At 38.9% G+C, this 72,089-nt stretch overlaps 1 protein-coding gene across 5 annotated transcripts; it reads right to left on the bottom strand.

The window, feature by feature from the left end:
- Positions 1–19,071: 19,071 nt before the first annotated feature.
- Positions 19,072–70,733, bottom strand: wdr53 (WD repeat domain 53). 5 transcript variants are annotated; one of them, XR_005634992.1, is made up of 4 exons: positions 70,639–70,733; positions 64,400–64,897; positions 19,785–21,335; positions 19,072–19,176 (listed from the first exon to the last, which is right to left on the bottom strand). XR_005634992.1 is itself a non-coding variant. In XM_039764124.1 (3 exons), the coding sequence occupies exons 2-3, from the start codon at positions 64,895–64,897 to the stop codon at positions 21,291–21,293; spliced, it is 543 nt and encodes a 180-aa protein (XP_039620058.1). In that variant the 5' UTR covers positions 70,639–70,733; the 3' UTR covers positions 19,072–21,290. The 5 variants fall into 5 exon arrangements, 3 of the variants coding, with proteins under 3 accessions (XP_039620058.1, XP_039620038.1, XP_039620046.1); XR_005634991.1 differs by having other exon boundaries at positions 21,177–21,335; XM_039764124.1 differs by having other exon boundaries at positions 19,072–21,335.
- Positions 70,734–72,089: the final 1,356 nt, after the last annotated feature.

Raw genomic sequence — 72,089 nt, 5'->3', positions numbered from 1 at the left:
AATTTAGTTATGAAAAGTGTCAAAACACATTCATTACATTAGGAAATCTGTCCAAATTAATTCAAGTTGTGTGTGGTGGTCTATTTTTTTAATTTCCCACATTGAAGAATAATTTCAAAACTAATTGGATTTTTTCTCAGTGGAATTTTATCCCGATCTTATCTCTAAAATAGATTTTTTATTAATTGGGAAGTATAATAAGACGATTGTCCAGTTTTCATACATGCTTACCTCTTTTTCACTGTTTAAATAAGATTTCTTTTTCAATTTTGCTTTCATCTGGAATAACAAAGATACCCTATACAAAATTAATCTTAATCCAAACTAGTTAATATAAAAATTATATTTTATTAGTCATTCAGCTTTTAAGGTCAATGAGAAGGCTATATAATTAGTCTGAATTTTTACTAGCTCATACAATTCTGATTCATAAATCCCTTTTTATATGATGCAGTAAATAAATTAATTCATTACAAACAGAAATATTAGTGCCTTCTTTCAGCATAATTTGGTGACTTATCTTTCTATAATGGCTAATTGGAGAGGTTTTCTTAAAAATGCAGAAAGGACAAATGTTTGGTCTTTATCAAAGAAGCAACGATATGTGTTCTTCTCGGAAGACACTTAAAAGACCCGTGAGACGGAAACAATATCAAATAACACTCAGTCATGTAAAGGCACGTAGCATACACAGATCCTGTGCTCTCAGCACGTATAAAGTGTATAAGGACAATGCATTCTAGATGAAACATCAACGAAAGAAGAAGAAAGAGCAGCGCAGAGAAAAGAGACCCAAAAGCATTGGAGAGAAAATAAGGCAAATAAGAGATTATGAAATCAGTGGAATTTGAAAGGCTCAAACAAATGATGGCATGATATACATGCAGAGAAAGGTAAAGAATATGAAAGCATTAAAATTCAAAAGTATTGTAGCGTCCCAGCCAGGTTGAAGCCTTTTTTGCTTTAAGTGACTGTTAGGACCGATTGAGGGAGGTCAGAGTACAGCACGGAAGACTGATAGCAGCGCGATGGCACTTCCGTAGCATGCGTTCAAACCCCCGACAATGCGAGCAGCATTATACATTATGAGAAAGAGATTTAACCACTCCCGGGGCCAGAAATAAAGGACAAGTATTGTGTTTACAACATCACGCGAGACATCATGTAAAACAAGTCCACGGACATCTAACCTAGCAGTTGTTGGATTGCTGTTGATAGACATGCTTCATGTGCTCCCAGCTCTTAAAACAACGACAAGAGACAAGCAAAACATGCAGCTCGCCAGCAGCGAAAAGCTGGCAGATGATCAGAATGCTTCTCCTTAGCGTGCGTTCAGCCAAACTAACCCTCGCCCACCCCACCCCACTTACCCCCTTCACAACGCGAGTGACAGAGATGCGAAGTGGCAAAAGGACAGCTGCTGTACAGGCTTTGAAATGATCGGGCAGCAAAACAAGCAGAACAAGCAGCTGGCAAGCAGCAGAAAGACAGCAGATGATCCGACGGCATCTCCTTAGCGTGCGTTCAGCTGCACACCCTTCACAACACGAGCAGTGTTATACGTTCTGCGAGAAAGAGATGTAACCATGCCCAGGGCCAGAAATAAAGTATTGTTTTTACAAAAGTTTTTAAATAAAAGTGAAAATAATGCATATGTAACAATTCCCATGAAACTAACAATCTTTTTAAATTGTATATCCGGTAAACCAAACCCGGGGGTGGGCAAGCGAAGCGAGACTCACATTAGTGAGTCTTTATGCATCCATCCATTATCAAACCCGCTATATCCTAACTACAGGGTCACAGGGTCAGCTGGAGCCAATCCCAGCCAACACAGGGCGCAAGGCAGGAAACAAACCCCGGGCAGGGTCCCAGCCCATCATAGAAAACCCACGCAGACACATGGAGAACATGCAAACTCCACGAAAGGGAGGACCCGGGAAGCGAACCCAGGTTTATTGTATGTTAATTTATTTTATTTTTAAAGTTGTGTTTTCTTCAATTATGTTTTTCTCAAACAATTAAAAAAAAACTTTATTTTCCTCCCGGCAACGCTGGGTATTTCAGCTAGTGAATTATAAGACAAGGAATAGAAATGTGTTTAAGAAGTATTTTAAAAATTAGCAAAGTACGGACCAGCCCAACATAAAGTGGTAATCCATTCCAGAGTCAGGTGGCTACAACTGCTCAAGTATTATCTCCCCTACACTTTAATCTTGATTTAGAGACTGCCAGAAACAACTCATATGTATACCTGGGTGACCTTTATGGAATATATAATTGTAAAAGGTCAGAGAGGCAAATAGAAGGCAGACCATTTAGTACTTTATTAGAAAACAATAAAATCTTAAAATCAATCCTAAAATGAACAGGGAGTCAGTGTAGGGAGGCCAGCACAAGAAAAATGTGCTCTCACTTGTGTGCTCCCATTAAAAGATGACCTCAATCAATCAATCAATCAAGATTTTTTATATAGCACATATTCATACAAAGAAATGTAGCTCAAAGTGCTTTACAAAATGAATAGAAAAATAGAAGACACAAAAAAATAAACATAAGTCAACATTAATTAACATAGAATAAGTAAGGTCCGATGGCCAGGGTGGACAGAAAAACAAAAAACTCCAAAAGCTGGAGAAAAAAAATAAAATCTGTAGGGGTTCCAGACCACGAGACCGCCCAGTCCCCTCTGGGCAATCTACCTAACATAAGTCAAACAGTCCTCTTTGTATTTAGGGTTTTCATGGAAGGACCTGTTGATGATGGTTACATAGACTTCTGGCTTTCAGTCCATCAATGTTGGTGCATCATGATGCTTTGAGTAGGTGGTGGTGGCGCAGGCCGCCACCACAAAAAACCGGAAAAAGAAACAGAAGAGAGAGTTGGGGTCAGTACGGATTTTAGAGCCACTGTGAATAGTTATTATGAAGAACTGAACATACAGAGTATCAGTATTAAGTTAAAGTGAAGTTATGAGAAGGCCATGTTAAAGTAATGTGTTTTCAGCAATGTTTTAAAGTGCTCTACTGTATTTGCCTGGCGAATTCCTATTGGCAGGCTATTCCAGATTTTAGGTGCATAACAACAGCCACCTCACCACTTCTTTTAAGTTTAGCTGTAGCATTTTGGACGAACTGTAAACTTGAGATAGAAGCCTGGCAGTCACCAACATAAAGTGCATCACAGTAGTCAAGTCGGGACTAAATAAAAACATATATAACCCTTTTCAAATTGAGAGACAATAAGAAGGGCTTAAGTTTAGATAAACACCCCAGTTGAAATAAACTACCTTTAATTATTGAATTTATCTGTTTATCTAACTTAAAATCACTATCCATTATTTCACCCAGTTTTTTATAATGTATCATAAATAAGGTTTCAGGAAGTTCAGGCACTGAAATCACTTCACTCATACGTCAAGACCTCAGTTTTGTTCTCTAAAATTTAAAAAGTTTAAGGCCATCAAGCTTTAACATCCTGTGTATCATCTGCATATCAGTGAAACAAGATGCCATAACCTCTAAAAATGGACCCTAAAGGAAGCATATACATGGAAGAAAGAAGTGATCCAAGAGTAGAACCCAGAGGAACTCCATAAGTAAGAGGTACTGATCAAAATTGATGGGTGCAGTAGGTCATCAGATTTGCCTCCCCAGATTTGACCCCATAATCTAATGTAGCAGCAACAAAAAAAAAGAATTAAAGTGAAGGCCTACTGCTTTTATATTATAAGACATATGAATGTTTCAAAACATGTATCAACTGATTTCGTATACCTTAGTGCTGTTATAGGGGGAAACAAATCTCATGACTTACCCATCAATTTTGGTCGCCTCTTTATTTTCAGTTCAAAAAAAAAAAAGAATTGAAGTGATTGCTTGTTCCTTTTATAATGTGAGATGCAAAAATTTTTAAAACATGTATGAACTCATTTTTTATTTCATATTGATACATTAAATTATACTGATAGCATGTGATGAACTGACGCGTTCATTCACAATTGATCAGATTTGTGCTTGGGAAGATGCATGATATATAGCTGAGAACAAAGCCACCAAGACAAAAAATGTTTTAGAAAAAGGTGTGAAATTGCATATATTTTATGTTTAAAAGCACATCTGTGTGATTCTTTGTGTATTTTCTAATATCCATATGAAAATACTGTATGCTAAATCCCTTAAAAGAATCAAGCATTGCTCATGCAATTGGCACCAGTGAATGAGCTACAGAAACACGTGTTCACATTCCTTAATGCTGCAGGTGGAGGCTTTGTAAAGGAGAACTTTTTGTTTTAACACAATAGATTTTTTTACCTTGCAGTGTTCCATACATAAGGGTGTGGTCTAATATTGTGAAACATCACAGAATTTTAAGTTTGATTGACCAGTAGGTGGTATGTAGATTTCTGTACCCCGTGGAATTTAGTGTCCCTTCTGATTTGGTATAGGCGCAGTGTCATTGTCCGAGATTAATTTGTGTTCACACATTATTGTGCACCATTTTTCTTTTGATTTGACCCATGCTGTATGCTAAATGTCGTCCTGTCTGTCAGAAAACATGCACATGCAGCCACCTGTCTGCTGTTTTCCCCACACACAGCGATGTCATGATGTCTGCGTTCTAAGGTTGCAGGAGCATTACACGCTATTGTAGTTTTACTAGGGTGTTTGGTGATTGATGGCTGACAGTAAACTTTGTTAAAATGATATCAAAAAACACCACTTGTCAGTTGTATTTTCAGCTGTTTTGGTGTACGCACTGTAAGTTATCTTACTTATAAATTATTTAATGGGAGCTCATCAACAAAGGTAAATGGAAAAGAATGGAAAAAATTAGGAAAATATCAATAATAATTATTTACTCGACACCCAATAAATATGTACACATACATTTAACAGACAAATCATTAAAATAAATGTGCTAGTCCACTTTCACGTTATAAGTGATTAGTTGCTCTTAAAATTTTCTCTGGTGGGTGTTCCTGTGAATAAAAATGAGGGGAAAAATTCACTGCAAAGGCTTTGTTCTTGAACTTCTGCCATATGAGTGATTAAAACCATTTACCATATATACTTGCAGATAAGTTCTTCCGTGGATAAGTCGGGACTTGATTCTACCGTATAATTTATGGTATTTTATAATGTAGGTTGTATAAGTCAAATGCAAAAAACTCACGCCATTGGTCGAAGAGATTATAATATTCTAACACCCACCTGAGAGAGTAACCACGGAGCACGCTGCCTTTGTTTTCTATGTATTGTGCCTACATGACACAGTAATACCCAAACTATTCCGAAGCAACATTTGCACCGATTTGTGTTTTTTGTATCTCACACCCTCATACACCTTTATCGTAAGAGCATCCCTTATCTACGATGGAGCGTTCCCAGCTGACAGAGATGGGAGTAGATTCATACCTGGTGGCATGGATCATGGACTATCTTACAGACAGACCTCAAAATGTGTGTCTCGGGAACTGCAGGTCTGACATTGTGGTCAGCAACACAGGAGCACTGCAGGGGACTGTGCTCTCTCCGGTCCTGTTCAGCCTATATACATCGGACTTCCAATACAACTCGGACTCCTGCCATATGCAAAAGTTTGCTGACGACACTGCTATTGTAGGCTGCATCAGGAGTGGGCAGGAGGAGTATAGGAACCTAATCAAGGACTTTGATAAATGGTGTGACTCAAACCACCTACAACTGAACACCAGCAAAACCAAGGAGCTGGTGGTGGATTTTAGGAGGCCCAGGCCCCTCATGGACCCCGTGATCATCAGAGGTGACTGTGTGCAGAGGGTGCAGACCTATAAATACTAGAGATGCGCCGATCCGATATTCTGTATCGGTATCGGTCCGATCCTGACCTAAATTACTGGATCGGAATTCGGGAAGCAATAAAAAATGTAATTTGATCATTTAAAAATTACGGAAAATAATTACCGCATGCATAACGTGATTTGGGACATGCATCACGTGATAAGAGTTTCTGTTGCGTGTGAGACTTGCCGACATGTCAGCAGTTTGGAGTTACTTCCGACTCAAAGAAGAAAAAGCCAAGACTGCCGAATGTAATTTATGCAATACAAGTGTTTCGCGGGGTGGTAGCAGAGTTGGAAACTTTAACACAACGAATCTGATTAAACACCTGCAGAAATATCATGGAAAGGAGTACACGGAATTTATTAATTCCACGAGCGCCAAGAAGAAAATGGTGTCGCATCAACAAACACTGTTTGAAACAATTCAGAAACGCGAGAAACTCCCTCCAGAAAGCAACAAAGCAAAGCTGATAACAGAGAAAATCGTCGAGTTTGTTGTGCTTGATGACCAGCCCCTTTCTGTTGTTGAGAATGTGGGGTTTCGGCGCTTAATGGAGCATTTGGAGCCTCGTTACGCGCTACCAAACCGACATTTTATCTCCGAGACAGCCGTTCCAGATAAGTACAAACAAGTGCGCAAGTTCATTTTTGAATGCTTGGATAGCGTTCCCGCTTTAAGCTTGACCTCAGATATTTGGAGCTCAGACGTGTGTCCATTGTCCTTGCTAGGTCTAACAGCACAGTGGATAGACTCAAGTTTTAAGTTGCAAAAGCAGTTTTGCACGCTAAGCAGCTGTGGCTCGCACTCAGGAGAGTGCATCGCTACAGCTATAGAGGAAATGTTAAATGAATGGAAAATTTCAAAAATCAAAGTTCATGTTGTTTTACGAGACAATGGCAGCAACATAATAAAGGCAATGGATAGACTAGGAGTTCCAAGTTTAGGATGCTTCGCGCACACTTTGCAACTCGTGGTGAATGAGGGACTGTTATCATAGCGTAGTATTAGTGATGCAGTGGCTGTCGGAAGAAAAATAGTGGGTCACTTTAAGCACTCTGCACTTGCATATTCACGTTTGGAGAACATTCAAATTGAGCTCAATATGCCACCGGCGTCTGGTACAAGATGTGCGAACACGGTGGAATAGCACATATTATATGATGGAGAGCCTCATCGCTCAAAAATGAGCCTTGTGTGCATATTCCGCGGAGCATGACCTGCCAGCCACACTGTGTGCACGTCAGTGGGGGCTACTTGAAAAGATCGTAGCAGCTCTGGCCCCCTTTGAGGAGTTGCCAAGGGAGGTAAGCTCCTCATGGTCATCATCATCTGATGTTATCCCCATCGTCTGCGTCCTTAAGCTCGTTCTGTCTCGACGAAATGAAAGTGACGAGGGAATAAGGACGATGAAGATCACCCTTCTCGAGGCTGTTAACAGACGCTTCAAAGATGTAGAATCTGAGCCACTATATGCAGTTGCAACACTGCTGGATCCAAGATATAAAGACAGGTATGGAATTTTTTTTTTAATGTGTGTGTTTGTGAGGGGGAGAGGGAGAGTGTGTGGTGAGAGAGAGAAAGAATGGGATAGAGAGAGAGAGAGAGTGTGTGTGTGTGTGTGTGTGTGTCAGTGAGAGAGAGCTAAAGACATTTACTCACAAATCCCACACTTGACTGTGAGGAAGTTAAGTTAAATTGTAATATTTCATCAGCCAACAGTATAATAATCTCTTAATATTGTGGTTTGGCTATTATCGTTCCAGATACTTCACAAGTGTAGAAATCTCAAACCAGGCAAAAGCTGCTTTGATCGTAGAGGTGAGAAAGATGGAGGAAGTGTTTAAAAGAAGCACATCAGATTCCTCAGAGCCAGCAGAGGGGACATCTTGTGAATCAGCTGCTGTGGAACCAGCAAGCAAGACTGCAAGCCACAGCAGACTTGAAAGTATTTTTGATGAAATCCTAAAGGAAAGCTCTGTAGAGCCTGCTCCTCAGTTAACCACCTCAAGTGCATGTATTGAAGTGCAAACCTACCTCAGTGAGCCAACTATTTAGCGCTCAGACAATCCACTGTTGTACTGGCAAGTCAACCAGCCTAGATTACCCACTCTGGTTTGTACAGCAGCTAAATTTCTTTGTGCACCTTCAACAAGTGTGGAGAGCGAGAGGCTCTTCAGTACAGCCTCCATCATTATTGATGAAAGGAGAAGCAGGCTGACAGCTGAGAAGGCTGAAATGCTGATCTTTCTAAAGAAAAACCTACCCCTTATGTTAAAGTGAAGCAAGAAAAGAGTTCCACAAGTTCAGTAAGACATCCCACTGTAGGTGTATATTTATGTTAACCATTAAGTAAGGGTCAATTCTAGATTTTTTTTTAAAGTATATATTTTATGTTGCATTATTTTAAATTGCAGTTCCTGTGTTGGTTTGGCTTTAAAAAGCACTTTGAATTTCATTATTAATGTTTCTTTAGATACTAAGCTTTTATGTAATCTTATGTTTTATTTTCGTATACAGTTGCTCTTGTCTTTTTGGATTTTTTGGATGGTGCTGGTCCGTCAAATGCTGCTAAAACTGAGGACATTTAAATAAAAAGAAGCGGTTACTAAACCATGTTCTCTTTGCAATGTTTCTTCCTTATTATATCACAGTTATGATTTCTGTATTTGTGTTGAGGTATATAAAATGTATCTGGACATTTTTTTGAAAGCATTAATTTTTGTTTTCTGTTTAAAAAAAGACTCAATGACTGTATCGGATTTGTGACGTATCGGCAGATATCCAAATTCACAATATCGGTATTGGTATCGGACATAAAGTGGTATCGTGCCATGTCTAATAAATACCTGGGAGTGCAGCTGGATGATAAATTGGACTGGACTGCCAATACTGATGCTCTGTGCAAGCCGACTATACTTCCTTAGAAAGCTGGCGTCCTTCAACATCTGCATTAAGATGCTGCAGATGTTCTATCAGACGGTTGTGGCGCCCTCTTCTACGCGGTGGTGTGCTGGGGAGGCGCGCGAGAGAGAGACACACACACACACACACAGGTGCACGAGAGAGACACACACACACAGAGGCGCGCGAGAGAGACACACACACACACACACAGGCGCATGAGAGAGACACACGCACACACAAGAGAAAGAGCTGGACGCATAACGTAGAGAAGGCAGTTAAAGAATGCACTGGGCTTGTTTTTGTTTTCATTTCTGTTTACAGCGATCGGTTCGTAGCATGCATTGTTGCAATGTTACTTTTCTTGGTGGTTTATTAAATTACGGATTTTTCAAATGTTCATTTTTTCCTTGTGCTTAACACTCATTCAAAAAAAGTGTTTTTAGCAAGCGGCTAAAACGCGAACTATTGCAGTGTTAGTTTTCTCTGTTGTTCAAGGTTTTCTCAGTGTTATTCAATGTTTTTACATTTAGTTTACTATTACCCTGTGCATTCTATGGTATAATTAACTATATTTGTGTTTAAAAACTATATATATATATTTACATACAGTTCGTATGGTCTGGAATGGATTAATTGTATTTACATACGATCCTATGGGAGAAATTGCTTCGGGTCACGACCAAATCGGTTTACGACCAGAGTTTTGGAACGAATTATGGTCGTGAACCGAGGTTCCACTGTACCTGCATTTTTATCAATCTAATTTAATATTGTTTTTTAGCAGTATGCTGCTGCTGGAGTATGTGAATTTCTAATTCGATGCAAGATTGGAGGAGGCAAGAAGATGTAAAATAAAAAATGTAAGTGTCGCATTTTTAAATGGGTGTATAAGTCGGGGTCTGATTTTATGATAAATTTTTCAAGTTTCAAGACCTGACGTATACATGAGTATATATGGTAAATGAAATACTTTCATTTTACACTTTGGTGACACAGTGGTACTTCTGCTGCCTTTCATTAAGGAGACCTGGGTTCATGTTCTGGGTCCTCCCTGTGTGGAGTTTTCATGTTCTCCCTGTGGGTCCCACAGTCAGGTTAGATGAACTGGCAAACCTAAATTAGCCCTAGTGTGTACTTGCTGTTGGTATGTGCCATGTGATGGGCTGGTGTCCAGTCCAGGGCTTGTTCCCTTCTTTGCACCATGTGCTAGTTGGGATAGGCTCCTGCAACCCTGTTCAGAATGAAGCAGGTTAGTGACTGACTGACTGAAGTTCATCCTTTGAAAGGGCCCTTGCTGCAGAAATACATGCCCCTGTCTAATGCTTGCAAAATAAACACTGGAGAGCTAAAATATATTTTCAGAGCCTGTAGAAAGCCATCATTTCATTCTTAATGTGTCCCTCCATCTCATCTACTAGAGGCTGAAGCTGAGTCATTGAATTGCTTTCCCCCATTTGCAGCTTACAAAATGAATACTGAAATTATAAAATTGTTCAAAATGCATTTTAAAAAATTGGTAAAAGTCCTCCATGGCACTTTCATGTCTACTATGCCCCTCTGTCCCTTCCACTGGAGAGGACACTCGGAGAGCTAAAATTAGGAGTCCCACACCCACTGGAAATGGTGTTGATGTTTTTCCGAGTATGTGGATACAGCCCTCACTCTGATTATACAGGGACTGAATAGCTTTTACCAGAGGCCCCAGAATCCTTCAAGGAACACGGTCATACACTTTCTCTTAATCTACAAAACACATGTATACCACTCCCACATGTACACATACTCCCATGTCCTTTTCAAAATCCTCATGAGAGTAAATAGCTGGTGTAAGAGTTGAATTTGAATCCTGGTCCAATGTGCACCTAGCATTTGTCTGAGTCTCATATTCTTCTGAGCTTATGCATAAAAGCTGATTCTGTTATTTTATTATTTACTATGTTGAATGTATTTCTTGTTGTTTTATATAAACCCATAAGAGAAAATGTTATATTTATGGCATAACCATTCTTCTGTAGTACTAAGTTTCCTGTTTTTGTACCCAGCTGGGTCAAAAAAAAATTAGGCCATTGTTCATTACTTTTTGGCAAACAAGTTGTATGTGGAGAAACTCACATATCTCCTAAACTAAAAATAAAAATAGTACATTTAAAATGTCATGTACATCCTAAGCAAACAGGAGTATCAATCAAATTGCGGTCATCTAAGGTACCAACATCTGCCAACTAGGTGTAACCAATCATGTTAAAAGTTTTCTGATTATATAATGAATTCCTTTTTTTGAGTAGTGACCTACTCAATGAAATGTATAAATATAGCGCAAAGGACACCTTTTTCTTTGTAACATGTGGCTAACATGTAATGCTCTTGTTACCTCTTTCTTAGATAAAGAATAACGATTGACGCTTTCTCATGCCTGTGTTTTATTACTTAAATCGGGGCATTCCGGTTTGGGGTGGGTGTCTGTATTCAAATTCTTTTCTTCCACAGTTTCTGGAGCCTTAACGTGGGGTTCAGAGGTTCACCTGGTGAGAACTTCAAGAAGAAGAGGCTGGCAAATAGTTAGTATCTGGTGGGACCAGTTCCAGCAAACTTTAGGACTGGCCCATTCCTAGTCCACTGCTGGGACCCAAGACACAGGGACTACAGAGCCCATGTTGAGGAGATTCGACCCATGGTGAGGTAGGAGAAAGTTCAATCTATATATTTTTTAAAGATTACAATAGGGTATTTTCTCAATCAGTCGTTCACAAGTGTGGAATAAAATAAACAGAATAATTAAAAAAAAAAAAAAACCTCAGCTGAGTAAAAGAACAATCCAGTCTCCTATCAGTGGCTAAATGTGACCGGTATCGGATTCAATCCTCTGTCGGTGGCTAGATAGGGGTAAAATTAGGAGCTAGTGAAATGCAGTATATTAAAAAAAAAATTAAAATGTATGTGTGCATGAATGAGGTTATTCTTGGCTGGCATTGTGTGAAATAAATAGGTTAATAAAATATTCCTATATATGTTGTGACAGATTAGGACTGTATTGCTCCATTGAACCCCTGTCCAAGACTCCAGACACCAGGTTAAAGTCCAATAATCGACTTTATTTAAATGCCACAGTGCACAAAGCACCCTCTCCTCCACTATACTCATATAAATCACTATCACAAATACAATAAACAAATTCCTCCGACTCCCAGACGTGTTGCCACCCTTCCACCCAGCTCAGCTCGCCATCTGGGAGCTCACACAGTCCTTTTATCCTCCCTGACCCAAAAGTGTTCCCAATCCCCAGTCCACGTGATTCTCTATCACTTCCGGGTCAGGTACGAGTCCTTCTTCTCACCCCGGAAGCACGTCACTCCTGTTGTCACTCTTCCTGTGACGCACTTCCGGGTTATAGAGCACAAATGATTCGGTCCTCCTTGCAGCTCCCTCTTGCGGCCCCTGTGGTATCCAGCAGGGTCGTGTATAAAAACTACATAGTCCATGACTCCCTGCTGGTCTTCGGGGCACCTCCATACTGCAGGGAGGGCTCCATCTGGCGGCCTGGGGGTATTGGCCGGTATGACAAGCCGGCCAAATACCACAATGTATATATACAGTGCATCTGGAAAGTGTTCACAGTGCATCACTTTTTCCACATTTTGTTATGTTACAGCCTTATTCCAAAATGGATTAAATTTTTTTCCTCAGAATTCTACACACAACACCCCATAATGACAACATGAAAAAAGTTTACTTGAGGTTTTTGCAAATTTATTAAAAATAAAAAAACTGAGAAATCACATGTACATAAGTATTCACAGCCTTTGCTCAATACTTTGTCGATGCACCTTTGGCAGCAATTACAGCCTCAAGTCTTTTTTGAATATGATGCCACAAGCTTGGCACATCTATCCTTGGCCAGTTTCGCCCATTCCTCTTTGCAGCATCTCTCAAGCTCCATCAGGTTTGATGGGAAGCATCGGTGCACAGCCATTTTAAGATCTCTCCAGAGATGTTCAATCGGATTCAAGTCTGGGCTCTGGCTGGGCCACTCAAGGAACATTCACAGAGTTGTCCTGAAGCCACTCCTTTGATATCTTGGCTGTGTGCTTAGGGTCGTTGTCCTGCTGAAAGATGAACCGTCACCGCAGTCTGAGGTCAAGAGTGCTCTGGAGCAGGTTTTCATCCAGGATGTCTCTATACATTGCTGCAGTCATCTTTCTCTTTATCCTGACTAGTCTCCCAGTTTCTGCCACTGAAAAACGTCCCCACAGCATGATGTTGCCACCACCATGCTTCACTGTAGGGATGGTATTGGCCTGGTGATGAGCGGTGCCTGGTTTTCTCCAAACGTGACGCCTGGCATTCACACCAAAGAGTTCAATCTTTGTTTCATCAGACCAGAGAATTTTGTTTCTCATGGTCTGTGAGTTCTTCAGGTGCCTTTTGGCAAACTCCAGGCGGGCTGCCATGTGCCTTTTACTAAGGAGTGGTTTCCGTCTGGCTACTCTATCATACAGGCCTGATTGGTGGATTGCTGCTGAGATGGTTGTCCTTCTGGAATGTTCTCCTCTCTCCACAAAGGACCTCTGGAGCTCTGACAGAGCGACCATCGGGGTCTTGGTCACCTCCCTGACTAAGGCCCTTCTCCCCCGATCGCTCAGTTTAGATGGCTGGCCAGCTCTATGAAGAGTACTGGTGGTTTCGAATTTCTTCCACTTACGGATGATGGAGGCCACTGTGCTCATTGGGACCTTCAAAGCAGCAGAAATTTTTTTGTAACCTTCCACAGATTTGTGCCTCTAGACAATACTGTCTTGGAGGTCTACAGACAATTCCTTTGACTTCATGCTTGGTTTGTGCTCTGACATGAACTGTCAACTGTGGGATCTTATATAGACAGGGGTGTGCCTTTCCAAATCATGTCCAATCAACTGAATTTACCACAGGTGGACTCCAATTAAGCTGCAGAAATATCTCAAGGATGAGCAGGAGAAACAGGATGCACCTGAGCTCAATTTTGAGCTTCATGGCAAAGGCTGTGAATACTTATGTACATGTGATTTCTCAATTATTTTATTTTTAATAAATTTGTAAAAATCTCAAGTAAACCTTTTTCACATTGTCATTATGGGGTGTTGTGTGTAGAATTCTGAGGAAAAAAAATTAATTTAATCCATTTTGGAATAAGGCTGTAACATAACAAAATGTGGAAAAAGTTATGTGCTGTGAATACTTTCAGGATGCACTGTATGTGTATTTTTATGCATAAATATAGAGAGAGAGATATAAATAGGACAAGATAAATATAAGTGTTTTACAATTTAAGGGTCATATTCAAAGTCTGCTGTGAAAGGAACGTTGTGTGACTTTGAAAAATGCCTTCCGGAATTAATATTGGTACCTAGGAATAACAATACAGAGCTAAATTTTAACAGCAATTCTCTCCGCATGTTAATCTCTACAGTCTATGCAATAAAAGATATAATTAATATAGATACAGCCCTTTAAAAACATCCAAAGTAGCAGAATAACTTTATAACCATTAGAAATTCAATTTACAAAGAGAAAAAAGTGCAAAAATGTCCTGTGTGTTGTGAAATCAAGCACATACATTTAATCCACGGCTGCAGATTCTCCTGGAAACAAATCTGTAGAGGTCTAATACATTAATGGTAAACTTCACAAATACAATGTTAGCTCCTGCACTTTTTACAAGCAGCTCTACTGTCACTTGTCTTTTATTCACACTATGAAATTTAATTTTGTTTATATTTATATATATTTATATATATAACTCGTAGATGCCAAATTAAGCTCAAAGGCTACAAAGATCTCACTTACTTATACCTCTAAACTCATAAATACCTATATAGTAAACAACAAGATAGAAATGCAGCTGTAACAAACATATATAGATACCAAGAAATCATGAAAAATAGAACGTTTTTTCGTGTTGTTTATAAACGGCGTACTTAAAATGCACATGTAAAACTATACACACTTTACCTTGTTCAAGTCGATATAAAACCGATTCGTTTTGTGAAAATAAATTGTCGCAATAAAATCATTTTAAAAGATTTTGGATAAGAGTATTTTGTTAGTAATTTCTTGCAGGTGAAAAAATACGAGGCATACTTTGGAAACTGCGCCCACACATCGTATAGCACCGTGAGAGATGCAAACATATCGTTATGCTTTAAATGTGCTACTGTTTAATATCTGTTAAAATGTAGACATATATATAATTTAATATAAAATGTTATATTAGAATTTGATAACTTTATATTACAACGTTACCTGAAAAGTAGGATCAAACTGGACTTAATTGAAGAATGTTCAAGAAAATGGCGACAAACTCCATCTTTCTCTTTCTCCTCAGCCCATGCTTAGTGCGCATGTGCAAAATAAAACCAAAGTAAATTCTTTGAGTCAAGGAGTAATTTCTCTTCAGATGGGACAACTTCAAAAACTTAAATTACTCTATACTGAAAATTTAAGTTGTAACACTAAAGAATTAACATTATGTGAGCTCAGTAAAAAAAAAAAAAACAGGTCAAACCAACAACATGACCGAAACACTTTTTACAGTGTAGAAAGAACTGTGTCAATTATAATTATTGCTGATGTTGTCAAATATACTGTGCTTGTCTCAGATGACCTCCCCATTCACAACATGCTTTATCCCATGTCTCTACTTATCCAATGACCCTGCCTTAATATTCTTTTATGTTTGTCAGGGATTGTTTTAGCTGTAGACCTGACCTCCTTTACCAACCACTTCACTAGGCTGGACACTTTTTTACATCCTACCAAATGAGACATTGCCCTTTCCAGATTTGCTCTGCTCGGGTCTAGTTTTCCATGTTTCCTGCGGTAATGAGTTACTTAGATATAGTGGAAGGATTCTGGTATTTGGACAAGGGGTTATGCATGTCAGATTAGCAGAGGTGTGACCAGAACATCATGTGTGGTTGGGCATTTGGCTTATCTGGGGGGGGCAAAAAATATCCACCCATCCCCATTTTTGTAGGGGGGGTCAAATAATAATAACAAAATAGTTTTATATAACATATGAAAGCAAAAATTGTGGCATAAATCATAACCTATTGTTCAATAAAATTAACAGAGGCAGTGGAACTTGTATTACTATTCTTTGTGAACAAATATAGAATTACATCTACAAGATAAATATCAATAAAGTCAAATGCATACAACATATGAGAGCAAGAACAGAAACGTGGCTCATTGTAGTCATTAGGGAGGCTATAGGATATCAGTTTCCAGTGTTTAACCTGGATATTATCTACAGGACCAGTCTGCGGTTACTCTTGGCAAATTCTGAAATAAATTCATTCATGTCTAGATTTTCTGTGATGTTTTTCTCATGTAACAGAATGACTAAATTTCTTTTCCTTGAATGCAGCATTGTTCGGCAGAGTGGAGTGAGAATGTGGTTCAAAGTAAAGAGCTTTCACATGCAGCTGAAGACACACCAATGATGAGTGCTGTGAAATGAAGCGAATGCAACATAGGAAAGGCCTCTTTGTACTGCTGAATGCATTTGCACGCTTCCGACAGATTAGTATCAGCTGGCAGTTTATTGATCAACATTGCTTTTGCCACAGCATTTTCATTTTGCAAGCTCATGCTGTTTTGCTCTGTGCCTGCAAGTGCCTGAAGTGGTTTCAGAAGAGAATGATCAAGAAATAATTCTGATTTTGGCAGGAGAAGTGATGTGGTCCTCAATAATTCAACACTTCTCTGACAGATTCCTGTCTCCATTTCCACAATAGCTCTATCAAGAATGCTGAACATAGCCCTGTAAAAGTCTGATTAGGAGCAATTTGTTCATCAGAGTCACCATGCCCAAGCGTAGACACGCCAATACTATCATCAAGCTGTGAATTAACTTTCTGTTTCCTTTTGAGCGAATTGGTAGGCCTACTTTTACACTGAGAGAAATGCTCCCCCCAGAGTGAGTCACATCTCATCTCCTTCAGTGTGGCCAGTGAAGCTATCACCACCTCCCCAGCCATGCAAAAATCCACTGCATGTGCCTGTAGAATTGCATTAGCTGGTTTCGGCACACCAAGCACATGAAGGAGGAATTTTCCTGTATTGAAGAAATTCTGTTTTTTTAACTGGGTCAAAAGACCACATGCCTCTATGCAAATGTCAGAAGGGGCAGTGTCAGCCTCTGCTACCTCTGAAAGAAGCCCCCTTATAGCTTCCTCATTGTTGACAATGGACTTTGTGACATCATAATGACTGGTCCATCGTATTTCTAGAAGTCTTTTCAGTGTGGGTGTATTGTATGTGTGTGAAACATAATGCCTGTGACAAAATGTGTTCAATGAATTTGACCAGTCAAAGAACTTCTTAGCCAGAGGTTCTGATTCCATTACATGTATCACTGCTAAATGGAGCTGGTGGTGGTAGCAGTGTACATATGGAATGTACTTACCAACTTTGTTTTGTAACAAAGCCTGGACACCACCCCTAGCCCCAGACATGACAGAAGCACCATCAAAACACTAACACACTAAATTGTCTGGGCTGTAACCTATCTCAGAGAGATGTGACAAATTTTTGGTTACAAATATATTCAGCATCAAGCTGATTCAGTTTAATTAAGCCAATCAGGTGTTCTTCAGTGATGAAGTTCTGGACAAATCTAATCACTACTGACAAATTCTCAATGTTACGGCGATCCCAAGGTACCATCACTTTTAATGCAAAGTCCAGGAGAGTCATCGTTTTCATATCTGGTCCTGATATCTTTTACCACCATTTTGGCAAGAGTCTCAATTATTTCATTTTGAATTACATTGGATGTGTATTTTGCGTTGTCTGGGATGTATTTTACAATTTCTGCAAGTTTGGCATCTTTTTTGATTGTGTAATCAAAGAACCTAAGGAAAAGTCCCTGCTCCCAACCTTCATGATTTGTGACCACGCTGAGCCAGTTCACATAATATCCATTCTTTTCTATCTGGGCTGAACCCAGTAGTTGAACTATGCTTTCTCTGTCTCTTGCTATGCAGACATGGCTCTGATGTGCGGGATACTAGACGCGTGGTTATGGAAGCCGCCACCGTCTTTTTCTAGAGCTTTTTTCCAGTTAGCGTAGCCGTGTTTGGTGAATACAGTGGTGTGAAAAACTATTTGCCCCCTTCCTGATTTCTTATTCTTTTGCATGTTTGTCACACAAAATGTTTCTGATCATCAAACACATTTAACCATTAGTCAAATATAACACAGGTAAACACAAAATGCAGTTTTTAAATGATGGTTTTTATTATTTAGGGAGAAAAAAAATCCAAACCTACATGGCCCTGTGTGAAAAAGTAATTGCCCCTGAACCTAATAACTGGTTGGGCCACCCTTAGCAGCAATAACTGCAATCAAGCGTTTGCGATAACTTGCAATGAGTCTTTTACAGCGCTCTGGAGGAATTTTGGCCCACTCATCTTTGCAGAATTGTTGTAATTCAGCTTTATTTGAGGGTTTTCTAGCATGAACCGCCTTTTTAAGGTCATGCCATAGCATCTCAATTGGATTCAGGTCAGAACTTTGACTAGGCCACTCCAAAGTCTTCATTTTGTTTTTCTTCAGCCATTCAGAGGTGGATTTGCTGGTGTGTTTTGGGTCATTGTCCTGTTGCAGCACCCAAGATCGCTTCAGCTTGAGTTGACGAACAGATGGCCGGACATTCTCCTTCAGGATTTTTTGGTAGACAGTAGAATTCATGGTTCCATCTATCACAGCAAGCCTTCCAGGTCCTGAACCAGCAAAACAACCCCAGACCATCACACTACCACCACCATATTTTACTGTTGGTATGATGTTCTTTTTCTGAAATGCTGTGTTCCTTTTACGCCAGATGTAATGGGACATTTGCCTTCCAAAAAGTTCAATTTTTGTCTCATCAGTCCACAAGGTATTTTCCCAAAAGTCTTGGCAATCATTGAGATGTTTCTTAGGAAAATTGAGACAAGCCCTAATGTTCTTTTTGCTTAACAGTGGTTTGCGTCTTGAAAATCTGCCATGCAGGCCGTTTTTGCCCAGTCTCTTTCTTATGGTGGAGTCGTGAACACTGACTTTAATTGAGGCAAGTGAGGCCTGCAGTTCTTTAGACGTTGTCCTGGGGTCTTTTGTGACCTCACGGATGAGTCATCTCTGCGCTCTTGGGGTAATTTTGATCGGCCGGCCACTCCTGGGAAGGTTCACCACTGTTCCATATTTTTGCCATTTGTGGGTAATGGCTCTCACTGTGGTTCGCTGGAGTCCCAAAGCTTTAGAAATGGCTTTATAACCTTTACCAGACTGATAGATCCAACTACTTCTGTTCTCATTTGTTCCTGAATTTCTTTGGATCTTGGCATGATGTCTAGCTTTTGAGGTGCTTTTGGACTACTTCTCTGTGTCAGGCAGCTCTTATTTAAGTCAGCTAGTCCACAGCTCCATCCTGTAAAACATAAACAAGAAAGCAATGGGGAGATGCTACCATGCTGCAATTTTCTTACATCCTTCTACCACAGATACAGACAGCATCTACAGACGTGCCCCTGCCGACCACACTTGAAGCAATGCCAGGCCCCTCCTGGCTTCCACGACCTGCAGATTTGAAAGAAGGACGGATAATTGCTGCGTCCCCTTACTCTGAACCGAATTCGTTTTCTCTTTCCGTATTAGCAGACCGAGGCTTTCTGGCACACGTGGGTGCACTGGCTCACTTGTTGTGCTATCAGGAGACCTGAAACTTCTCTTGCGGATCTCCATTTTGCTCTGGAACGGAGGAACAGTATGGGTCTTTCTATGTCATACAGAGAGACCCAGTGCTGTCTTTATCCCTTTAGACTTGTGTGTGACCACCACTGATTTGGTGAGGGCCTGGGGGATCCAGAGGACAGCACCACTTAGCTGCTGTGTCTTGTCCTCCTCCACTGCCCAGTGATCGGTCATCATGCATACGTCAACTGCCAGACTTCCTCCTACTCATTTCCCTTCAGATGTCACATCTGGGGACAATTTGCTCAGAGACCCATTTTTATTTATTGTACACTAAACACTCACTTATACCACTGCATCTGCATGGGTGGACAGCCTCGTCTTCAGGGTTGCTTCCTCCATCCTGTCCAGACCCTCTATTTTCTGCCTCAACAGGCCGATCACCTGCAATAAAGACTGTACGGGTTGGAGAACTCTCTCCCACTCACGTACAGCCCACACAAGATCATTTATTTCAGAACTCGGACTTCACTTGTCTTTGTCCATCGGGTAAGAGTCATTTACATCTGCGCGTCTTCTATGTAGGCTCTGACGAGTGTCCTTCGGGCTCAGGGTGGACGTTCATCAACTCTGCCTGCAGCCAATTATCAGCAGGGTTCCGGCACATATCTTCCAATCCCTTACATGCTTCAGGGAGGGTGGACTGGCCAACCACTAAATGACAGACATTGGTGAAGAGAGACTACAGGCAATCCTACTCCAGTGTTTGTTTTTCAGAGAGCAGCAAGCCACGTTCTTAATCAATCAACTCTTCTGAGATCGCCCCATGGGTCAGCATGCTTCACCCACAGACGAGGATCTGAGCAGTCTTCACCTATAAAGTAGTTTGTTACACACATGTGATTGGGAGGCAGCTAAAGGGCATGAATAATAATAGTTCCACGCCAGACCAAGGGGTGGAGAGGTGCACTGACTTTCTCTCTTAATCCTCTGCAGACCATCCATGGGAAATCCCGCACGGTTCTGGTGCCGATAATGTAGTCAATTACCGTTTCTGGAGCCTATGATGACGTTACTTCCATTTCTTGTGCCTATCATGATGTCACTTTTCCGGCGTATAAGATAACATCACTTCCAGTCCCAATGACTTCATCACCGGTTCTGGCGCATATGATGATGTAATTTTCGGTCAAGATGGCATCACTTCCGGTTCCGGTGACATCACTTCCTGTCTCGGCCTTTAAAGCCGCCATCTTTAACAGCCTAAAATCAGTTCTGTTTTGAACTCTGACCTGTGAACAACTCTCAAAAAATTACCTATTTGCAGTGAGGGCATAATATTCGGGTGGATGCCCCAAACCTTTTTGATATCTTTGGATTGTTTTAAGGTATATGGGACAGACATATAACCTTCACAGGGCAAGCTGCCCCTGGGCCTGACATTTATCTCTCAGATCCAGTCTTTCAGAGCTTGCTTCTTCTCGGTGGTCTCTCCTCCTGATACGCCTCCACTCTTCCCTGGCAAATGTCATCCTGTTCCTTCCAACTTGAATGAAGGTGGCCGAATCCTTTTATACTGCACCTGGGAATGCTCCAGGTGGCTTGTTAGCAAGGTCTGGAATCACTCCCAGGTGAGGCGAGAGCCCAGCATAGCAGGGCTTTGCCATCTCTGCAGCTCCCCCTAGCGGCCCCCAAAGAACCCAGTAGGGCTGAATCAAACTCCAATTCCCAGCTTACCACAGCCACACAGAGCGGCTGCCCTCTAGCATTCCAGGGAAGGTAATGACTTGTGGATGCTGTCTCCCCTTGTCCTTCCATCCAGCTGTCATCCAGGCTGGGTAATGGCTCTGGCTATCTATCACATGGGCTACATGGTGTCATCTTCTGGTGAAAGAGCTGCAAAGATATGAAAGAACACAGAGTGAGGGAGCTCGTGTCATTCAAGGTCATGACAGACCATGCCAAATGATACCATACCTTATCAAATATTCAGTACTGTATTATCAACTTGTGACTGGATTGCATCTTGCATTTTTTGTGATGTACAATATGCACTTTTCATAATAGGTGGCACATTACAAGCTGGAATATGCTTCAAAGTCTGTGGAGCTTGAGCTAAATATATCAGTGTAAGACAACAATAAAGTCTTTAACTGGAGCACATCCTGAGGTGTCTACATTAATGTTAAAAGATACTATAAGTGACTGCACTTTTGAAGTGGTCACATTGTATTCTTTGGAAGATTCTTTGTGAATGGGAGAGAACTAGACAAATTTTGCACTGGGCTGAAACTTAATTGGAGCATTTATGGGGTTCATTACAAGCACAGGTATAAATCCATTTTCAGCCAACATGAGAGTGCGAGCAAAGACCATGTGTTCCCAGTGTAATTGTTATGCTTAGAGTTCAAACAGTGTCCAAATACTGTATGCCCTGTAACAAATTTTAATAGAATACAATTCTTTTGCAAAGGGTGGTTACTGTAAAATCTAATGTACAATGTGCACTTGTGTATAAGAGTGCATGGCTAATTTAGCCTAAAATATTCAAGTAAAAAATGAAATTCATCTATAATGTGCACCCTTAACTTTTCACAATTGTATTAAAATTGCAGTCATTTTTTAAAATAATTTAAAGTATTAACAATTATTATATTTTTTAATTTAAATTAGTTTAATATGTACATTAAACTTCAACAATACTTATATTAAGAAGACTGACCTAAGTACCTATTAGGTAACAATTCTTTAATGTGCAAGATTTTATTTTAAATTGTAACATTTTTTTATATACCAGTAATCTACCTATAGGTAATAACAATTATTACCCCCATCAAAAATATGTAACTCTAAATATAGGTACAGTATACCTAAATAGAACAGTTATCATCGCTGTTACTACTGAGAAGTTCATTTAATGCAGTCAAGTCAATGCGTTGTCATTGATACCATCATAACAAATATCGCCATCTTTATCTTCATCTGATGATTCCTGTTTATCCTCCCACAAAACGTCATCCTCGCTGCCATCAAGATTAGTAGAAATAGAACACTGGAGGAAACCATGTTGAATTATAGGCACATTCAGCTAGTTGACACAAACAGACACCAACAGTAAATGTGTGTATACTGTCGCTTAACCATGCCTTCCATTTATGACAGATAGTATCCTTCATCGGCTTATTGACAGAAATATTTAAAGGTTGTAATAGACGGGTCATGCCTCCTGTAATAAATAACAAGATCAGATTTTAGTTTCTTACGTTCCTCCTTTATAGAAGATTTTCAATGTATACAAAACGAGTTGAGCACCAACATAGAAGGTTGTTTCCTTAGACCTCAAGGACATTTTGCCAAACACATTTTTTGCCAGTCAATAGTTAATGCTTCATCCATCCATCCTTTACAGGGGACACAAATGTGTACAACACTTGGAAATTTTTCTCTTTTGGGTAGTGGTTTTCTCTTAAAAATTATGAAAGGCAAAAACTTTCCTCCATCTGCAGTACACGCTAACATAATGGTAAAGTGAGACTTCTCATGATCAGTTGTATGTATAGACACAGTTATTGGGCCTTTTTCATTTACAGTCCAATTGTAAAGCATATCAAAAATCAAGGGTATCTGACTGGCATTTCTGTGCAAGATCATACATTATTCCTTTCTCAATTTGATATTATACTTTTGGAACTCTAGGAGCTTTTTTTCATTGCCATCTGGAAGACATTACCTTATGGTTGTTCTTCAATGAACTGAAAATGAACTGCCCATCCATAAGATGCTTTAAAATCTGTTGCCAACAGAAAAGGTCTAGGAAACTTGGTGACACCTCACGCTTTCCCCTTTTTTTTTAGTAAGTAACGCTTGCAAGGACATTTTATTTTTGAGCTATAATTGGATGTTTGACTCAGGAATACAAAAATGCAGCCTGATTGCTACTGGTTTCTGCATATTTTATTACTGACAGCTTTTCTGATGCAGTATAACTTCTCCTTGATTTCATTTTAGGGGTTTAAAATACCATATGGTATTAAAATTATTAACCAACCAGTACTTGAAGGAACACGAAGACCATCTACCCACTACAATTAAGTTTGTTGATAAAGTCAAAATTAATGACTATAATGCAGTATAATGCGCGTGCAACGGAGTGGTTAGTGTAAGATGAGTGACAATATCTTAAGTGGCAGGTGAAAACTTTAATGCAGCTCCACCCAACAGTGAAGCAGTACCAAAGATTTATACAAATAAAGAATTCAAGTACCTACATTCCTACTGTGCAGGCTTATTGAAAATACCTAAGTAAAATGTCTCATGTATAATGTACACCCCTATTTTTAGCACACTAAAATTTATTAAAAAAATTGCACACATTATATGCAAGATTTTACAGTATATTGTGATGAAAGTGAAAGTTGGGAGCTCTCACTAATTTCAGAGAAATTACTGCCATGCCCAAAATTAAATGCATTTCATTACCTTCTACAATACCACTAATATATGCAGTAAAAACCTCTGTATTCACGTCCACCTTAAAAAATGATGCATCTGTGTCTAACCTAACCACAGGGGATGCAGAAATCAGTGTATTTCTTTGTGCTGGTCCCAAGCCCAGATAAATGGGGAGGATTATGTCAGAAAGAATGTAGTGTAAAATTTTGTCAGATCAATATGCGGACAACAATACAAATTTCCATAATGGATCGGTCAAGATCTGTGTTAACCACGGCCACCACCAGTACTGTTAGCCAACAGGGTGCTGGTGGAAACTGGGCTATTGTTGGCCGAAGGAGGAGAAGAAGAGGGGAGAGACATGTCCGGAGGCAGGAGGAGAGGAGGAAGGTAAAGACAGCGACACTAAGGTTAGAAGCTTTGAATGTTAGCAGTATGACTGGTAAGGGGAGAGAGTTAGCTGATATGATGGAGTGAAAGAAGGTTGGTATATTGTGCATGCAAGAGACTAAATGAAAGGGAAGTAAGTTGAGGTGGATCAGAGGTGGATTCAAATTGTTCTATCATGGAATGGATGGGAGGATGTTAGTAGGGGTTATTCTGAAGGAACAGTATGTCAAGAGTGTTTCGGAGGTGAAAAGAGTGTCAGACAGAGTAATGATTATGAAGATGGAAACTGGAGATGTAATTCTAAATGTTTTTAGTGCATATGCCCCACAAGTTGGGTGTGTGACGGATGAAAAAGAAGATTTCTGGAGTGAGTTGAATGAAGTGGTGGACAGCATACCAAAGGGACAGAAAGGGTATCCTTCAATAAGGGTGCGTAAATAAAGGCGAGCTTCAAAAGGGCGACCTCAATTGGGCGCAGCAAATAAAGGCAAACGCAACAAAATTATTACAGAAAATTTATTATTATTGTTGGGCTTCACACATTCCAGAGCCATTTGAACTAAATAATCTACAAATGCCTTTATTCACCACACTCAATTGAGGTTGCCCTTTTGAAGCTCACCTTTATTTACGCGGGCCTTTATTCGCCGCGCCCAATTGAGGTTGTCCTTTTGAAGCTCGCCTTTTTGTGCATGCCCTTATTGAACAGAGCCGACAGAAAGTGGTGATCGAAGAGGATTTTAATGGGAATGTTTGTGAAGGGAACAGAGGAGACGAGGAGGTAATGGGTAAGTATGATGTCAAGGAGAGTAATGAAGAAGGTCAGATGATAGTGGATAATGCAAAAAGGATGGGCATGGTTGTGGTGAATTTGTATTTTAAGAAGAGGGAGGAACATAGGGTTATGTACAAGAGTGGAGGAAGATGCACACAGGTTGATTATATCCTTTGCAGAAGAGTCAATTTGAAGGAGATTGAAGACTGCAAAATGGCGGCAGGGGAAAATAAACTTAGGCAGCATAGGATGGTGGTCTGTAGGATGACAATGGAGATCAAGAAGAGAAGGAGGGTGAGGAAAGGTCCAAGGATCAAATGGTGGAAGTTGAAAAAGGAAGACTGCAAGGTTGAGTTTAGGGAGGAAGTAAGACAAGCACTGGGTGGCAGTGAAGAGTTACCAGACAGCTGAGCAACTACAGCAGATGTAATAAGGGTGACAGCAAGAAGGGTGCTTGGTGTGATATCTGGACAGAGAAAGGAGGAAAAGGAAAGCTGGTGGTGGAATGGGGAAGTACAGGAGAGTATACTGAGAAAGAGGCTGACAAAGAAGAAGTGTGATAGTCAGAGAGATGCAGAAAAAAAAGACAAGAGTTCAAGAAGATAAAGTGTAAGGTGAAGAGAGAGGTGGCAAAGGCTAAAGAAAAGGCATATGATGAGATGTATGAGAGGCTGAACACTAAGGAGGGAGACAGGGACAGAGCTGGGAAAGATGTGCAGCAGGTTAGGGTGATAAAGGATAAAGATGGAAACTTACTAACAAGCGAGGAGAGTGTGTTGAGCAGATGAATGAAGAGAATGAGAGAAACAGAAGGTTGCATGATGTGAAGATAGTGAATCAGGAAGTGCAATGGATTAGCAAGGAGGAAGTAAGGACAGCTATGAAGAGGATGAAGAATGGAAAGGGCATTGGTCCAGATAACACACCCTTGAAAACATGGAGATATTTAGAAGAGCAGTGGAGTTTTTAACCAGATTATTTAATGGAATCTTGGAAAGTGAGAGGATGCTTGAGAAGTAGGGAAGACGTGTACTGGTACCAATTTTTAAGAATACGCGGATGTACAGAACTGTAGTAACTACAGTGGGATAAAACTGATGAGCCACAGCATGAAGTTATTTGAAAGAGTAGTGGAAGCTTTTAAGAAGTGAAGTAATGATAAGTGAAGAGCAGTATGGTTTCATGCCAGGAAAAAGCAAACCAGATGCAAAGTTTGCTCTGAGGGTGTTGATGGAGAAGTTTAGAGAAGGCCAGAAGGAGTTGCATTGCATCTTTGTGGAACTGGGGAAAGCATATGACAGGGTGCCTCAAGAGGAGTTGTGGTATTGTATGAGGAAGTTGGGCATGGCAGAGAAGTAAGTAAGAGTTGTACAGGATATGTACGAGGGAAGTGCGACAGTGGTGAGATTTGTGGTAGGAGTGACAGATGCATTCAAGTTGGAGGTGGGATTACATCAGGGATCAGCTTTGAGCCCTTTCTTATTTGTAATGGTGATGGACAGGCTGACAGATAAGATTAAATAGGAGTCCCCTTGGACTATGATGTTTGCTGATGAAATTGTGATCTGTAGCAAGAGTAGGGAGCATGTTGAGGAGACCCTGAAGAGGTGGAGATGTGTCTAGAGAGGAGAGGGATGAAGGTCAGTAGGGACACAACAGAATACATGTGTATAAATGAGAGGGAGGTCAGTGGAACGGTGAGGATGCAGGGAGTAGAGTTGACAAAGGTGGATGAGTTTAAATACTTGGGATCAACAGTACAGAATAAGAGGAATTGTGGAAGCAGGTGAAAAAGAGTGCAGACAAGGTGGAATGGGTGGAGAAGAGTATCCAGAGTAATTTGTGACAGATGATTATCAGCAAGAGTGAAAGGGAGGGTCTACAGGATGGTGGCACTGACCAGAAAGTAGGAGACCGAGCTGGAGGTGGCAGAGTTAAAGCTGCTAAGATTTGCATTGGGTTTAACGAGGATAGACAAGATTAGAAATAAGTACATTAGAGGGTTGGCTCAGGTTGGACGGTTGGGAGACAAAGTCAGAGAGGCGAGATTGCGTTGGTTTGGATATATGCAGAGGAGAGATGCTGGGTATATTGGGAGAATGATGTTAAGGATAGAGCTTCCAGGCAAGAGGAAAAGAGGAAGGCTTAAGAGAAGGTTTATGGATGTGGTAAGAGAGGCCATGCGGGTGATGGGTGTAACAGAGGAAGATGCAGAGGACAGAAAAATATGGAAAAAGATGATCTGCTGTGGCAACTCCTAAAGGGAAAAGACAGAAGAAGTTTGTGTGTCTATCTGGTTGCTATGTCTCTGTCACTACAAAAGATGGTGCATCACAAACATTTTTAGCAATAAAATGCATTGCATTTGTCATCCCAATTGATGACACCTTACAGAAATGAATAGTTTTTCAAATCTCATGGTAAATGGCATATAACAGATAAATTTGCATTGAATGGTGCACTGCAAACATTAACGCTAAGGTCTATGTTGATAATTTAAATATTGTTTCACCTGATTCAAAGTATTTACTGCCATATAGGTTGTCAACGGTAGGCTTTTGATTGCTAACATTTTCTTGGTTATTTGGTAGCATTGCTGAGGGCCTTCCAAAAAAACAGCAGGTGAACGCCCTCTCATAACACATTAAATTGCAACTCCAGGTTCAGCCCGTCCAGAAATCTAGTTACCTTTGTATATTCAGACAATATTTTATACTAGCCATGTGCGCCCAACTACGTTGCGCGTATTAAAGTTGTCTGTGAAGGGCTACCTGTTTAAACGCGCTGCCAGTCGTGAACTGGGCCCTTTTTCACACAGCATTATGATTTTTATAAGGGAAACAAAATGAAAAAAGAAAACCCTTGGATATTGATTCGATAGGAACGGCCCACTCGGAATCACTATCCGAATCGTAATTATGTGGTGGTGTAGGAGCATTTCTGTTTCTGTCCGTTCACAGTCCGTCTCGTTTTCAGGACGCTGACGTTTCCTCTCACGATGTCTTCTCAACCTTTCTCCAAACTCGCAGGTTGCTTTGTGGCAATCCAAAGAGTAAGGCAATATACACGGGGCAATGATATACACGGGGCAATGATATACACGGGGCAATGGTTATTGAAGGGGGACACATAGGTATCCAGGCTCTTTAAAGCATAAATAGAGATCACTTCACTGACATGTGAGCATGTACAACTGTGAGACGCGCAGCACTCGCCGGCTACAACGTAACAATAATAATTTCCGGAACGTTCCGTTACGTTGTCAATCATTTTACCCACTGTCTTTCTTTCATTCATATGTTACGTAGGCCCGTACCTTTTATCTTCGGCAGTCTCATTCTCTAACCAGGCCTCAGGAGCTAATCAGCGTAACACTGTCCACCACCGATTTCGTTATTCCGGCACATTGTTGACATCCGTGAGTAACAACATATTAAACTGGAAGGTGGTCTACGCATGCGCGGACAAAGATCAAGATCTAAATGAAGATCTCTTTAGTTAATTTAAAGCACAACAATTTGTTTAGTTGGAATGCCTGCGTTTTGAGGGGTGACTGGAGTACTACAGTCTTCAGTAGTGATGGGCCGCTCGATTCTCAGGTTTCGACACTGTGTCCAACTTTCGAAACACTGGAGATCGAAGCACCGCTTCGAGGCTTGCTTCAAATGCGCCCATCACTTGATTATGAGTCACGCTAGTGTAATTACGTCATTGATATCTGCGCAGTCAGCAGTCGATTTGGTCAGTCATTAGTCTGCTAAAGTGCTTTGGCACAAAGCGTAAAAGCGGTTGTCTGTGCTACAGCGATAAGGTGCGCTAATCCGAGTTCAAATCGTACTTGGAGCACGGATATGTAGAAATAACGATTTTGTATAAGACAGTTAAGTAGTACTTGTCTGAAAGTTAACAAATATATTTTGGAGACATTATGAACGATTTACATGGGGCACCTTACTCACAGTTTAAAGGTGAGGCTGGTCAAATTAACTTTTATGTTTCTGCCTTATTTTTTTTAAGAAGAAAAACTGCACTTGAATGTTGAAATTTTTGTTATTATTATTTAAAGACAATACCATTCTGAAAATGTATTTAAAGTACTTAAAATACCACTTTTTTTTTTTTAAGTCTGCCCAATTTTAGCCAGGGATCATATTTTTTTTCTGTTTTGAAATGAAATGCAGTTTAAATGCATTTTTTTTTCAGAAATTAAAAGAGCCTGAGTTTACAATATTCATGTCCATATCTATTATTAGATTCTGTCGCCCACTAAAACCCTTTTAAATTAAAAAACAACATTTGCGATTTGGGGCAAATTTTCATGTGTGCTTACATTCGATTAATGAAGATTAATTAATTACACAGCCTCTAATTAGATTAGATTAATTTTTTTAATCGAGTCCCACCTAGGGAAGCCACCTACCAAATTTCATGAAGATGGGGTCAGCCTTCTACCTACACGGGAAGTTGGAAAATTTGTGACGTTGGAAAGTTCAATATGGCAGCCAACAGTGGCGTCATACCATCGAAATAAGTACGTACAACGGTTTTGGTTAGCGCAGGGAAGCTGCCTAACAAATTTCGTGAAGATTGGGGCCATAAATAAGAAGGTTCAACATGGTGGACGTTGTCGACTGTTATCGACCGTTATGACCGTTACATGTAGAATTTCGAACTGAAACCTGCTTACCTTTTGTAAGGAAGCTGTAAGGAATAAGCCTGCCAAATTTCAGCCTTCTACCTACACGGGAAGTTGGAGAATTAGTGATGAGTCAGTGAGTGAGTGAGGGCTTTGCCTTTTATTAGTATACTAGCAAAATACCCGCGCTTCGCAGCGGAGAAGTAGTGTGTTAAAGAAGCAATGAAAAAGAAAAGGAAACATTTTGAAAATAACGTAACATGATTGTCAATGTAATTGTTTTGTCACTGTTATGAGTGTCGCTGTGATATATATATATATATAGCAAAATACCCGCTTCACAGCGATGTCATGTGTTAAAGAAGTTATGAAAAAGAAAAGGAAACATTTTAAAAATAATGTAACATGATTGTCAAAGTAATTGTTTTGTGTATTTGGCGGCAGCGTCACAAAGTTGTTTTCGGCAGCTGCATCAGAAAATGTACCACGACGTCTGACACGCCTCCTTTTTACTGTTTTCTCACAGCTTGGATTGCTGCTGTCATATATATACACACACACACACATATATATATACACATACATACATATATATAGATATATATATACATATCTATATACATATCTACATATATACATACATATATACATATATATATATATATATATATATATATATATATATATATATATATATATATATATATACACATACATACCTATCTACATCATATATTCACACACATACATACATACACACACACAAATTATATATGTGTGTGTGTGTGTGTGTGTGTGTGTGTGTGTGTATATATATATATACACATACATATACTTGTGTGTATGTTTGTATGTGTCTATATGTGTGTGTATAGGTTTGGTCACTGAGTGCAAGGGAAAAATATTAAATTATAGTCTATAAGTTATTAAACAGTAAAACGTTAACGTTTTAAGAAGTACAGGTACATTGAAATTACATTTTCTATGTGAACGTTCAAATTTGTGCCTCGCCTCGATTGTGAATCGCCTTAATATTATTTTGCCGTGGTGTAGAAAAGGGGTCTCGTGTTTGCACTTGTCTGGGCTATAGCAGGGGAGGATGAAAAAATTAAAAGTGCTCACTTTGACTTAAAGCAGAAGCGCAGTCAGCGTCTCAAAGGCCGGCACAGCTATGCACGCGCTGGCTGTTCGACTTTTGCTGGGCAGGAGACCCCAGTTTGCAGACACGCTCATGATATCAAAAGTCTCAGCGCTCTTTGGAGGTCATTCATATATATATATATATATATATATATATATATATCAAAATACCCGCGCCTGGCAGCGAGAAGTAGTGTGTTAAAGAAGTAATGAAAAAGAAAAGGAAACATTTTAATAATAACGTAACATGATTGACATTGTCATGAGTGTTGCTGTCATATATATGCCTGCCTAAATAAGTCACCTCGCTTGCTTCTTACTTTTTACCATTCATTTAATCATGGCTAGTGGCGGAAAAATTATAAAATGGAAGGAGGATGGCTTTACCAAAACAATTATTGATGGCTTAATCGATTATTCATAAAGCTTGAATTGGTGATCTGTTTTTCTGTGTTAACCTCATATTTTTCATACTTCTTCTCAAACTAAGGTGGTGCGAGGGTAAAATGAATCGGGATGCGCTGATCAATGTAATCGTGTACCAGGAAATCATGCATTGACAAAAGCTCCCTTTGCTTGTAATGCAAAGTGTGATTAAATGCATTATTTTTAACGCGTTATGGAGCACATGCATGAAGCTTCTCGGCTGTGCTTGTGCTAAGAAAAGGAAAGATTTTAAAAATAACGTAACACGATTGTCAATGTGACCTTTTGTAAGTAGTGCCTGGAGGATTCAGTGTGGAGAAACTCTATAGAGACAGCGTGTGTATTAACTTGTGGATTTTTCTGTGAGTATTTGGTGGCAGTCTGAGGAATTTGCTTCGGAAGACAGCGTTAGCTGAGCTCAGCTCAGAGCAAAATGAGGTGGGAGGGTTAGATGATGACGTGACTCCCCACCCGCCTTTAACTGTCAATCCCCACAAACACAGTCTCTCGGAATTTGCATAAGCACACCCCTTCACCTACAATTTTAACTTAGTTACAAAGTGATCAAAACTCTCGTTTATATCCTGCGTCCTCTCATTAAACTTGTATCCCGCATTATCTGTGTGTATGTGAAACGCCAGCGTAGCCTGTCTATGAACTTAATTTAAAGTTTAGGTTTACACCGCTTTCTTTCGAGCTGGCAACACTCATGAATATGGTAGTATATGTCACTCGCTCGCTTCTTATTGTTTCGCTGCCTTCTCAATTATATAATGCATGTTTTCTTGAGCGCTTTTTGAGGTCTTCCTGGTTTTCTATGTACTGCGTGATTACGTGGGAGGCGTGATGATGTCACACGAAACTCCGCCCCCACGGCGTTGAATCTCATCTCCATTACAGTAAATGGAGAAAAACTGCTTCCAGTTATTACCATTACGCGTAGAATTTCGTTATAAAACCTGCCCAACTTTTGTAAGAAAGCTGTAAGGAATGAACCTGCCAAATTTCAGCCTTCCACCCTCACGGGAAGTTGGAGAATTAGTGATGAGTCAGTGAGTGAGTCAGTGAGTGAGTGAGGGCTTTGCCTTTATTAGTATAGATATATATATATATATATATATATATATATATATATATATATAGATATATACAGATAGAGATATATATATGTATATATATCTAATGTGTGTGTGTGTATGTATGTACAGTATGTATGTGAATATATATAGAGAGAGATATAGATATATATAGATATATACTGTATATAGATATTAGATATATATACTGTATATATATAGTGTGTGTGTGTGTGTGTGTATGTATGTGTGTATATATCTATACTAATAAAAGGCAAAGCCCTCACTCACTCACTCACTCACTCATCACTAATTCTCCAACTTCCCGTGTGGGTGGAAGGCTGAAATTTGGCAGGTTCATTCCTTACAGCTTCCTTACAAAAGTTGGGCAGGTTTTATATCGAAATTCTACGCGTAATGGTCATAACTGGAAGCAGTTTTTCCATTTACTGTAATGGAGATGAGCTTCAACGCCGTGGGGCGGAGTTTCGTGTGACATCATCACGCCTCCCACGTAATCACGCAGTACATAGAAAACCAGGAAGACCTAAAAAAAGCGCTGAAGAAAACATGCATTATATAATTGAGAAGGCAGCGAAACAATAAGAAGCGAAGCGAAAGTGACATATACAACCATATTCATGAGTTCTGCTACTCGAAACAAAGCACGATGTAAACCTACACTTTAAATTAAGTTCATAGACAGGCTGCGCTGGCGCTTGTAATTTAGTGCCTGCCCATATAAGGCCGTCCGTCCGCGCAATCCAATAGCAAACTCCCACTAAATATTCACGGGTTAAGGACTGTGCTTATGCAGAGGAAGATGAGATGGTCAGGGTGGTGTTTGACACAAACTCAGCGAAACTGCGAGAGAAAGTTTTAAGTGCCAGGACTAAGGTAACATTAAATACAGCCATGGACATAGCACGAGATGGCACCAGCACAGCTGGGAAACTTCGATGCATGTACACCGAAGGCTCACGGAACTGACGCAGTGCACAGATAAAAGCAACAGTTCCAAAGAGCGCTGAACAAAACCGAATTACACAATTGAAAAGGCAGCAAAAATATGAAGCGCCTCATACATACAAGCATATTCATAAATCCAAAACAAAGCACACGTTGGAAAAAGTCAATGTCCCGCTAAAGGAAGACAGTGTAAAAACCGTGCATGCAGTGTGTCAGGTCTCAGATAAAGAAGAAGACGAGCTGTTTATTGATGCAGTAAGAAACGAATCGATGAATGAAACCTGTCATCTTTACAACGATTGACAAACACGGAATGTAACTTGAACACAACACATCCTACAAATACGAACCTGATTGAAAGAAATAATGATAATCAAATCCTTGATGACAGCAACACTCAGTAACACTCACAAAACAAATACTGTATATTGACAGTCATGTTACGCTATTTTTAAAATGTTCCCTTTTCTTTTCTAGCTTTTTAACACACTACTTCTCGCTGCGATACGCGGTATATATATATATGTATATATATATAACCCGATCTACATACTCGAATAATGGATACTTTATTCGCCATCAATGATTGTTTTGGTAAAGCCATACTCAGTGTATTCATTAGATGAACGGTAAAAAAGTAAGAGCGAGGGAAGGATGACTTATTGAGGCATGCAGGCTGTAGTGCGCGTCAACTCTATCTGAATTGCGCGATCACATTTGAAAAATATATCTTTTCAAGTTCTATTTAGTCCATATGTGTCAAACTCAAGGGCGCGGGCCACATCCGCCCGGCGTGTAATTATATCCGCCCGCGAGATCATTTTATATACTGTATTATTGTTATTAAAGCCCGGGTATATGAAGCGCTGGTAACACAATAAACTACAGATCCCATAATGCAGCGCTTCAGCTGCCTTGCCGAACACTTACCGAGTTAATCAAGTTATTGCGAAGCTAGCTCACACGATGCTGAAGAGAAAAGTTGATTCTGAAAATAGAGCCTTTAAAAACCGATGGGAGGCTGAGTATATGTTTACTGAACCCGTGTGTCTCATTTGTGGAGCTAATGTGGCTGTAATTACAGAATTTAATCTAAGACGGCACTATGAGACAAAACATCAGGTTAACCTGAATGCAATGCAGAAGATACAGAAAGCAGCATAATTAAATAAGAATCTGACACTTCAGCGGACGTTTTAACCCGTGCACAATCACAAAGTGATTTCAAGTGAAGCTGCTTTTATGGGAGACACAAATGCACCAGTGCACCTTGCCTCACTTTCCCTGTTGCCAAGTAATGTTAAACCAAGTCGTCACTACGGTGTTCCCAAATACGCACTTTGCTGATAAACTGAGCGCACTGAGTTTGCACGGCGCTTTGGTGACTTCGAAGAACAAAAAAAGTCCGTCTACATGCGGCTCGAACCTTATGCAGCATTATGTTCATAATATCCACGCAGACTTGCACGTAAGAGCGGGAGTTATCCGTTTTAACAAGCAGCGTATTGCACTGATACGAAATAGCTGTGTGTGTATATATGTAGATATGTATGTATATGTATATATATGTGTGTGTGTATGTATGTATATATATATATGTATTTGTGTGTGTATGTATAGATATGTATATGTTTATGTATGTGTGTGTATATATATATATATATATGACAACAACACTCATCACTCACAACAGTGACAAAACAATTACATTGACAATCATGTTACGTTATTTTCAAAATGTTTCCTTTTCTTTTTCATTGCTTCTTTAACACACTACTTCTCCCTAAGCGGGTATTTTGCTAGTATATATATATATATATATGACAGCAACACTCATAAACGTGACAAAACAATTACAGTGATAATCATGTTACGTGATTTTCAAGATGTTTCCTTTTCTTTTTCATTACTTCTTTAACACACTACTTCTCCGCTGCGAAGCGCGGGTATTTTGCTAGTCTATAATAATAAAAGGCAAAGCCCTCACTGGCTGACTGACTGACTCATCACTAATTCTCCAACTTCCCATGTAGGTAGAAAAACCATTGTACGTACTTATTTCGATGGTATGACGCCACTGTTGGCTGCCATATTGAACTTTCCAACGTCACCAATTTTCAAACTTCCCGTGTAGGTAGAAGGCTGACCCCATCTTCACGAAATTTGGTAGGTGGCTTCCCTGCGCTAACCAAAACCGATTTACGTACTTATTATTTGGGTGGTATGTCGCCACTGTTGGCCGCCATATTGAATTTTCCAAACGTCACTAATTCTCCAACTTCCCGTGTAGGTAGAAGGCTGAAATTTGGCAGGCCCATTCCTTAAAGCTTACTTACAAAAGTTAAGCAGGTTTCATTTCGAAATTCTACGCGTAACGGTCATAACGGTCGATAACGGTCGACAATGTTGAACTTTCTTATTCATGGCCCCATCTTCACGAAATTTGGTAGGCGGCTTCCCTGCGCTAACTGAAACCAATGTACATACTTATTTCGGTGGTATGACGCCACTGTCAGCCGCCATATTGAATTTTCCAACGTCACTAATTCTCCAACTTCCCGTGTAGGTAGAAGGCTGAAATTTGGCAGGCTCGTTCCTTACAGCTTACTTACAAAAGTTAAGAAGGTTTCATTTCGAAATTCTACACGTAACGGTCATAACGGTCGATAACAGTCGACAATGTTGAACTTTCTTATTTATGGCCCTATCTTCATGAAATTTGGTAGGCGGCTTCCCTGTGCTAACCGAAACCGATGTACTTACTTATTTCGATGGTATGACGCCACTGTCGGCCGCCATATTGAACTTTTCAACAGTCTTTGTTACTTATGGGCCCATCTTCAAGAAATTTGGTACACGGGTTCCCAACGCTAACTGAATCCTACTTACGTACATATATACGTCCATAGCCTGCACCTCGGTCACCATGTGAGGTGGCGTTGGGTCCCCCATCCCAACGCCTCCCACGCTGTTGGCTGCCTGCCTATATAAGACCGTCTGTCGCTCCGGTCTCTACATTCCCTTCCATGCTTCGCCACGGGATTCACGTCTCCCTACTGATAACTACAGCCTTTTTGTTTAATCTTCTCCGCTGTTTTATTGTTTATTTATTACAATTATAGTTATTGTGTAGGTATTTTAGACTTTACATTTTTCAGGTACCCATTTCCTTTATCATTCCAACCCCCATTACAATGTCTATCGAGATGATCACTATCGATCAAAGAACTGTTACTTACTGAGTGGTTTCCATGCCCGGAGATAGCACCTACCTTTTCCATTCTCTTTGTTACATGTTGCACGGCCATATCAGGCTCACTCTTGATATCCGGAGGAACATTCTGTCTTATGTATTGAATGACTGGGACAGGTTCAAGGTGTGGATTGATGACGGTACAGGAGATAATTATACTACACAGGAGCACTATAAGAGTGAAATGCTTAAGCCCTTCACCTATGGTTCTACATGTGAGTTGATGGCTGCCGCTGAATTGTTCGGTTGTCGCTTTCAAGTGTACCGAAATGGCCAAATATTTTACACCTATCGACAACCGCCAATGCCTCTTAAACATCTTAGATTCACAGGTGACGATTTCAGTAGTGGACACTTTGATGTTTATGAATGTTTAAACTCTCAAAAGCTGGATGTGATTTTATCGATAAAACTGGTTGTGTGCTTACAACGCTCGACATATGCCAAATGTCACTTCAACACAACAAATCCTGCAAATACTGTCGTAATTGAAACAAACCATGAAACAAACTCAAACCGATTACGACAGCAGCAATCCAAGCTGTGAGATTTGAGACAAGATTACTGTTCACATGGCCAACTGTAAATTACATGCTTAAGAGTAAGCCCAGCGCACAGCTTGGTCATGTTACAACCGGAGGGCCGAATTGACAACATGGTATACAAAGAGATCCTTAAATAATTATTGGCATATTTTCCCTCAGTTTAAAAAGGTTTAATTTTCTTCTTAAGGTTTAATTTTCTTCTTAATAAAAATGGTAATGCAGTACTTCGCCGCTGCGAAGAGCGGGTACTTTGCTAGTATATATATATATATATATATATATATATAGATAGATATGTATATGCATATATATGTATATATATGTATATATATGTGTGTGTCTGTGTGTATATATATATATATATATATATATATATATGTGTATATATACTCAGCAAAAAAAGAAACATACCTTTTTCAGGACTGTGTATATCAACAATAATGTTTTAAAAATCCAAATAACTTTACAGATCTTCATTGTAAAGGGTTTAAACAATGTTTTCCATGCATGTTCAATTAACCATAATCAATTAATTAACATGCACCTGTGGAATGGTCGTTAAGACCTTAACAGCTTACAGAAAGTAGGCATTTAAGGTCACAATTCTAAAAACGCAGGACACTAAAGAGACTTGTCTACCGACTGTGAAAAACACCCAAAGAAAGATGCCCAGGGTCCCTGCTCATCTGCGTGAACGTGCATTAGGTATGCTGCAGGGAGGCATGAGGACTGCTGATGTGGCTAGGGCAATAAATTGCCATGTCCGCACTGTGAGACGCCTAAGACAGCGCTACAGGGAGACAGGAAGGACAGCTGATCATCCTTGCAGTGGAAGAGCCCAGATCTCAATCCCATTGACCACGTCTGGGACCTGTTGGATCGCAGGATGAGGGCTAGGGCCATTCCCCCCAGAAATGTCCAGGAACTTGCAGGTGCCTTGGTGGAAGAGTGGGTAACATCTCACAGCAAGAACTGACAAATCTGGTCCAGTCCATGAGGAGGAGATGCACTGCAGTACATCGAGCAGCTGGTGGCCACACCAGATACTGACTGGTACTTTTGATTTTGAGCCTCCCTTCATTCAGGGACACATTGTGAAACATTTTTAGTTTATGTCTTATGGTGTTGACTCTTTTACTGTTCATACAAATATTTACACATTAAGTTTACTGAAAGTAAAAACAGTTGAAAGTCAGAGGATGTTTCTTTTTTTGATGAGTATATATATGTATATGTTATGCGGTACAGCCCGGACACAGACAGGCAGACATGTTGGTTCACCACACACGTTTTATTTTCACTATTATTTACAGTGCACAACCCAGTGCCGCAGCACCAATCACCCCTTCAAGTCCTGGCCGCACAATGATGCCTTGCTCAGTCCCCAGACTGCCTCTCCTCCGAGCTCCGTCCACTTCCACCCGACTCTTGCTCTCGACTGGAGGGAGGCGACCCCTTTTACACATGCCCGGATGGGCTCCAGGTGCTTCCTGAGGAGCTTCCGCCGACACACCCCCGTGTGGCGGAAGCACCAACTGTGTAGCCGGAAGTCCTCCGGGTGTTCTTACTCCTCTTCCCCCCAGCACTTCCTGGTGTGGCGGAAGTACTGGGGTCCAGGGTTCCCAAGGCACTGGGGCACCCCTTGGTGGTGACCACGGGTCCCTACAGGGTTGGGCTTTATATATATATATATATATATATATATATATATATATATATATATATATATATACATATACACACACACTAATGAAAGGCAAAGCCCTCACTGACTCACTGACTCACTCACTCATCACTAATTCTCCAACTTCCCGTGTAGGTTGAAGGCTGAAATTTGGCAGGCTCATTCCTTACAGGTTACTTACAAAAGTTGGGCAGGTTTCATTTTGAAATTCTACGCGTAATGGTCATAACTGGAACCTATTTTTTCGTCCATATACTATAATAGACTTCTGCTCGATGCCCGAAATTTAGTGCCTGCCCATATAAGGCCGTCTGTCAGCGGCAATCCAATAGAAACACTGCCGCTAAATATTCACGGGTGAAGGACTGTGCTTATGCAGAGGAAGATGAGATGGTCAGGGTGGTGTTTGGCACAAACTCAGTGAAACTGCGAGAGAAATTTTTAAGTGCGGGGTCTTAGCTAACATTAAATACAGCCGTGGACATCGCACAAGATGGCACCAGCACAGCTGAGAACCTTCGATGCATGTACACCAAGCGGCTCACATGAAATGACGCAGTGCACAGACAAAAAGCAACAGTTCCAAAGAGTGCTTAACAAAAACCGAATTACACAATTGAGAAGGCAGCAAAAAAATATGAAGCGTGTGATACATACAAGCATATTCATAAGTGCAGCTAAAGCAGAAACAAATCACACGGTGGAAAAAGTCAATATCCTGCTAAAGGAAGACAGTGTAAAAAAAAACCCGTGCATGCAATATGTCATGTCTCAGATAAAGAGGAAGACGAGCTGTTTATTGATGCAGTAAGAAACAAATCCATGAATGAAACCTGTTATCTTTCCAACGATTGACAAACATGGAATGTAACTTGAACACAACACATCCTACAAATACGAACCTGATTGAAAGAAATAATGATAATCAAATCCTTGATGACAGCAACACTGTATATTGACAATCATGTTACATTATTTTTAAAATGTTCCCTTTGTTTAAAATGTTCCCTTTTCTTTTTCATAACTTCTTTAACACACTACTTCTCCAAGCTGGTATATATATATATATATATATATATATGTATATATATATATACCCGATCTACATACTCTCAAATAGACAAACCACACGCCGTGGCACAATGGTAGAGGCTTTGCCGAGTATGTACGCGCGCTTCCCGATTCATTTTACCCTTGCATCCCCTTGGTTTGAGACGTATGAAAAAATATGCGGTTAATGCAGAAAGACAGATTACCAATTGAAGCTTTATGAATAATGGATACAAAGCGCGTTCCTAAGACTGATCGGAGGCAAATTTCATTTCAAAAGACGGAAGCATTGATAAAAGCATGGTTTTATGCAAACTGTCCAAATACGAACCTGATTGAAAGAAATTATAATCAAATCCTTGATGACAGCAACACTCATAACGGTCACAAAACTATTACATTCACAATCATGTTATGTTATTTTTAAAATGTTTCCTTTTCTTAGCACAAGCACAGCTGAGAAGCTTCGATGCATGTCCTCCATAACGCGTAAAAAAAAAATAACGCATTTAATCTCACTTTCAATTCCAAGCAAAGGGGAACTTTTGTCAATGCATGATTTCCTGGTACATCGATTACATTAATGCACACATCAGAGCTACAAAAATGTTAGAGTCGGAATAAAGCGCGTTCCTACGACTGATCGGAAGAAAATTTCATTTCAAAAGGCTACCTCGACGGAAGCCTTGATAAAAGCTTGGTTTTGTGCACACTGAAAAGCAAGCAAAATTAGATGCATTACAGAAAGCGGACTTTGTGGCTCTTACTGGGGATCATTGGACTTCCGTGACCATTAGTAATTCTAATTACATCTAATTACAAAATGTTCAATGATCACACTGTTTTAGCCTAATGTACAAAATAATTTTGGCTAAGGTTACTCAGAGTTTAAAGGTGAAGCTGGTCAAATTACCTTTTATGTTTCTGCCTTATTTTTTTAAGAAGAAAAACTGCACTTTATGTTGAAATTTTTGTTATTATTATTTAAAGACAATACCATTCTGAAAATGTACTTAAAGTTCTTAAAATACCACTTTATTTTTAAGTCTGCCCAATTTTAGCTAGCAATGATATTTTTGTTTCTGTTTTGAATTGAAATGCAGTTTAAAAGCATTTTTTTTTTTCAGAAATTAAAAGAGCTTGAGTTTACAATATTCATGTCCATGTCTATTATTTGATTCTGTCGCCCACTAAAACCCTTTTAAATAAAAAAAAAACATTTGCGATTTGGGGCAAATTTTCATGTGTGATTACATACGATTAATCAAGATTAATTATTACACAGCCTCTAATTACATTAATTTTTTTAATCAAGTCCCACCCCTAATATATATATATATATGTATATATACAGTGGTGTGAAAAACTATTTGCCCCCTTCCTGATTTCTTATTCTTTTGCATGTTTGTCACACAAAATGTTTCTGATCATCAAACACATTTAACCATTAGTCAAATATAACACAAGTAAACACAAAATGCAGTTTTTAAATGATGGTTTTATTATTTAGGGAGAAAAAATCCAAACCTACATAGCCCTGTGTGAAAAAGTAATTGCCCCTTGTTAAAAATAACCTAACTGTGGTGTATCACACCTGAGTTCAATTTCCGTAGCCACCCCCAGGCCCGATTACTGCCACACCTGTTTCAATCAAGAAATCACTTACAGTAAATAGGAGCTGCCTGACACAGAGAAGTAGACCAAAAGCACCTCAAAAGCTAGACATCATGCCAAGATCCAAAGAAATTCAGGAACAAATGAGAACAGAAGTAATTGAGATCTATCAGTCTGGTAAAGGTTATAAAGCCATTTCTAAAGCTTTAGGACTCCAGCGAACCACAGTGAGAGCCATTATCCACAAATGGCAAAAACATGGAACAGTGGTGAACCTTCCCAGGAGTGGCCGGCCGACCAAAATTACCCCAAGAGCGCAGAGACGACTCATCCGAGAGGTCACAAAAGATCCCAGGACAACGTCTAAAGAACTGCAGGCCTCACTTGCCTCAATTAAGGTCAGTGTTCACGACTCCACCATAAGAAAGAGACTGGGCAAAAACAGCCTGCATGGCAGATTTCCAAGACACAAACCACTGTTAAGCAAAAAGAACATTAGGGCTCGTCTCAATTTTGCTAAGAAACATCTCAATGATTGCCAAGACTTTTGGGAAAATACCTTGTGGACTGATGAGATAAAAGTTGAACTTTTGGAAGGCAAATGTCCGTTACATCTGGCGTAAAAGGAACACAGCATTTCAGAAAAAGAACATCATACCAACAGTAAAATATGGTGGTGGTAGTGTGATGGTCTGGGGTTGTTTTGCTGCTTCAGGACCTGGAAGGCTTGCTGTGATAGATGGAACCATGAATTCTACTGTCTACCAAAAATCCTGAAGGAGAATGTCCGCCATCTGTTCATCAACTCAAGCTGAAGCGATCTTGGGTGCTGCAACAGGACAATGACCCAAAACACACCAGCAAATCCACCTCTGAATGGCTGAAGAAAAACAAAATGAAGACGTTGGAGTGGCCTAGTCAAAGTCTTGACCTGAATCCAATTGAGATGCTATGGCATGACCTTAAAAGGCGGTTCATGCTAGAAAACCCTCAAATAAAGCTGAATTACAACAATTCTGCAAAGATGAGTGGGCCAAAATTCCTCCAGAGCGCTGTAAAAGACTCATTGCAAGTTATCACAAATGCTTGATTGCAGTTATTGCTGCTAAGGGTGGCCCAACCAGTTATTAGGTTCAGGGGGCAATTACTTTTTCACACAGGGCTATGTAGGTTTGGATTTTTTTTTCTCCCTAAATAATAAAAACCATCATTTAAAAACTGCATTTTGTGTTTACTTGTGTTATAGTTGACTAATGGTTAAATGTGTTTGATGATCAGAAACATTTTGTGTGACAAACATGCAAAAGAATAAGAAATCAGGAAGGGGCAAATAGTTTTTCACACCACTGTATATATATATATATATATATATATATATATATATATATATATATATATATATATATATATATATATATATATATATATATATATATATATGTTTATATGTGTGTGTGTGTCTGTGTATATACATATATATATATATATATATATACACAGTATATATGCCAGCAACACTCATGACAATGACAACACAATTACATTGTCAATCATGTTATGTTATTATTAAAATGTTTCCTTTTCTTTTTCATTACTTCTTTAACACAATATTCTCCGCTGTGAAGCGTGGGTATTTTGCTAGTATAGAGATATTTGCAAAGTAAGGAAATGCAATCATAACACATTAGCTGACAAACCTCAGCAAAATAAAGCACAATCAGTTTTGACAAACCTCAGCAAAATAAAGCACAATCAGTTTGCTGGGCAATATGTTGCAAGAGTTAGAGGGTGTCTGAAGAAAGGTAATGGATTTTTTGTTTTTTGTGATTTTTAATCCTTTATTCACTGTATACAATTTCCTATATTATGGATTTATCATTTTTCACATACCCAAACTTAATCTGTCATGGGTTTCGGGGTCAGAGTGTCAGCTATCTGTACAGCACCCCTGCAGCAATTGCAGGTTAATGGCCTGGTTCAAGGGCCCAACAGAATAGCATTCCTTCTGCCACTGCCAGGATTCAAACCGGCAACCTTTGAGATCCTTTAGCCAGAGCGCCACCATGCTGAGTCTTTATGTCCAAAAGGTTCCTGCAAATGCCTGTTACACTGGGTTGCTTCTGGTAAGTTATCAGATACAATAAAATGAAATGTATCAATTTGCCTCAATATTAATGTCTGCATCGCTGCACCTATTCTCTTGGATAACCTCATAACAGCGTGCCCAGTGCTGACAAAACTGGAGCAGTTCATCTGAAGCTTGCAATGATGGAGATTTTGTTGTTTAACAATTTCCTATTGCTTTTTTTGATGTTTTATTTACTGTACATTATTGTTACATTTTATTTTTTTATATTGAATGAATGAAGTTGTCTGTGTCCACTGATGCTTAGCAGACAGTTCAGTGAGTTTTACAGACTTATGTCTTCATTATTGCTACCAGTTTAAGGTTTGTAAAAGGAAGAATAAAGGCTAAAGACACTGAAGCCATGGGTTCTCAGCTTCTTTTAACTCTTTACTATTTTAGTGCACTGAGCATACACAACTTTCCCACCTGCTCCTGACCTCTTTCTCTCTCTCTAATACATTTACATTGTGCCAGGAAAAAACAATCAAGTAAGAGATAACAAATAAATCAGCAGAATTATTAAAAGTAGCAAAATTATTTGTATCAGTACTGTAGCATCTATATCAAAATTAATTACTCATTATCTAAAATATATCTCTTAGACTGCTGCAGACAGGAGTTCTCTAAACCACTCACTACTAAAACTCTAAGATGTGATAGTGTCATTGAAAATAACTATGGCTTACGAGTGTTCTGGTCTAGCACTAAACTACTAGAAAAATGCATAAGTGTGAACAGGCCTCATGATAGCGGTTTAGAGAGACCTCTAAGGTAAAACCACAAAAACATTTTTGAAGATGGACAACTTTGGACCGTTAGTAATTGGAGAAATGAACTTCTCATTGACGTGCTAGCAACAACATGATTTGTTAAAGTTAACTTTGATTGTCATTTACCCCACCCCTAGCCCACAATGTCTCCAATGCAGCAATATCTAGTTGGAAAGTTCCTGAATCAATTTAATATTACTTATTTTTAAGTATTTATGATATACAAACCCTGGAAATAAAATATTTTTAAACCACATGAAGCTGCAGTTACAGTGGACACAATCATTTAAACCAAATGTTTTGTTTTTGTGAAGTACAGTATAGGGACAGATCAATTAAACAGGTATTCTAACTAGCACACATAGGTACCTTTGAATTCTCATCAGTTTTATAAATCAGACCATTACATTCACATTTTACATTTATTTGATTAGCAGATGCTTTTATCTTAATGGGCATACAAAAAAGTTCAAAATTATCAAGTAATCATCAGGTTGGGGGTCTGTTTAGAAACAACTGTTACAGGAGGTTACAAGTGAAGAGCTTTAAACCAAACAGAAATGAAAACTAGTTTTGAGCATCTGCTATTTTACTTTCTATATTTTTAGTTTCCCTTTACTGTTCCTGCAGCAGTTCATTTCCTCCTTGAGTGTCCTTTTACTACTAAAAATCTGGAAGAATCTCTTTGGGTCATCTGTCGCTTTACCTTCCAATATTCCTCTCTAACTGTTTGGCCTTGCTAATATCCTTCGTAATGGTTGCCCTCATGTTCTCATATACCCTACAATTCACATTGGAGGCCTTCCTTGCTTATCTGAATTTATTATTACTTAAAAACCATTGCGCATATTGAAGTCTCAAGATGTCAGATTACTTAAGGTTCTGAGGATTAATAAAGTAACAGTGGGTGTACTCGTTTTTGGTTACAGGGCCCCAAAGCTGTGGAATGACCTGCCTGCTAATATAAGAGATGCCCCTTATGTTTTTAAATCTGAAGACTTACTACCTTAGTCTAGCATACCCTGACTACAGCTCAGCTGTGCATACTGCACTTCTCACAGTATTTTTAAACCATTACTAACCCTCTCCATTCCGTTTCTCTTCTCTGTATCTGGGTGTGGCACTTGCTGCCATTACCCTACTGCCAGGCTGCTCTTCTCCTAATGGAAAAGTCATGTCAGCTAAAGGAGCATTGGAATCCTTGAATAGAGACATCCTGTCAACAGATCGGACAGCAGATTGAACTCCACTATACAAAACCCAGGAGAGAGTACGCAGGTAGTTGGTTCGAGGTCTAAAAGACTGATTTGAACAAGGTGTTCAAATTAAAGTGCAGTCTCCAAAGTTCCAATAAATAATAAATAAAATCAAAAGTGAAACATGGAGGTTAAAACCAATAGAAAAAAGTCTTCTTAAAAACAACAAGGTTAAAATACAGCAGGAAGCATTCTTTAAAAAAAAAAAAAAAAAAAACAAGAAGCAGCCCGGTGCCTTTTTACCGGGCGGCCCCCCTGCTTCCCAACTGGGGAGTCGCCCTACTTGCAGCGGACGTAAACTCTGCCTACTTCAGCTACTTTGCTCGCTCTCTCGCTCTCTCTCTCACTCACTCATCCTCCCATCCGTTCTCTTTTTCCTCCCCTTCTAGCCAACTCGCGCTTCTGTTCATCAAGATAAGCAGCCCCAGGAACAATCATGAATGCGGACAGTCCCTCACAAGTGCACTTAGGTGAGAAACGCCCACATCGCTAATCGCCCTGACAACCTTCAGCCACATAACCACCACGCCGCCTCAACAAGCTGCGAGTGTCATGATTATTTATTTTAAAGCTGGACTTTGACAGGAGCTGTGGACCCGCTATACCACACACGTTAAAATTTAACAGAGAGTTATAGCGCGGGTTGTTCACTGAATGCTAGCAACTGGCGCACTAACGCTCGTGGGCAGTCGTGGCTTTGTCTCGAGAGAGGAAAACAAGGTTAGCACGCGAGTCGTATTCCAAACAAAGGTCGTATACCAAGCAAAATTTTTCGTGTCCAAACAGGATGTATACCAAGTTGGACTTAATCCAAAGCAGACGTATACTGAGGTACCACTGTAAATACAACAAAGCACAAACAAAACAAACATGAAATCACGAAAAAGTTTATGAAAAACGCTAACGGATGAAATATAATGATGAAAATAGATAGTCCAGAGATCCGCATGTTGAATGGGAATGTGAAGATAGTCCTACTGCTAGTTCCTGAAATGGTGAAGACAGGTGGATGGGTTCAGGAACACTCCTTTCATTGCAGGATGGCCATGAGTCCTCATTTCAGACGGCAGATATTCCAGACGCCAACCACAAAACAATCCAGGACAAAACGATTAAGTACAGGTAACTCAACAGAAGGCAGACAGACAGGAACTTGAAACACAAATTACAAAAACTTTTTTGTTTGCTTTTGGTCACCGGCCCCCTTTTTAAAAGAAAGTCGCGCTGACATCCTTTGACCCCTACAGCCCAGGCACCCTCAGCAGAAGAGCAATCAGAGCCACTGCAGGGACTGCTGGGAGTTGCAGTTTCAAATTCTATTGGCTACTTTCATCATCCCAAGCCGCATTTTCCTCTACAGTTGTTTCCTGTTTTCTCCACAGTACAGTATTGCCATGAAAAAAGCCATAAAAATTACAGAGGATATTTCCAGTTTCCGCTAACAATTATTAGATAGGTTCTAAGGAAAAATCCACGAATGACTAAGGCCACAAACTCTGAACCACGACTTCACGAGGGTCTACTGTATAGCTGTTTGTTTGGACTTGAGGGTCATGACAATTTCTGTATTTAAAGACACTGCAGAGAGGCCTCTGCAAAGATTTCAGTTCAGCTCTGATTTACACCTTTATCATCAGATAAAGTGCAGACTAGTACTGGTATGAAAAGTCCAGCCACTTAGTTTGGAATGTATGTGGGCATTTGGTGCAGCAAGACGTCTACATCCCTATTAAATCTTCTGTCTTAACAGGCCTGGTGTGTCACTAAAGCCTACCGGAATGGACAATGCCCACTTTGTTATACAGTGGCAAATGTTGATGATATAGGACAATTTATAAATGCATGTCCAAATGTTCAAGTGCTTTTCACTGAAAGCCCACCTTGTACATTATTGATCCCAATGTCAACTAATGAAGTCCCTTTTAAAAGGCTGCAGTGAACATATTTGGTCCACTCACATTTTGGTGATAACAGAATGCACAAACAATGTCTGTAACGGTACCAATCCCGAAATAATTTAGACAGCTAATATTCAGCGTACAACTATACAACTACAAGGTTTAAAGTAATTACGTAAAAAGGAATGAGGAAATAAAGTACAAAAGATAATGAAAACTGTCTGGACATTCTGTTTTTGGCAAAAAATACATTTATATAGAGATTAAAAAACACATTAAACCGTTAAATTGTGCAGATTTAAATAAGGAGATTCTTGTTCTTTTACTTGAATGACTCACACCTCTGAGGCAAGTGCCAAAGACAAATGACTGAAGCATGAGTCCTCTAAACTATAAAGTGAGAATTCTGGGAAGTTTGAAATCAGTGCATATATAAGACTCATTCTTTTAAAGCTTGTAACAATGTTATTATCTTGTTATTAGGATTAGTGACTTTGATTGTCTTTGTAATGGAAGGGTAAAAGGGCATATAGTTTTCTGACAATATTATGAATCTTTCAGTAATAGCATAACATTATTATTAGTAGTATTATTGTATGCCTACTTACTGCCACAGAAAAAATTGGGCAGGCAACATTAATCTTAACCCTTAACTTAAGAAAAGCATACAGGTAAGTATCATTGCTAAGAGTACATATGATTAACCTTTGATCATCATGGAACACCTATGATATTTCAATGTGTAAGATAGATTAAAATTTAAAATTGCATGTATAAAAATATTCACAATGTTCAGAAATGACTAGGAAACTCATCTCTTGAATTATAGGAAGCCTAAGAGATATCAGTTTGATTGTAGTACCATCCAATTTGTTCTCCAAGATCATGATTTTGTTTATGGTTATCTTGGCACTGGTAGGAAAATGGTGGCTGGAATACTTTAAGGTGGTACAAAGAATTTTGCTGAGGCACTGCTAATGAAATCTGTCAAGGGTTTTGAAGAAGAATGGCAGGCAACCTACTTTTCACTACTACATAGTAGAGCAGTGTTTTCCAAAATCGGTCCTGGGGACCCCCTGTCTCTGCAGGTTTTTGTTCCAACCAGATTCTGTTTTTAATTGAACTCCTGGGCTAATTAAGTGAAATAATATTTCCCAAGTTCTGTGTTTAGGGAACATCATAGAAATTAGAAAACTAAGTTTGCTAAAAAATAAAAATTAAAATGTACCAAGCAGTTACATAGGAATAATGTATTTTTTTCTTTTTAACAGTATTTTCATCTTGAGTTTCATTCTACTTTTCTAGGTCTTCTAATTGTTTAATTAATCCATTATTTACTAATTAGTGGGTCTGACTCTAAAGTAGTTGCAGCCTTTGATTATTCAGTGTTGTTTGCCTGGGTGTTTGCTCTGCTTGTTTTAAATTGTCATTAATAAGATACAATGAAAGGGGAAAAACTACACAGAGAAAGGGCAAAGTATAATGAAATCAACAAAAGAAAGTTAAGCATTATACCAAAAGCAGAAATATTTCTCAATATTTTATAAATGTAAAAATCATGCTGCTAAGCTTTTCTGAATGTTGAATAAAAGAAAAACAAATACCAGCTAATTAAAGGAGATCAGTGCTATCAGGTGTTGTCACTGATTAGGAATCTGGTTGGAACAAAAACCTGCAGCCACAGGGGGTCCCCAGGACCGAGTTTGGGAAACACTGCAGTAGAGTATTGATGCAAAAGGCTTTATAGAGCATTATCTTGATCTCCTTGAAGTCATGATTCTGAAATATGGCATATGTCCCTGAAGGATGTGCTTACACATTTGATGCAGTGTTGAAGTTTTTCTTCTATTATTGTCTTTTAGGACAGCTGAATACTGGCATATAAAAAGTGGTCAAAACTTAGGAACAGAGGCATATTAGTAATTGTACACATAAACCTGTTTATTATTTAGACATTTAAAGAATCTAACTGAACAAATACATTATGCTAAGGCAAACCTCTGTGACATTAACCAATGTGCAAAACTACGCACATGTAAACATTCACAACAATATGAATGATTAGTGACTTGTACACTACTCACTATTGAGATGTACCACAGATTACAGGGAGTGACATATATTATTTTGATGCTGAGCCAGCCATAGATGCAGAAACTAAAAATGAAGACATTTTATGACATATTAAGCCAAAATGAAATCAATACATAAAGTACTAGCACATTTCTGGGAAAGGATAAAATGAAATAAAGGCAAATGTAGCACAAGTACCTAAAACTCTTCTTTGTAATTGTTCTCTTCCAGATTACAAGCCTATCAATCAACCATTTAAACAATGAGGCATTATTTATCTAAAATACTTATAGGATAAACAGATAATGAATTACTTTCATCTGTCACAATAATCTTCAGTTCTCCTTTAACATGGAGAGGGCAAAGCCAATTTACTTTTTTGCCATGGTTTATACAAATCGTTGGTGAAATATTTCCTTCCTCCAGCTTTCTATCATTGTTGGTATCAATGTCTTTCTTATCACTATGTTTTTTTTTGCCCTTTTTCCTGCCTGTTTTGCTTTTGCCTTCAGTGCTTAATAAATATTCCTTGCTAACATCCCACAGATTGACCTTTCCATCATTTCCTCCAGTAAGGAGCCAACAAGAACTATTAAGAAAGCTGACATAATGGACTTGAGATACTCCCTGACTATGCGCTTTGAACCCCATCTGTTGCTCAAACCTACTTCCTGTCACTCTGAAAATATTGACCCATCCATCTTCTGAGCCACAGGCAAACCTGTTACCACAGTCTGCAACACTAACAGTATGTACTAGTGGAGGGTTAAAGAGTTGACTTGAATTCTGCTGCTGGCTCTGTTTTTTGTCATTAAGCTCCTGCATATTCAGTACCCAGAGAGGATGAGTTTTTTGCAGACTCCATAACATTACCTAGGGAAAAAGAGAAATGGGCAGTCATTAAACATTATAAAGAAGCAAAGACAATGTTAGAATTAAACCTGTAAAATGAGTGAAACAACAATCTAATTAAAATAATTAAAATGTTTAGTCAAAGACATACTAATTACATAGAAATGGAAACTTCTACAGTTTATAATCAAACAGACAACATAACAAATATAACAAAGTTTTCAAACCCATTTAATACAGTTTAGAATTTGGAATGCCACAATCTATCCCTGAAGCAGTAGCTTCAAGAAAGAAAACCAACCATGATCCGCACACCAGCCCATTATTAAACCCACTGAAAACATGTACCTCCCACATTCATCACCAATTTTCCTAACACACATGTTTTGGATGTGGAAAGAAGAAAAAATGAAACATCTGGAGGGTTGGTGTCAAGGAGAGGAATAAAGAAGGTCAGAGCATAGTGGATTTTGCAAAAGGATGGACATGGCTGTGGTGAATACGTATTTTAAGAAGAGGGAGGAACATAGGGTTACGTACAAGAGTAGAGCAGGATGCACACAGGTAGATTACATCCTATGCAGAAGAGTTGATCGGAAGGAGATTGAAGAATGCAAAGTGGTGGCAGGGGTTAATGATAAAGCAAGGATTAATAATCTTTTGTCTGATCTATTCGTTTTAAAATACGGGTTTTTATCAGCATATATTCTAATATATTCTCATTATTACTTAATATTACTAGGGCGCTGTTTATGTTTTATTGTGCTTAATTATTCTTTTTTTTTTTTTCTTTTTCTTTTCTAATTATTTCATCTCTACCCTAAACGAGACTGTTCAATATCATGCCCTTGGTTTATTGTTATTGCTATTACTGCATTAAGACTTGTTATGTTTATTCTGGACACATTTTTAACAACATCCCCCGGGTTTATTATCAGGGTGTATCATCTTAATGCACTAAAATTGCTGAAGGCTATATATATATTTTAAGTGCAAAACTACTTTTTTTTTTAAAGATATCTCTATCTTTTAACCCTAAAGCGCCGCTGCATTGGGGCTTGTTTTGCTTTGGACGTGCTCTGTCTCAGGGTATGTCAGAGGACTGGGACTGTGTGAAGTGGGTTTTAGCCTCACTTGGGGAGGCAAAAAGAGAGGGTGGGGGGGTTAAGGGGGGGGGAGAGAGAGAGCAGGCCTGATCTATACCTAATCTATCCTCTCAATCCATATAATTATAATTATAATAAGACTATAAAATGACATCAAAAACTCAGAATCAGTGTCTCCATGATGGGACAGTTAACTTCGTAAACTGGAATGTTAAAGGCCTGAATCACGAATTAAAGAGAAAGAAAGTACTCTCTCACCTAACAGGTCTAAATGCTAAAATAGTATTTTTACAAGAAACCCACTTACTAAGCAAGGATCAGTTCCTAAATTACGGTACAAAGTCATTAAACACAAGTCTCACAGACCTCATTTAAAACATTCAGCATATTGGGACACAAAAGATTCCAAATATTGTTTTTACAGAAGTTCTGAAATAAAAGTGAAACTAATGAAATAGCAACAATTCAAAAGAAAAAAAAAACCTTAAAAGTGTGTATCCGGAAAACCAAACACGGGAGTTGGTGAGCAAAGGGCGAAACCCCCTAGTAAATATTTAAAAAAAAAAAAACACATCATTTTAGTGCATATTGCCTTACTGCACTGAAAGGGTCAGGCCTCTCGCTGTTAGCTCTCTAGCAAGCAGGAACTGGTAGGGCAAAGACCACACAACACAACAATGTTGTTTTTCTCCAAATTCACTCATGACTGTGAAGCCATAATTAAGAAACTCCTTGATTAAGTTTGCCAAGAAGGCAGTTAACAGAGTGCAAGATCCTGAGATCAGTAGAATGTAAAACCTAACTGAGTGAGTGACAGGGCTTAAAGAGATTAAACAATTATTAAGCGGTGAATGCCCAAGCCAAAATGCACAGCTGCTCAGTGTCAGCTTCAGTCTTTCCCAAAACTCTACATGTTATAAATCTAGTATCCAATCAAGAGCCACTGCTGGTAAAAGTACTACTGAATATCTGAAATACAAAAGCTTGTGCGACATGGTCAGTTCACATGTAATTCATACAACAATGACATTAAGCTCCAATTTCTCCATGTCTTTTAACACTAGAATTACCAAAGCCTACAAGAAAACACGTACATCCAGCCCACCTTAAATCCGTTTGCACCGCTCCATCAGCGTCTTTTGTTCTGTAAATGTGCCGATTAAGAAAAGCAGCAAGTAGCCTGCTATTCCATCCCCCCACTGACTTAGAACGTGCACAAACTTCTCCCAGCTCATGCCTTGTTTGATTATCTGGGAGTGAACTGCTGGAGTTTTAGAGTGAAAATAATAGATTGTTATTTGGAACACAGGCATTTCATGTGTGTTTCGTTTCTACAGTAATCTGTGTAAACACATTTTTAAAACAGAAACTTTTTCTTTATTTTTGTAATAAATGTTACAAAATGTAGGCATAAACTATATAATGTATGAAGCCTTAAGTCCAAACATCAAATAAACTCTTTCACAAAAGGTTCAAGGACAATGCAACAGCTTCCGTGGCATAGCGGCAAGATTTGCTGACTTGTAATCAAGAGGCCACCGGTTCGATCCCCACTCTCTCTCCTATATTTGCCGTTTTCAGTAGTGAGATGCTCTTATTGTTAATATTATACATTACATACATACATTTGGTTTGCATCTATAACAGACCGTGTACATTTACAGTACTGTACTTGTAAAAGTTAACATATTTTTTTCACTTTTATTCTCTCACTCACAATCACGATACATACTACCGCCCCTTCACCCAGGGATCTGACGCTGTTAGTTTTTATTTGAAACTGGGAATAACTGATGTGAGTGGTGTTTTGAGGCAATGGAACTGGACATTCTTTGATCTGGAGGGATAAAAGCTGACACACAAACGCTGGTGAATCTGCCTTCTTCTTATCCCACTGTCACTTTATTTTTTTTTATTCAGTTTTATTGAGTGTTCCTGTTCACGCAGAATTAGTATGCACCTTACGGTTTATAATGTCGACGTTGCATCCTCCTTTACTTTTTCCATCGGCTTTTCTAGTAAAATGCGACGACGAAGTTCCTCTGCAATATGAGCAATGAGCACTCTTTTCACAGTGGCCCACGTGCATGCCTTGCACAGTACATGTGCGTTGACCCTGCTACACTGAATAAGCTCACGCCTTCTCGTGCACAATGTCGACGCAGCACAGAGAGAAAAAATAAAGAGACAAATATATGGGACACTAATGCAATATTATTTGAAAACGAACAGCATCAGATTGGGTGTGAGTTTATGCTGGAACTGCTACTTAGAGTCAGATCGGGGGGGGTGAGGGTTGTTAGAGCGTGATTGTGATTGAGAGAATAAAACTGAAAAAAGCCAACTTTTACAAGTACCATAAATTTATACTCAATGTCCCAATTTTTGGAGTTATGCCTTTTTTTAGAATGTACACTTTAGAGTCACCTGCAAACCAACAAAAGTTAGCTAAACATATTGGACATAACTTTGTTCACTTTGTATTTTTTTCTTACATATATTTTAGTTTATTAGGGTTTCTGAACTTTAAGGAATGTTAATTCATTATTAGTTTTTCTGTACACTTATGGAAAAAGATGATCTACTTGGGAAACCCCTAACAGGAGCAGTTGAAAGAAGAAGATTAGTTTTACTGTATACTGGCTCTGAAACAATGTAAATTTCTGTTAATGTCATTACCACATCACCATTTTGTTTATTGTGCGTGTTGTCACTTTTTGGCTTTGTTACACAATATTATGTCTTTTCCTGGGGGTATGTTCCTGAAAGTGTGTTGTGTCCTCAAACACAAAACAATTTATAAGCTGGTGCCTCAAGTTTCTCAATGTCCAAGACTGAGGATAACCTTTTAAAAGTATTCAGTGTGCAATTTTTCAAGAAATGTTTTTTAATTCATGTTTTGCTTCAGGTTTTGACCCCTCCATGATGTTTTAAGTCTGCATTCATCTTCTGGTTCTAAATATCAACTTATGAGTTTTGCCACTGTCTCCTTCAAGAAAAAAATTAGGCGAGGAGAGTGGTTTGGGGGGAGATATGTGCATTGGCATATCACATTTTGAACTAGATAACCATCAGGCAAACCTACAACTGGACAGACTCAGCTTGGTTTGAGAAAAAAAGGCACATTTGATTCAGGTTTAGTCTCTACAGGCATTAATTGCAATCCATATGTCAACTGAGACTAATGTGCCAGCTTAGCCTCAAAACAATGGGGTAACAGTATAGCAGGTGTCAATGAATTTAAATTTTGGATGTGCAGAACTCTTTAGCACATCCACTGATGAAAATAAAGCCACCATCAATGGTGATTCATTAGTTTGGAATTAGAACTACAGATTATGTATACCCATTAGTACAATGCTTCTCTATAGCCAGAATCATCTGCTCTTGAAACTAAATTGGACTCCTTTTGTTTGTGATGAAATGGTAACCTTATTTCTTAATTTTGGCTTGAATATTTTTCCTTTCAACAGCCAAAGAAATTGAGGAGCTTCTGTTAGTTAACTCTCATAGTACATATAAAAATTTAGCCTTTTGTTGAGAAGGTTTTGGAAAACTAACTACATTTTTCAAGACAGATGGTAGCTAGTTGTTCTTATAGGATCAATGCTACCAAGACTGACTGATCAGAGAATAATTTAAGGCACAGCTCTGTGATGTTAAATTACAATCTGTTTTTATTTCCACATTTAATTTTATATTTTTTCTGTATGACTTTTTTTGGTACTACTATAAATTAAAACTGTACCCAATTAAGATCAAAATTAGAATTAAAGTTCAGTCCTCCACTATGTGTACCTATAATTGTAATTTACTTTTTATAAAAAATACAAATGCAATAATAGACCTAGCCTTTGTTTCAGGTTAACATTTTGCCCTATCTCTTGGAGGAGGTAATCTGTAAAAATCAAAACAACATATACTTTAGCACATTACTGCACCCCATATAGTGTCAAAGGTTTGAATCAGCATCAGTACAGTCTCACTAAAACAGATTTATAATATATATCTAGTATGTCTGGAGACAAGCATGAGTGAATTTTGCTTAAAAGTGGGTTGGAACAATTAGACGGCTCACCGAGTGTCACATTTCAAAACCAATCCAACAGCTTATGATAGCAGAGCTCAAAGTAGGGGCATTGATTTTAAAATGCAAAGAGCAGCTGCACTTTTGTTAACTTTACAAAATAGACAGCAGACTTCTGATTACAATAAACTGTCAACAGACAAAAAGTCTCCTAAAAAGATCCCTATTAAACATGTGTGTGTTGCCCGTCCAGATGGCATACCGCACATGTTAAAAAATAAAAATAACCTCTTGAAAAGGAAAAACCTTTCTGTGAAGTTATATTATACCAGGGGTCCCCAACTCCGGTCCTGGAGGGCCCCAGTGGCTGCAGGTTTTCATTCTAACCATTTTTTAATTAGTTACCTGTTTTTGCTCATAATGAACTTCTTTTGAATTTATTTTAATCAACTTGCTCTCAAAGAATTAGACCCCTTAATTGTTTCTTTTTCCTTAATTAGTTGCCAAACAATAAGGAGATACAAAATGAGCCAAAACATGACCAACAAATTGTGTCCATCATACAATATCTGAAAATAAAGAAAGATGAAGGTCTCAAGGATGTTGATCTGCTCAGGTCCCCAAAACATTTTATCAATGCTCTTAGAAAAAAGAAATTTAACAATTTCAGAAATGTATGCCTTTGCATAATTAGAGCAGCAACAAACCATGGAATTAAAGAACAGGTTTAATTAACGACAAGAATCTGCACCTAATTTAGCAACTGGTTGGCATGAAACTGGTTGGTGTTTGAGGCCCTGACTTAGTTGGCTCACTCACTTCACCATTTCATTTCTGTTTAAGGAAAGAAATAAAGCAATTCAGAGGAACAATGAAGAAATTCAGGGGAAAAAAAAATCTTAAAAAAAACAAGTAAATTGAAACTGATTCAAAAGAAGTTAATTAGCAACAAAAATGTGCACTAATTAAGAAAAGGGTTTGAATTAAAACCTGCAGCCACTGGGGCCCTCCAGGACTCTAGTTGGGGACACCTGGATTATAAATTGACATTCAAAGACATCAGTGAGCCAGTAGTGAAAGTGAATCATATGTTGTCACAGACACTGTGCACTCTGTTGTTCAGTTACAATGATAGTGTTTGAGATGATGCAAGGTTGAAACAACAACAACAAATTTATTTCTTGTATAGCCCAAAATCACACAAGGAATGCCTCAATGCCCGTCCTCCACTCCCTAAGAACACAAGAATAACTCAAAAAAAAAAAATGGAGGAAAGGCAGAGACTGACCCCATGCCATGTCAGTTGGGCATGCAGCGAGTGTCAAAAAATTGGTAAATACAACACACAAAACAGAACACAAGTAATCATCTTCACACAGCTAGATGCCAATCTATCGTTTCCACCTCAGAAATACAATACTGTTCTTGCACAGTGCTCCTCACTAAATGTGCAGATGCAGAGAACTGCAACAACTTTCAAGGTATGATGCAAGAATAGATTATACCACTCACTAAATACACAAATGTCACAAAACAAAGTATAAATGTATTAACATAACTGAAAAAACAACAATATTTAGCCATTAGTCAATTGTAGAATTACTACTACATAGTAGAAAAGGAGTCAAACAAGCCAAACTCAGAGTCCTGGACACTCAGACTTTAAAATGCTCGAAGTTTAAAACCAGCTAAATTAGTCTGCAAACATAACTAGCTCCGGCCATAAAAATAGTGGACTGACTCTTTACCCCACATAGACAAATCAGGAGCCATGGGAGTTTGACAATCCTGTCTACATGTGACTTGTTGATTTGGAGAAACTTTATGACACAGTATGTAGTGGAACATTGTATAAGAGTTCCATATTTACTGTTGCTGAGTGAGCTATTTTGTCCCTGTATTGGGACTGTAAGAACTGTGTTTGTGTACTTTGTACTAACATAAGAACATTCAATATAGGCATTGGACTAGGCCAGTTGTGTTTCTTATATATTCTTGATTTTTCTATTCTTGATTTTTTGCGGCAGAATATTAAGGTGCAGTTCAGGGATACAGGTTAACCCAGTCTAAGAATCTAACGATTTAATTTCTTTCTTTTCCTAGGTTTTGTCCTGTTGTTCTCTTGTGACGGTTATCTCCAGTACTCTCTGGCACGGTTTGTTGCTGCGTATAATGCAGCTGTAATGAGAATTACCACTTCCAGATCTAGGGTTATTTTCCTCTTCTGGAAAATAGGATTTTTTTCCCCTGCAGGTAAGGGGTGACCGGCTGCCTCAAGTTGAGGAGTTCAGATACATCAAGGTCTTATTCGCAAGTGAGACAGAGGTGATCTTGTACAGTACAGGGTTGCTTGGCTCCCTGTCTGTACTAGAGTGAAAAGCTCAGCAATACACGAGGACCTAAAAGTAGAACCGCTATTTTTTCCAGATTGTCATTAGTCATTTTGGTTGTGTAGTTAAGATGCCTCCCTCTGAAAATGTACAAGGCATGAACCACAGGAAGATGACTGAGGGGCAGATCCAGGACATGCTGGAGAGATATCTCTTGACTGTTGTTGAGGATGCTTCCATGACCTTTCCCACAAAATGTGGAATATGAATGATAATAATAAACTGACTCACCTTAAAGTAATCTTTGTATGAGGACTACACACAAGACATTTTCTTTCTACTTGTATGCAAACAGATATGAAGTTTTGATTGTACTGTTCATAACAAATGCTATTAGTGCCTATATTTAGTATCAACTAACTTCATTATCTGTAATTTACATGTCAGTTTATCTTAAATATAGGAAACATTGTCACATTTTATCTCACATTGAAAACTAAATGCCATCCTAGGCTGCTGCTCTTCAGAGGAAATGACTTGCATTTCTCTGGAAACTGTTGCCTTATGATCATGGTCACCAAGTTAATGTAATCCCCTATTTAACTAGTGAAACCCTCAGCTGAACACTGGCCACCAATTATAAATGTGAAAAATATGATGTGTCTCTTTTAGAGATGCCTACTGGTCCATCCATCCATTATCCAACTCGCTATATCCTAACTACAGGATCACAGGGGTGTGCTGGAGCCAATCCCAGCCATCAAAGGGCACAATGCAGGAAACAAACCCCGAGCAGTGACAGAAGCAAATTCAGTAATGCTGCCAGTCGTTTTTTTACTGATGCCAATCTTATTGGGCCAGATGTGCTTCTCAAAGAAGAATACACATTCGGAGACAACTTGTTCAAAAGTTTGTACTTACGAACATCAAAATTGATTTCCATAAAGTCTCATCCCACAGAGTTTCTTCCTAAAACATCCGCCCCAATTTTTTCAATCCATCAGGGTTTCAGAGAAATTGCAAAAGAAACTGAGCAAAAGACAACACAAAGAGAAAATAAAAATCTAAAATCGCTGTTATCAATTCAGAAGCGCAGTAGCACAATGTAACTGAGCTTCTGTAACAAAGCCAAATTTCCTGCTGGGGACAAATATCTATCAATCGATCAATTAATGATTCATTTGTACATTTTAATGAGCACTGTGATTAAAGAGACAGCTACTTGTCTCCACACTTTTGAGCAGTGCTTCTGTCTGTTAAAATATACACTCACCTAAAGGATTATTAGGAACACCATACTAATAGGGTGTTTGACCCCCTTTCGCCTTCAGAACTGCCTTAATTCTACGTGGCATTGATTCAACAAGGTGCTGAAAGCATTCTTTAGAAATGTTGGCCCATATTGATAGGATAGCATCTTGCAGTTGATGGAGATTTGTGGGATGCACATCCAGGGCACGGCTCCGTTCCACCACATCCCAAAGATGCTCTGTTGGGTTGAGATCTGGTGACTGTGGGGGCCATTTTAGTACAGTGAACTCATTGTCATGTTCAAGAAACCAATTTGAAATGATTCGAGCTTTGTGACATAGTGCATTATCCTGCTGGAAGTAGCCATCAGAGGATGGGTACATGGTGGTCATGAAGGGATGGACATGGTCAGAAACAATGCTCAGGTAGCCCGTGGAATTTAAACGATGCCCAATTGGCACTAAGGGGCCTAAAGTGTGCCAAGAAAACATCCCCCACACCATTACACCACCACCACCAGCCTGCACAGTGGTAACAAGGCATGATGGATCCATATTCTCATTCTGTTTATGCCAAATTCTGACTCTACCATTTGAATGTCTCAACAGAAATCCAGACTCATCAGACCAGGCAACATTTTTCCGGTCTTCAACTGTCCAATTTTGGTGAGCTTGTGCAAATTGTAGCCTCTTTTTCCTATTTGTAGTGGAGATGAGTGGTTCCCGGTGGGGTCTTCTGCTGTTGTAGCCCATCCGACTCAAGGTTGTGCATGTTGTGGCTTCACAAATGCTTTGCTGCATACCTCGGGTTGTAACGAGTGGTTATTTCAGTTAAAGTTCCTCTTCTATCAGCTTCAATCAGTCGGCCCATTCTCCTCTGACCTCTAGCATCAACAAGGCATTTTCGCCCACAGGACTGCCGCATACTGGATGTTTTTCCCTTTTCACACCATTCTTTGTAAACCCTAGAAATGGTTGTGCGTGAAAATCCCAGTAACTGAACAGATTGTGAAATACTCAGACCGGCCCGTCTGGCACCAACAGCCATGCCACGCTCAAAATTGCTTAAATCACCTTTCTTTCCCATTCTGACATTCAGTTTGGAGTTCAGGAGATTGTCTTGACCAGGACCACACCCCTAAATGCATTGAAGCAACTGCCATGTGATTGGTTGATTAGATAATTGCATTAATGAGAAATTGAACAGGTGTTCCTAATAATCCTTTAGGTGAGTGTATTTCTGCCATTTTGACTATTACATCTCTATTTGCTTGGGTGTGTTGACTACTGAAATCTGCACAGTGGCTCTTCTTTATCAACTCTTAACAACAGTTCTTTTCGCCTCCTTTTGCAATTCATATTTTCACAAACATAGTTGCCACCGCTTTCAACGGGAGCAGCAGCACGCAAAATCAAGGGTATGGGGTCTCACACATGCATATAACATTTTACAAGAACCAGAAAAGTATAGCATTTCCTTCGTTGCTGGCTAAAAACCTGGTGTGCAAATAAAAGTATAGCCTTTGTGAATAATTGAGAAAGGCCTAGATTTTTCAACATGGTCCTTCATTTTAACTGGAAATCTTTTGTTTTATCCCAAAATATGGAAGCAAAATGTCTTCGCTGACTCGTCAGAGCACCTACAGATCAGAATCTTGTGATCTTAAATGACAGACTGTTGTTTACCCCACGTACTACTATCCTGTACCTGTTACCCATAAACCCCGTTGTGGGGCATCTTATAAATTAATCGTGATGCAAAACTTAGATTACCTAATAACTGAAAAATAAGGTTTATAATCAGACCAAGACATAAAACGAGATCCTCCAGAAGGGGCACCTGTAATAGTAACTCAATTCAAATTAAAACAAATAATATATCACCAATTCAGAAACATCTATGCAGTTTTAAATGCTGCATATTAAATATTCAATCTCTTTAAAGTAAATCTGCTTTGGTAAATGATATTAAATTAAGTACACAATCTGATTTGCATCTTCTCACTGAACTCTGGCTTAGGAAATCAGAAATCAGAAACTGTTCCCCTAGCTAAGGAGTCACCAGTGGATAAACATTCCTTCATAAAATCATAAATCTACAAATAATGCTCGAGGAGGTGGCCTTGGAATAATTTGTGATAAAATGTACATTGCTTCTAAAAATTTTGGTAGATTTGCATCCTTTGAGGCACTCATTTTAAATATTAAAACAGATTCCAACACAACTGTGGTGCTAGTCAACGGACCACCAGGGCTATATTCATTGTTCATGACAGAATTTGGCAAACTGCTGATGGGGGATTTTAATGTACACCTTTAGCAAATGTTTTACTTATTTGTTAATTCAGCTGGATTTTGCCACATTGACAATGGTCCAACTCACAATCATAACCACACATTAGACTTAATTATAACTCAGAGTTGAAATTCAAAATTTAAATACTACTCCATTAAATGAAATTATTTCTGATCAATACGCAATTTTTGTCCCTACCAATACATTCACAGATTAAAACAAAGACCATAAATTGTAATTCTACTTCAAAACTTATGTTTTGAGTAAGTTAAGAGTAATCGTGGGAAATAATTTAGATCAGCTAACATTAACTTGAAAGATGCTTTGGACACATTGGCTCCATAGAAACTCACCCTGATTTAATGAGAGCATGCAAGCTTTTAATTTTAAGTATCAAAAACTGGAACATAGGGTAAAAAAAGCTGCAGGTCTTCCATATCACATGGTCAGACAGTGTTGGTCTTGGAGGTGCCCCGAATACCAGCAGGGAATTATGGACAATGGAGTTTTTATCCACAGCCCTGCTGGATACCACGAGGGCCGCTAGAAGGCGCTGCAGGGAGGAACGATGGTCTTCCCTACAACCCGGAAGTGCGTCCTAGTCACATGGACAGAGGAAATGACGTGCTTCCGGGTTTAAGAAGAGGAGTTTTTATCTGACACGGAAGTGTTACCAGTCACATGGACAGAGAGAGAAAACACTTCCAGGTCACGGACTATATAAAAGGACTGTGGGAGATTCCATGCTTGAGCTGAGCTGGGTGGCAGGTTGGCAACACGTCTGGGAGCAAGCCCATGTAAAGATTTAAAAACTAGCAATAAGATTTTAAAATCAATTCAAAAATTGACAGGCAGTCAGTGTAAAGAAGCTAATATTGAAGAAAAAGAATCAGACTTTCTTGCCCCAAACAGAAAGCGAGTGGCAGCACTCTGGGCCAATTGTCAGGGATTTGCTAATCCCAGAATACAGCGAGTTGCAGTAATCAAAGCGAGAACAGATAAAAGCATTAGTAGCTTTCTCAGGATCCCTAGAAGATAAAAAAGGCTTCATCTTACCTAAAAGACGAAGCTGGAAAAAGCAACTCTTAACTATAGAATTAATCTGTTTCTCAAAAGAGAGGTTACTGTCAAAAATAACACCAAGATTGCAGACTTGAGGTTTGCAAAAGACAAATAATTGACAAAATGTAGACATGCAGTGTATAAAGTGAGAAGACTGAAATTCAAATATCAAATAAACACTTTCACAAAAGGTACAAGTATAACAAAATATGTATGCTTTTATTATAAAATATAACTGAAGAAAAAGAAATTGACCTAAGGTACGATGCTGTGACGACAAAGTTCCTCTGCAAGGTGAGCCAGGAACACTCTTTTCTCTGTGAATTCCGTGCATGCCTTGTGCAGTACACGACTTTGTCGTCGCTTCTTACAAAAACAGGAGATGAAAAAAGAAAAGAGAATGCAACATTGACAAGCTTCTGTTCCAAGACCTCCACCTTACCCAGGAAAGAAAACTCAGTGCCAGGTGCTCCTTCAATGTAATAGAAATGTAATAGAAACCACAGCATAGAAAGGTGTGTACATTGCAACAGGTCAAGGACGGTCCTTGGGTGTGTGGGAACTATTAACACTTGAATTTGATGATTGTATATAGCACAAAACTGACCTCTCTGTACTAGTCTTTCCTCTGCATGCCCTGGAGTACAACAGAGACACCACCATGCACCAAAATGTGGAAACTGGGCAAGATCAAAGAGGAGAAAAAAAAAAACCAACAAAACGTGGTCACCAACTACAACCGCATGAAGGTATGCAAATGAATATAATGTTGCCACCAGGGGGAGCTCGCAAAGAACCTGGGGACTACTACTGTTACGAAAACCCGGAAGTACTTTGGAGTCACAAGGACGGAAGCCCATAGTACTTCGGGCTACTTGAGAACTAATGATGTGTTGTTTGACCCAGAAGAAGAGGAGGAACACTTCCGGGTCAAGGATTATTTAAAGGACTGGTCGAGACCCAGCAAGGCGAGCCAGAGTTGGGAGGCTGGATGACAAAGCTGCTGGGAGTGGAGGATTGTATTGTGATTATTGTTGTTATTATTATTGGAGAATTGTGGACAGTGTGGTGCTTTGTGCACTGTATTGAAGAAAATATTAAAGAATTCTTCTTGGTGCTTTTACAAGTGTGTCCTGGACGTCTGTCTGGTGGGTTTCACGGGGCAACAGCGACCCCTAGAGTCCACAAAAGGAACACTCAAGAATAAAACTGAATAAAAAGAAATTCAAGTGACAACAAGATACCAAGAAGGTATGATTCGCCAGCTTTTGTGTGTCAGCTTTAATCCCACCACATTAGAGAATTTCCAGTTCCATTGCCTCAAAACACCACTCACATCCACAGTTATTTCCCAGGCATGTAAACCACTCACACCCACGTCCACAGTTTTCCCAGTGCCAGTCTCGTTCACGCACGTCAGATGGGGTGGTGGTTAGCATGACCGTGACTGAGAGAATAAAACTGGAAAAAAAAAAACACTAACTTTTACAAGAACCATAAATTTACACTAGTTGTTACAGATTCAAATCAAATAAATGTGTAATAAAAATGGCACCTCATTACTCAAAATGGTAATTGGAATACCTGGGAATCGAACCCATAACTTCTTGATTATGAGTCAGCAGTTCTTACTGCTGCACCACTATGAAAGAAAACACAGATCGTCTATGCAGACATATCCACAGCAGTCCGAAATAAGAGCATGTAAAATAACCAAACAATGAGCACACTATGACAGATCCAGAGTCCTCTCACATTCATGTACAGCCCAGCAGCATGCAAATTAATGTTCAATTAAAGTAGTGTGGATTTTGTGGCAATATACAAAAAACTCTGAACATGTGAAAACATTCAAAGATTATTGCTAGAAACTAGGAATTAAGGAATTCACACAATATTTACCTGCATATCAAGTCCACATGACACCAGGCTTTGGGGTCTATTGTGAAGGAAAGCCACTGATGAGCAGATATTGCTGTGTCTGTGCAAGGAGCACCTTATTTTCCCACAGCTCAAGTCCAAAATTTTCACTGCACCCAAGTCATCGGCAGCTGCTAAAAAACTGTCAGTTTCATTCACAGACAGGCAGTTAATTTCATCCTCACTGATGTGATAGCAAGCTAACACGTTCTTCAGAAATCTAGTGTCCAAGAGGGAAACATTTTCTCCATGAGAAACATATACTTTATTGGCGGCTAAAGGGGAAAATGTTACACAAGTAACATCATCTTCCCCTACCAATTTAAGCTGGCCAAGATTAACACCTTCATCATTCCACAGGGTGAGTGCTCCTTTTTCTGCTCCCGATACTAACAGCCCATCAGTCCCAACACCAACACAAAGAACTGTTGTGGAGTGACCACCCTCCCACTTCTGCAAAATGCTTACAGGATCCACCATCTACCAAAAAATAAAATAAATACTTGATTAGGTACTTTAATCAAAATATACAATATTATTAAACATTTAATAGGTATCCATTATACATAAGATGCACTTAGTTATGTATTTATAAACACTTACGTTACTGCCTGACATATGTGCTGCTAAATAATCAAAGCAAAGTGTATACTAGCCAACAGTGTCCATCTGTGGCTAGGCGACATATCAGTCATGCCTAGTACCAAACAAAAAAAGGAAAAGAGTATAACTGCACTGTGCAGTATTTCCAGCATCAGTCAAGTTACCAGACAGGCCATGTCACTTGCTTCTTTATCACATGGCATTTTGATAAAACACCTTTAAACTATGATTAATATTGAGTTGTGAAAGGGTTATCACACTCAGGAGTAATGATGACTACCGAGTGGTCCTGTCTTGTAGTAGGAGTGTTATGTAGTGCTGAGGTAAGATCCGTCTTAGGCCAGGTTTATACTTCACGTGCCTTTGCTCCAGTGGAAGCTCCTGCTACGCAAGCGTTTTACTGTTTATACTTGTGCGCGTACTTTACGTAAATCTGGAAGAATCCACCAGGTGACAGTGCAAGATATTATCACAGTGAAAACAGGTTCGGTTTCGCTGTGTTGTGAATTGCCTGGAAAACCCATTAAATTCCAATGAAACCCTACCACAATATCTCTAAAAAGGATGTTTAATGATTAAATCCATGTCCATTCCAATAAGCATTGGGCACGAAGGAGAAACAATCCCTGGACGGGGCATCAGCTCATCACAAGGTGAATACAAGCACTCACATACACTAACATCATTTTAGTGTCACTAAATCTGCATATCTTTGGGAGAAAACTGGTGCACACCGAGGAAACTCGGCAGGAAAACATGTAAACTCCAGGCAGGGAATACCAGCGACGTGACTCCCTGCGAGACAGCAGTGCTACTTCTCTGCCACCGTGCAACCCCATGTGTGTAATTATTAACAGTATTTATTATTTAAACGAAATTAACGATTTATCTGTAAAAATGTAACATGCATACTTTAATGTATTTCATCATAAAAGTGATATCAAGTATAAATCTTAGGATTCTAAATGTGCAGAGAATTGGAATATCATACACTTAATGTGTTCTGTGTGGTGATCTATTGCTGTTTGCTGCTGTTGTCAGGAGGAGGCCCAGGGAAAAAAAAAAAAAAAGACGGTGCAAAAGATGGTATATGAGACTTTTAAAATATAGCGTGTCATTACGATCGGGAATATGTGACGCTTGAATATAAAAGAGCCGTGAATTAATCTGTAGGTCGCCATTTTGCTTCACCACATCGAACCATTCATCAGACATCGAAGGGTGCACATTGATAACGTAGGATCCACATAGACTCGGCTTTCTGTCACATGTAGATAGTGAACAGAGACTCTGACATCACATTCCAACTTTACTCACACCGCTCCCCCAAACTTTTTGCTGGTAATGCAACTCACGAACGTGTTACTTTTTAATATTCATAACCCCCCCCACCAAAAATTGCAGAAAATAGTACTGTAATTAGATTGATTAAGCAACATAAAGCTTTGATAAAGGTAGGCTCGCTATGCTGTGTATGACTGTCTAACTTATCATGGTTGTGGAGTCGGTACACAAGTCTTTCAAATGCAATTCTGATTTCTCAATTTGTAATAAGACTAATATATTTACTATGTTGACTGAAAGCACACAACATACAAGACAAAGATATTTCATCACTAGATATAAATGCACAGCATCAAGGCCTAAGATAAGGATGAGTAAGACTTTGTGAATAAAAGAAGAATGAATGCTCAAGGTTATTCAGTAAAATCTACTACTCTAAAAATTATCACACAGTACACAGTGTAGTTGACAGGCAGTGAATATCAAAGACCAGGGGCCTCATGCATAAATGGTGCGTACACACAGAAATGTTGCGTAAGAACGTTTCCAAGTTCAAATCACAATGTATAAAACCTACACTTGGCATAAAGCCAAACACTTTTCCACGGTACCCCATGACCTGTCGTACGCAAGTTCTCTGTTCGGTTGCGGCACCCAGCGTCAAAGCAGTGCTACTGTTCCTGTGTGGTTACCTTTTATTTCTTAAAACCACATTTCTGACGTGGCTTTATAAATACAGCGACACTAACCGCATATTGTTTATTAGTGTAATGCATCCAGTTGTAGATTACCTGTAACAATATAATGGCCCAGGGAATAGCCATAGTATTCCAAATACCATAACTGCTTTAGTGTTGTTACTTTCACTGCACCATCTTCTTTTTCTTCTTTCAGCTGCTCCCTTTAAGGGTTGCCATAGTGGATTATCTTTTTCCATATTACTCTCACTGCATCACTCAGAGTATTTAAATCACTGTATCTGAGTGGGGAATCACAGCAGCAGGTGATCGGAAAAAGAATTATCGGTATACAGCATCAAGCACATGCTGCCAAAGCCATGGCAAAACGTTTCAAAGCCTTTCCTGTACATATCTCGTGGTTCAGAAACAGTTTCATCCCAAGAACTATAAACGCACTCAATCAATTGCTCCTTATAGAACTGTTTGTACTTATAAGTACAATTACCCCACTGAAAACTTGCACTACAGTTATATTACGCAAACTGCGCCACTTTATAAAGCACGTATTTACATATGATGACGATATCATTTTTAAGATGAAATGCAGCAAAATATGTTGATTATATTATACAGATAAAACTTTAACTTCATTTAAATAATCTGTATTGTTAATAATTAAACATTTTAGGACACAGTGTTCACGTATTGTTCCTCCCTTGCGCTGTATATTTGCCGAGGCTGGCGCAACACTAGAAGAGTAGATGGATAGAATTAAACACATACTACGAAGATATTTCAATGTTCCTTAAAAGTTTTGAAGAATCGTAGTTGTAAGCTTACAGATGGCTTAACGTCTATTACAGAGCTGATTGTGTGGTGATTGAGTATTCGGGAAACGAAAGTAATGACAGGAATTGGAGGTTAGTATGTTTGAAAGAGACAGTACTGTTACAATAAATTATTTCATCGAAGGTCGCGCATGGCACAACAGCATCTTGTGTGAGACATGAACAATCACTGCACCATCGTGTTCTCATATTTAATAACATGCTTTCATTCCAATCATCATGAAAATTATATCGCGTACACATCTCAGTATTTTAATTATTCAGAGAGTTGTAATATCACGAATGTAATAGATTCTGTGTCCTGTCAGAGAAAGAGAAAGAATGGAAGCACATAGTGATTCACACACATAGAGCACATTGAAGATCAAATACAAAACAAAGCATTTAACGTGCTACTTTAGTTACGATGGGATTTGAGAAACTAGCAAAATTAATTTAAGATGAAGTTTATGATGTTCTACTTTGATGACAAAATAAACTACGTGATTAAAGTGGAAATTTCAAGATTAAAGTTGACATTTAATGCTTTTTTTTTCCCCACTGTGTGCCTATTTTTTTTTTTCGTCTGTACCCTAATAAGCTCAGACGGTGGGCTACAACTCGCCTTTTCACGGCGACTTTGATATGCGATTTCATTTTTATTTTGGCACTGTGCGACTTAGTGCGTCGGAGAAACTCGAAAGCTCAAGTTCACAATGTCACTCGATCAACTTCCTTTTGTTGTTTATTCCACTGTTTAAATCAACAAATAGTATGTTTTTCCTTTGCCTCCACTTGATATTCGCTGAAATTCTTATATTTTCCCCCGTGCTTTTCCCATTGTCTTTTCACAGAACGCTGAGCTTAAGGGCTATTTATATTGATTTGCAGATTCAAAGAGGCATAATTCTGGTAGGAGTTTGGGCGGGACAGCATGCGCGTGCATGAGGATTACTTTTCACGCTGACCGGGATTTATGGAGCGGAATAACGCGGAAGTTGAAGTACGCACAGATTCCTGCATCTGGATTTTTCTGTGCGTAAGCACATTTCGGCTTTTGTGCTTAAGTCATGTTATACTGTGAATTCTACGCACAGCGTTATGCATGAGGCCCCAGGATCTATCTATATGAGTAAACTTTTAATTTCTTCTCTTTGCTTTGGGTGTATTTGTGAGAAAATTAATGATCCTATTTATGGTGTTAATAAGAATAACTAGTGTGTCATAATATTCTGATTGGCAATCATGCACATAACTGCCAAAAAATGCATGGATAAGTTCACATCTTTAGCTTTATTTTATACCAGTTTCTTAATGTCATTTCTGCCTTTGTGAAAAACTAAAAGCTTAACATCAGTACAGTTGTTTCTAAAAGATTTACAAAAGGTGTATGTTATTGTAATAGGACATTTATATAGCTTTTTGCATTGTTATACAACTTCAACGGGTTATCCTTCTCAATGTCAAGCAGCAGCTTAAAACAAATATTAAGAAATGATCTTAAATCATTTCACATTATTGGATATCCTACTACTTGGAAAAGTAGTGGCTATGATCATATAAACTCTTACAATGTAAAAATGTAATGCTTTTTTGACAGAAACTTCAAAAAAAATGTCCATTCATAAATAAGGCAGTATATCCAGAAGTCATCATTTAGTTAATACTATTCACTTTCAAACCACAAGTAAACACGTAAACAAGTTCTATTTCAAAGACAGAAAAGAACATCCTGGGGAATGTTACAAATCCAAAAGCACAGTATAACTATTGCCATACTTTTTAATACTATTTATTTTATTTTTATTTTACAAACGCAGTGTCCTCAAGGCCTGCAGCATTGTGCAGGACCCCTTACACCCCTCACATGGACTTTTCACACTTCTGCCATCCAAGAGAAGATACTGCCGCATCACAGCCAGATCTGCCAGGCTGCAGAATATTTTTTACCCCCAAGCTGTCAGACTGCTTAACACCATGCTGCCCCCTGAGATCTTCCACACTGCGTCAACCACCTCTAAAAACAGAACTTTTATACATGCAAACCACTTTCCTGCAAACACTAGTGTGCATGTAGAAAAGAACTGAAAAACTCATACTGACCTTTAAACATTCTGACCTGTCATTGTTTACACATGTCTTAAACAACTATTATCATACATTGATAATTTCTATATTATCTATTATTTTTCTTATTACATATTTATTGATTATCTTTATGTACCTAGATTGCATAATACACATTGCATCAATGTTCATATTGCTTACTACACATCAATATTGCTGCTACTTCTGTGTCTCGTCTTTGCACAATGTCTTGTGTTGTTTGTGTTTTAATTTTAAATCTTAATTCTAATTTTTATTTTTTATTTTCACTTCATGTTGTTACACTATGGACCCTGAGCTTCGTAATTTCGTCTATCTGTATACACACACACACTAGGGACAATTTAACTGGTGCACAATTTAACTAAAAACGTTCGAGGACAAAATCACTACACCCCACGAATTTTAGCATCAGACCCATTCACTTTGTTTCTAATTTAAAATCCTTCTTCGAAACACAATTAATTCGGTATTTTCACATGACATTCCTAAAAACGTCATATACACTTTTACACATTTATTAAATAACAATGTGTTATGGATTTAATTTTACGTAGCGCCCAGAGACTGTAATAATCCTCATACTAAAACAACCGGCATTGAAATAGTTTTAAAGACTTTAGTATTGATAAATATTCAAACGAATTTTGTCCAAATGTATGTTACAAAAATATAGACTTTAATATATGCACTATTAAAACAATGATTTTTGAAAACTTACCACCGTGATCACGACTCAAAATGATTCCAAACCTGGCATATTTAAATTACGTCACGTTAACGTGTTTTAAAATGCGACATAGTGCCTACCCGATTTGAGCACGCATGCGTATCGCTACCCGATCTGCGGCGCCTACCCGATTTGCGCGCGCATGCGCAGGCATGCGCAGAGCTTTACTATTACGACCCTATCCGATCTGTTGTTTTACTTTGCGACATGAGTCCCCATCCGATTTGTCTCGCGCACGCGCTCTCTGCTTAATTAAAATTCATTTCACGACGCTGCCCGATTTGTTCTGCGCATGTCGAATGTTTTACGACACACGTCACTCGTCAGGTTTGACTTGTACTTGCGAGTCATTTTTGTGTTGTCGTTTACCGACGTCTTTAAGTGGACTTGTTACTGGAAAAGATGGCAACTTTGAATTTTAACGTCATGGAAGATGTGTCGCCTGAAAAATGTAACTCCGGTCGAATGAAGAGGGAGCGAAATGAAATGCGACGTGTGTCTGTGAACTTTATAGTGGCCATCTACAGCTTTTTGTAAGTACATCACTTTTAGTTAAACCACTTCGTAATCTCGTGGTTTAATCGTAAAAATCACAGCATTTTCCGTGTTTGGGTTAATGGATTAATAGATGTATGTCATTTATTTCGTAACACCCTATTAGCATTTGGTGATGTGTTTCTTTTAACATTTGTCCACATTTTTTATATTAAAGAGCGAACGGCGTGATAATAATTAAGCAAAACAATGTAATCGAGGTGTCGAAGTAGGAATAGAATTAGGAGTGCAGGACTGACACTCGATCGGTGTAAAGTGTACCCTCCAGAGCCATCTTTTTTTATTATGTTGATATCAGATTACATCAATGCAATAGTTTTTCCATAATAAAGTTAACAAAATATAACGATGAAGGCTATATTACATACAAGAGTAGCAACAACTAAGTTATTACAAGAATGCAGGGTGCAGATAATAGCATTACAAATTGTTAATGGATTTCTTTAACCTTATTTAGTAGAAAAAAATTCCATGGTTGAAAACAGGCAATTTTAAAATTTATATCCATAGCCATCAGAGAAGTGCGGTGTGCGTCTGATGTGGCACAGTGACAGGCTGGGCACCTGCTGTTGTCATGTGTTATAAGCTTATAGAAGTTCACACACATACATTTAACTGAATATAATGGAGGAGCCTTGCTCCTTAGAGAGAACTTATTTCTTATTGCTGCAGTTAGAAAAACAATGCCCCTTTATTTTGTTTTTTTTTTTTGTCTTGACCCTACAGATGCCTGGTGGTAACCAGCCTTCCATGTGGCTGAACAGATGCCAATGTACCCGAATTCTGAGGAAAAAAATGATGTTACATATAATGACAGTTAAGTTGGGGTTCTTTCAAAATCCAACAAAAAAAAACACAATTAAGAATAATATTATTAGTTAGACGTT

The sequence above is a fragment of the Polypterus senegalus genome, chromosome 1 (genome assembly GCF_016835505.1).
Source record: "Polypterus senegalus isolate Bchr_013 chromosome 1, ASM1683550v1, whole genome shotgun sequence".
In the NCBI taxonomy this organism is placed as follows: domain Eukaryota; kingdom Metazoa; phylum Chordata; class Cladistia; order Polypteriformes; family Polypteridae; genus Polypterus; species Polypterus senegalus.
Note: the sequence above shows the minus strand (reverse complement) of the source record. Positions and strands in the feature narration are given on the sequence as shown.

Bases quoted from the DNA above. Each gene is read 5' to 3' on its own strand.
- wdr53 (XM_039764104.1), bottom strand. From the start codon at position 64,897: ATGGTGGATCCTGTAAGCATTTTGCAGAAGTGGGAGGGTGGTCACTCC. The intron at 50,448-64,399 runs GTAAATATTGTG...CTTTTTCCCTAG, and splicing joins CATGTGGACTTGATATGCAG to GTAATGTTATGGAGTCTGCA.